Raw genomic sequence first — 72,089 nt, 5'->3', positions numbered from 1 at the left:
AAGCTATGCTGGCTTCTCGTTTGGACGCGCAAGAAGCAGCCAATGCTGAGTTTCGTTCCTTCATGACAAGGCAAGCTACAAGCACTGACGGGATTCATGATGTTCTGGCGCGGATTTTGCGTAGGCTAGGCTCTTAGTCTTTTGGTCTTTGTAGTTTCCTTTCCTTGTTGCATCTGTCTTTTCTGCATTCCTGTCTTGTAATCCTCTTTTGCTTATCAATGAAAAAGTTTCTTTGTGTTTTACATTCCAGTAAATGTTTTCTTTTGTCGTTCTATACATCTGAATCTTTTTATATATTCTTTTTGATGTTATGACAAAAAGGGGGAGAAAGATAAATGATAAATGATTTGATTACATTCACTAACAAGAACTGCAAGTTCTATATGGTTTAAGTGTTTTGCAGGTACAGAGAAGTGAAGTGAATCTTCAAAGCAAACACTAGAAGCAAAACCATGGAAACTGAAGCAAGCTGAGTGCTGTCAAGCTTCAGAGATCAGAAGCAAGAAAGAAGAATGAATCAGAAGCACTGATAATAGAATTTGAATATCATTGTCTATCCTGTTATGACAAAATTCTATTTGTCCTGATACATATAATGTTATGGCTCTGATACATTATTTGCTCTGATACATGTTTTTAGCCTAAATGCTCTGATACATTTGGCTCTGATACATATCATGTATTTGAATATACATTTTATGTTCTAACTCGTTCATGCTGACTTTTGTCGTTTAGTTTTTGTTCTGTAACATTTCAGGATGTAGAGATGCTCAGATGATGCTCTGGTACATTCAACAATGTTCTGATACAAATCTAGCATGAAGTGATGTTGGTAGACATTCAAAGTTCTGAAGCTATCCGTGGGAAGCAGAAATCAGAAGATGTGAATGTTCTAGAAGATCCAGAAAATTCAAAGTTCTGAAGCTGTCCTGAATGGAAGCAGAAGTCAGAAGCTGTGAATGTTCTGAAGATCAAAGAAACTCAAGTTCTGAAGCTGTCCTGAATGGAAGCAGAAGTCAGAAGCTGTGAGTGTTCTAAGGATCTAAAGAAATTCAAGTTCTGAAGCTGTCCAATGGAAGCAGAAGTCAGAAGCTATGAATTCTCTGAAGGCAGAAGCTTATATGATCGTCTCTACCGAAATAATCAGGGAAGTCTTTTGTCAAAGTTCTTCGAGTATTTATTTCAGGGGGAGATTATTTATCTCAGGGGGAGATTGTTAATCTCAGGGGGAGACATATTCATATGCTTATGCTATAGCTGTGTAATTTGTCTTTTGCCGTCTACTCTTTCTGATCGCAAATTCATATCATTTATATATGTTTTTGTCATCATCAAAAAGGGGGAGATTGTTAGAACAAGATTTGTTCTTATCAATTATCTTAGTTTTGATGATAACAATAATATGAATTTTGCTTAAGATAATATGGTACTCTAATCCAATGCAATTTCCCTTTCAGGAAATATATAAAGAGTACGCATAATTCAGCGCTCAGAAGATGTGTCTCAAATGGTTCAGCATGCAACATCAGAACATGGTCTGGCAAGACATCAGAAGATGGTCGAAGCAGAATCAGAACATGGGTCTATGGAAGCATCAGAAGAACATGAGATCAGAAGCACTGAAGATCAGAAGATGGTATCACGCTCAGAAGCACTTCAAGGTCAAAAGATCAGAAGATGCTGTGCACCAAGCTGTTTGACTCTGATGATATTCAAACGTCGTATTCACAAACATCAGATCAGAAGGAAGTACACGTGGCAGACTACGCTGACTGACAAAAGGAACGTTAAAGCTACTAAAGGCTACGTCAGTAGACACAGCGTGAACAAGGCTCGAGGTAGTTGACAAAAGCGTATAACATTAAATGCAAAGCTGTACGGAACACGCAAAGCATTAAATGCATTCAACGGTCATCTTCTCAACGCCTATAAATATGAAGTTCTGATGAGAAGCAAGGTTAACGATCCTGAACAAAGACAATTCAAATTAACTTGCTGAAACGCTGTTCAACTCTAAACTCAGAATCTTCATCTTCATCAAAGCTCACTACATTGCTGTTGTAATATCTTAGTGAGATTAAGCTTAAATTGTAAGAGAAATATCACAGTTGTGATTATCGCTTTTAAGAAGCATTTGTAAACTCTTGAATAGATTACATTAAGTTGTAAGGAACTAGAGTGATCAGTTGATCAGTATACTCTAGGAAGTCTTGGCAGTTGGCTGAGCAGGAAGTCTTGGCAGTTGGCTGAGCAGGAAGTCTTGGCAGTTGGCTGAGCAGGAAGTCTTGGCAGTTGGCTGAGCAGAAAGTCTTAGGAGTGAACTAAGCCTAGAGTGATCGTGTTGATCAGTAGACTCTAGAAAAAGTCTTAGGAGTGAACTAAGCAGTTGTTCCTGGAGTGATCAGGTTGTGATCAGAAGACTCTGGAAGACTTAGTTGCGGCTAAGTGGAAAACCATTGTAATCCGTGCGATTAGTGGATTAAATCCTCAGTTGAGGTAAATCATCTCTGCGGGGGTGGACTGGAGTAGCTTCGTTAACAGCGAACCAGGATAAAAATAATTGTGCATTTTATTTTTATCGTCCAAGATTTAAAGTCACACTTATTCAATCCCCCCTTTCTAAGTGTTTTTCTATCCTTCAATCTTCTCCACGCTCACCGCACCAATTTGTTGTGAATTCAATGCCACGAACAAAGTATAAAATAAGGGATGAATAAAGGACAAGGAAGAAGAGGAACACAAGAATTGGTTATAACTGTTATTCTTTCACTTTCTCTTAAAATTAAGATTACAAGTTTACAATAATAACAAATAACCTCTCTCACCCTAAATTAGGAATTGCTGCTTAGCAATGATGAGAGACTAGTATGCTATTTATAATAAAACCTAACATACTAACTAATGGGCTTTTTCCACAAGGCCCATTACACAAGACAACTTAATAAACAAGCTAACTTAACAAATTAGGGTTTAAACACTAAACCTAATTTAACATGCTAACAACCCTAGCATCTTCGACACAAGCATGTGAACAACCTTCGACTTCATGCTTAATCCTGTCGAACCAAGAAGCTACCATTCGGTCATACTAGAGTTCAATCCAATATCTCACAATATATATATATATATATATATATATATATATATATATATATATATATATATATATATATATATATATATATATATATATATATATATATATATATATATATATATATATATATATATATATATATATATATATATATATATATATATATATATATATAACCTTTCGCTACATACCTAGCTCGACATAATAGTATACATAGTCAAAATATCTTTAAATTATTTCTGATAATAAGCATTCACTTTTAGATAGAACAAAACATCCCTTTGTCTCTTTTAAGAACTATTTGGGTTGGAAATTTTTTCTCCAAATCAATTAGGATATCTAATCTATATTATGTAGCTAGAATGAATTTTATTGAATTCATCTATGTCAATGAAGTCAAGTTGGAGTTTGTTATATTTGTTATCCATTTCAGTGTTGTGTGAACAATGCATTGAAAGTAATTTAATCGATGGACATAACCTATAGCCTACATGAGGTACCAATCAAACTTTTTAAAATATATAAAACTAAAAAAATCAGATATAAGACATAAAAAAGTTACACTCGACTTATGCGGTTCTAGTAGGATGTTAATGAGTCTTGATGTTAGGCACGAGATGTGGTGAACATAGGCTATTATATCTCCCTGTTAATTCTAGTTTGCCTAAGTCCCAGAACAAAGCTAGGGGTAGGTGAGGTGAATCAAATATGAGAAGTACAGTAAATCTTATGTTAGACTAGTTGTGGTTTATTTAACCTTGTGTAAGACCGTAGAACTAAGCTAAGAATCGGGTGATTAGATAAATAGCGACTACTGGCTATTTTATAACATTAGAGGACTTGTAGTCCAAAGAGATAGTTAAAAGATATCGTTAGCTCATGGGACATGGAAAATAGTATTCTTACGATGGCTTCAGTGAGATGTTCATGAGATATGGTTGGTACTCATTCATGAGGGATTGGTGTGAGATACCCTAATGGATTATTCAAGTATGTCCTAGTAGTGAGAGACTTGATGGTTTAGATTGGGATACTCATTGAAATTAGTATTTCATCCCTTTTTTTATATATATTTCATGTAGGCAAGTGCTTGGATTGGATTTGTAGCGAAGAAGTTGGCACTAAAGACTTGATGGAGCGTCTTTCCGGAGTGATCGATGGAGTTTTTTTTTTAATCATCAATGTATTAGTTTATCTTTAGTATTGTTATAAAATTTCAATTTGGTTCACTTATAGATATTTTCATTGATGTATCCTGTACCAAATATTAATATCAATAGTTGTTATTCTAAACATATGAATATAGGTATTATAGTTGGTATCATAGCAGGTCAGTTCACGACATAGTTATGGATCATTAGTGTCAAGTTGCAAGAAAATTTTTGGAAATTGACAATGGGATTTCTACTATCAGTTCATCAACATCAAGTCTGATTAGCTTAAGGTTTATGTGTGGTGAGAGGAATTACGTAGTCGATAGCTAAAAAGCAGTAGTGGGATTAAGTAGAACCACGTAAGTGCAAGGGCATTTTGGAAATGAAACCTATGTTAGAACAAGATTTGGTTTTGCACTTTATTTGTAAGTTTTGATGATAACAACACATATATTTTATATATAAACAATTGTATTTCTAATGTTTTCTTGAGTGTGCAGATCAGAAGCTCTGTATGATTTAGAACTGTTGTCTAAAGAATCATCAGATATGCTGTCGTCACAAAGACTATTCGCAACATCAGTAGTTCTAAGGAATGCTGAATGTTACTCAGAAAAATGGATCTCATGTGTACTTCTCAATAAGCTACTGCTTCATAAGTCTCAAGTATCTCCAGAAGAAATAGGTCTATAAGAAGTTGTTGCTTCAAATAAGAAAACAAAGTTTACATCAAATATAAGTTGTTGCTTCAAAGATCAGATGTTATAGCTCAATAGATGTTATAGTCAAATGCTTTTGTAAGGAAAGTCTCTTTGTGAGTGAGGTTATTTGGTTAATTTTGAAAGGGTAAAATTGGTTGGAGATTGTGTGATCAGTTCCGATTTAGGTTAAAGATTACCCGATTTTAAAATCTTCCTTTGGTTCTTGGTTAGCCTGTTAAAAAACAGATTGGTGGAAGATTGGTCGTTATAAATTTCTCCCTCTGGTTCTTGCTTAGCCTGTAAAACCAAGATTGGTTGAAGATTAGCCAATAGTAAAATCTTCCTAGGTTTGAGATCAGCCCGGTAAAAATCTTAGAGGTTATTTGGTTATCATGTTAAACCAAAATTGAGCTCAGATTTTTTAGAACTTGAAGAATAAGGGCTACAAGGTCCGTGTTCGTGGAAAGGAGACTAACCGCTTCAATCCGCAATTGGGACGGAAACTTGGCCACTTCACTCTCAGTAATATTTTGGAGAAAAGACGCAAACGTCCATATCTATCGTCTTTCAATATTTTGGTTGAAAGTTGACCACCATTTCCTTGTATAAGGTGGTTTGTGAGTCTTTCCTACTAAAATCTCTCAAGTATTATTGGAAACTCTCAAGACCAAATCATGGGGAGAGAAGTAGGTCCTTTTTTGTTTTGACTGAACCTCTATAATTCTCGATGTTCTTCTTCTTCCCTTAACTTTTATTTTCTGTTTTTAAACTCTGATTTAACTTGCCAAAAGTTTTCAAAACCAATTTTTTTTAAACCACACAATTCACCGCCCTCCCCCTCTTATGTGTGAAGTCTCAAGTCCAACACCGCCTTGGTGACCACTCCTCTAATGAAAGTGTTGGCTTTTAGGAGAGAGACTTGTTGAAGTTTCTCTCCTTGAGTCCATTTTGGAATGATTCTACAAGTATTTCTTGGTTAGGGGGAACGACCCTGATGGCGGTTTCATTGAGCCGCAAGAAATAGTCCCTCAACGACTATAGAGAACCATGTCATATGTTGAACAGGCTGGTGGTAGACATCTTCTTATTATGATTGGCGACAAACAAGTGTACGAGCTTCTTCACTAGTTCTTGATAAATGGCGATGGAGGCTCGGGGTAGAACCATATACCATCGAGAGGTTGCGTCCCTGAAGGTTCCAAACAAAAATTTTCACTTCAGAGAGTCAGGTTCTCCAATAAAAGTCATTTGTGTGTTAGTGGAAGTGACATGATCATAAAGATCATTGCACCATTCAAACTTGGCCAGAGATGGAGGTTTAAATCCTTCAAGGACAAACGCTTCCCATATTTCTTCTGAGAGTGGTTAAGGATCCAGTACTTCCATCTCTTCTGGGGATTGGGCTCTTGTTTGCACCTTTTGATATTGTGGATGTTATTCTATAGTGTTTGATTTTGACGGCGTAGTTCGTCCATGGCATATTCGTCGGAGCGTTGGCATCACCACTACCAATGGTATCCTCCGCCATAGGGGATGGATCTCTGTTGTTAACCATGGCTGGGATGGCTAGGTATAAGAGTGGATGGTAGCAGTGAGTATGGTGATTGTAATGAAAAAGGTGTGGCCCAAGTTAGTTTTATGGAGGCGCCGCTGTGCTGGTCAAAAAGTACAGGTGTGCATGGTATCCTTACAAGGATATGAGATACTCATAGAACTTAGTAGGTTTATAATATTTTAGGGTGATAAGGGTTTTTCTGCGGCGGCGAGAGGCCTTGTATGGTGGTGCTACAACGTTTATGGTGGTTTTAGAGGGCCAACTCATATGAGTTGAGTGGCTCTGTATGTGAGCATTGTATTTAGGGTATGAATGATTTGTCCCCTTCTCCTGTTGGCAGAGAGGTATTTAATGAGGCTCTTAGACCTAAGACTTAGGAAACCCTAAAAAATAGTTACCGCTCTTCCTTAACTAAGAAAGGTTGTTGACTACCTATTCTTCCAGAAGTCACGGTATAACCCAATCTGCATAACTGATGGAGAAAAAGTAACGTTGTGCACGTGTATTATTTGGAGGGAAAGCCCCTACTACACAAAAGTATCACTCGGGTGTCACCTCATAGTGCGGGAATCTTTGCCACACCCTTATTTAAGAACATTCACAAATATAACATTACAAAAATTTAATATCATCTTAACTAATTAGCCTATTTAAATATAGTTAAACTTATTTATTTAAATATATCAATATAAGAAATAAAGATTTAAGTTTAATATATATCACACATCAATCATCTAATTTTTACATTATTTTTCATTTATTGAATAATGATACATCAGCAAAGCAGGGTTTTCATTAATCATATATATATATCTAATAAATTTGTAACTCATCATGATGATTAACGTGTAGTAGGGAGATGTTCTCCAGTGAGAAAAGAATGAATAAGAGATAGAGCCTCAGTTGGCTTGTTTAGAGGCACTAAATGTCCAGCTCCTCTTACTGTCACATATGTCAATCCTTCATACTCCACTATCCTTCCACCAACCTGTAGCAGAAGAACGCAGATTCGAATCAGCGACATCTCAATTATTCATCTGGTGATTAATATGTTAAAATAAATGAAGGACCTGATTGTTATGGTACCAAGGCCTCCAAGTAGACTTTAGAGGTAACTCAAGAGCTTCAATACAATAACGTGTTCCCATCACAGGAATTCTACCATCTGCATCACCACTATTAATTTAAAAAAACAACATGAATTTGTGACTCTTTCACCGATGCCTAAAAATTCTATTCAACTACATGTATTAAGTTCAAAGCCATGTAACCATAAAGTCATGACTAATAAATATACCTGTAAATCCATATCTTAAGGCCACCATTAATGAGTTTGGTGTAGATTGGTAGCACAGAAAAAACAGAGAAGTTATATGTTCTCAATATGGAAGCACTGAAAAATAAGACACAGATCAAAATTAATTTTTTTTTTTTTTTTAATTATTAGCAGTGTCAACGTGTCAGTATCAGTATTGTGTCTGATATTTGTGTCTGTGTCTGAGTCTATGATTCGTAGATAATGCTTACTTGCAAACTTTCCATGTTATGTGACTGTTTTCTGTTTTAGTATTTGAGAGTAAAGATGATTGAACATCTACTCTATTGAAATATTCTTCTGCATACGAGGAATAACAAGGATCATAGCCTCCGAAAATTCGCATTCTCTTGAACCTATAATCGACATTACTTGTTACTGAGGATGTAGTATTTAATCGACAAGCTGGTGCGTAAATGTTGTATATGTCAATTTCTGAGTAATCATTATAGAGTTCATTCATGGCCTGATTGCATTCAGGAGACCATTGAGATTGTTTGAAATCACAAACTTGTTTTGCTTTCTCATATTGGTCATCTGATATAACTGCATGACTCCATGCAAATTCTAGAAGGCCTTTAGAGTCATAGTAATTTTCAGTTTCTGGATTCCCTACCTGAAAAAAATTATGTATAGATTTATCAGGTCGTCTCAAATTTTTAGAAATTTTATATAGATTAGTCGCAGTTTAATCATGAAAAAATAACAAATAAAGACTTTATGTGATAGCTCGCCTTACACGCTCTTATAGACGGATTTGAAATTTATACAAGTCCTAAGAAGGATTTACTTACAATGAAACCTTTAAGATTTATAAAGGAGTATGTGTTTCTGTCTTTGTTTCTATCAAAGATTAACTCTGCAAGCTGAGGGATATAGTGGCCTGAAACACACACGTGAGCCATATCAGATACCAGACACATCTTTAATCTGAAGTGTTTGTTTTAAATGTGGAAAAACCTGCATAGCTTTCTCCGGCGATGAAAAAGTCCTTGGAATTATACTGTGGAAATTTTTGTAGCCAATTCACCAAGAAATTGTAGGTATCTTCAGCTGATTCAAGTAATTTATAATTAAATATAGTGACTTATAACAAAATTAGATTAGATTATATTATAGAATGAAAACTCACCAACAAAATGATCCTCTAAAATTGTGAGATCAGAAGAAGTGTTTGTGTAAGAAAATCCAACTCCAACAGGAGATTCCACAAATAACAAATTTGCTTCTGCATAATGGTGAAATGAGATCATTAGTCTTTTTGTTCATTTTGAAACATTTATTGGCAAACAATAATAATTGGATAAAAACATAGATAGTGAAAAAAAACATAAATACTGTATAGTATATAAAATAAGATTATACAGAAATAGAAGATAAACTGTCACAAACTGCGCTGTTAAATGGAAAGAAAATATAAACCTTGATTCCAAGAGTACGGGTTGAATAATAGTCCTTCGCCATTTTTGTCGACTAAAAGAGGTCCTATCTCAACAGCAGCACCGTATCCAATCGAGGAGCATCCAGGTCCTAATTCACACCGGAAAAAAGTTTATGAAAATAAGTTGAAAACATCTTATTATCATGATCGACTCGCTAAAATAGTTTAATAAATATAATTTATAAACTAATATGAAATGATGAAAGACCTCCATTGAGCCAAAGAAGGAGAGGCTTATTAGAGGGTTGAGATTGAGCTTCAAAGAACCAATAGAAAAGTGCTCTTCCATGATCTTCATTGACATTGATGTAACCTGAAAAGTGTGAGATTGATGGTGTTGAAGGTTGTTCTGGTAAATCAGTTATTCTATCAGATTCATAGGTTTCAGCATTTATTTGAGGTGGTTTGGTGAAGAATGAAGAAGTGATAGTTACAAGAAAGAAACATAGGAATTTGAGGAGAGAAAGAGAAACACTCATATTTTTAAGCTAAAATGAAATTAATTGGTTTGTTTAATTTGAGTCAAAAGTAATGTAAATGCATTGAATGCTTTTATAGTGCAGAAATGTGAGTGTTTGGTAGCATTTGGGATTGTGGTGTCACAAAATGACAAGAGAGGATCTTTTCCTACTCATTAGAATTTGGTGCTCTCACCAATCTACGAGTTTCATGTAAATATATCTTTCAATATTGAACATTCTTCTTAATAATTATTTAGTGTCTCACTTCATATTATTTTTTCTGTCCTAAAATAAAAGTAAGGGAATTTGTTCTAACATAAAAATCTTTTTATATTTTAATATAACATTAGTTAATTTTTACCAACTTTATTTCTAGTAAATATTGTCTACACTACTTTCAATAAATGTATAATATGACAAACCAACTTTATGACAACCAATAGTAATTAAGAGCAATTTTATAAAATTGTTATATTTAATTATTTAATCATGTTTTTTTAATCTATGCATAACATTCTTAAAAGATTTTTATTTTGAGATGGAGGGAGTGCTAGAATAGAATAGAGATGTTTAAATTCAAATTAAAGCTGTAAATTAATTTTTTAAATTAAAAATTGCACCTGTTATTTTGTAAAAGTGAAACAATCGGATTTTGTATTTCTTTTTTTATACCTACTAAATTACGTTGATATATTTTTAATTTTTTTTTGAGTATGATATATTATATTAATCTATTATTTATTAATTTTAAAATTAGTTATTATTTTAATTAAATATGATTTTTACTATTTTATATATTATTTTATAATATTAATTTTTAATATAATTTTACAGTATTTATAATATTAATATTAATAAAATTATTATTATTATTATTATTTATATATCTAGAAATTAGTCTAAATTAAACTACATTAAATGAAATCGAGTGAATATTTTTATATAAATCAATCAATCCAAATGAAAACATATAATTCTATTTTTGAGTTATAAAAGATTTTGTTTTAAAACTTATCAAAATCATCCCACAAACACATTTAGTTCTGGATTAGAGTGGGAAAAGTTGCTCACAAATGATAATGTGCACTTTTTTGAAGTGGGCCTTACTCAATCACCGCACAAAAGCCTTAGCCCATGAGACAACCCAACTTGTTTGGCCAAAAATACAATAATCATCACCACTCTGATTTAGGTTTATCTGTCGTCAAAGAAACACACATTTACGCATTTAATATTTTAATGACAGATCGATCAAACTCACACAAATTAGATTTATATTTAATATTTTAGTTATAAAATAAAAATTAATATTTATATTTAATAAAATGATCAGATCTCAATCGACGGTCATTAAAATTCATAGGTGTGAATGGATGGGTAATTATGTGACTTCAATTAGATGATTCAAATTCCCACCACTATAGATGGGGCAAGGCACTAGCAATGTGCATGTCAATTTTCTTTGTCAAAAACCAGCCATTAGTCCTTCTGTTGCTCATTGGGTTTGGTAGTCCCTTATCAAGATAAATTGAAAATCCACTTGTTCATCTTTGGAGCTATTCACTTGTTTGTGTCTCACTGATTTATTCTGAAGGACAACATTTTCTATTAGGAGGTCATTATTGAATTTGAGTAGCGTGTAGAAATTATAATGGACTAGTAACCAATAAAACAAACCGTCAAAAAAAACCTAACCAATAAGAAAAGGAAAAGATAACTAGGTGACATAAAAATTTGAATTATTTGAAAAAATTAGTGTCTAATTAAATAATATAATTAAAAAAACTATTTTAAAAAAAAATGAGGAATTCAAATTAGTCTTACAAAAAAGAATATCCAAATTAGTCTCTTGCACAAAAAAAAGTTAGTATCTAAATCATCTCTTCACAACAACAAAAAATTCAAATAAATCCCTTACAAAAAATAATATTCAAATTATTGAAGAAATTAAAAATTCTTCCAAAATTTGGGAGGAAATTATGAACACTATTTTAGTTTTTGAAAATTTAAAAACTAAAAACTTGTTTGAATATAATATTTTACAAATGTGTTTTTAAAAACTCTTCACAATTTTTCAGTTTTTAAAAGCAAAAAACTGAAATGGCTAAATTGTGTTTTGATTTTTACTTTTCAGTTTTTAAAAACTAAAAACAAAAACTATTTCAAACAGACCCTTAATTTGTCTCCCCGATGACTAGTCTATTTCCATTCTTAGATTAATGGAAGTCCTTAATGATACTTATATACTCTCTACTGGAGAGGCAGGATGATTCCACCCCTTCAATTAGAATGTCTTTAGCAATATTTTTCATAAAAAAACACATCAAAGGCAGGCTCAAGAGGATCGGAACTACCTAAGATACTTGATTCTCTTTACCATTCTATCTCTCCAAACAATTTCTACTATTATAAAATATATTTTCCATTACACTATATTAATATGACCATTTAGTCACCATAATAATATCTCATTTTTTACGCACATAATTTTTTTTATTAAGAAATTTTTCTTCACAGTTAAAAACAATCGTGGTCATAAAATTTGGGTTACAAACTTTAAATATTAGCATCAATATGTTTCCATTTTCTTCAATAAAAATAAACATGTGTCCCTTAACATTTATTATTATTTAAAAATTGAAAGTATGACAACTACGTTTGTTTCATTCAATAATGGTTATATATTCCATAGTTCACTACGGTTGATGCTTGCAACCGTTGTGAAATTCTTTCTCACAAAATTAAAACATAAGAAGTACTTTATTTCGTTTGTAACACCGAACACAAGGGTATCCTAGTAAACGAGACGACAACGATAGTGGAATCTTCACCATCTTTCATTGCTGGAAACGAAATCGCTACTATGAAAAATATCTTTCGTAAAATAATATTACCACGGTCTCCTTATTAATCGTGGTAACATCTCATTTTTGGGACTTTTTTTTGGGTTTACTAAAAGATATTTCACTTCAGTCATTGTTAAAACTCGTAGTGAAATGTACTCGGAGTTACATGGTTTGAATCTCAGCTCCTTCAATTTCTCATTTTATCGTCACAAAATGGGATTGTCCTTGTATATCACAATGATTCTTTTAGTCAATCGTGGTGTAATGTTCAAACATTTCACCATGGTTCGACTTATCAACCGTGGTGAAAGGTGATATTTATTTATATATAAGCGAAATTATCTCTCCCTCAATACATAACAGTCGTTTCTCTCAAAAGAAAATCCTAACCTATTTCACTCTTCTCTCGCAAAACATAACCCTAACTTCTATGTAATCTCACCTACAGTAACATTCAAATTCGTCTACACCAAATTAATACAGCTATGTCGTCCTCTTCAAACCAATGGCTATCTAGGCTCATTCAATAAACTTATGTTCCAATTTTGTTTAAGTTTATGTTCTACTTACTGTTTATGTTTCAAACCCTAACATATAATGTTTAAGTCTTAGATATTGTATTTGTTTCAAATCCTAAAATTTAATGGTCTAACTTGTTTCTTTACTGTTATTTTTCTGCTTGTTTGTACTTATAGGTATGTTTGGATGGATGAAAAAATTAACGAGCATGAAGCTAAAGTGAGCGCTGAAAACACATGTTTGCTGCTCTCACTCCAGCTTCATCATCATTTCCTTTCATTTTGGATTCCATTGTGGTACAGGTTTGTTCAATGTTATTTAAGGGTTTGTTGTTGATGAATATTGTTGATAATATTTTTTTAGATGAGTTTATTATATCTTATATGGTTTGCTTGTTTTTCCAACACCTTATCGAATATATAACTTTTTGAATTGCATTAGAAAATTATAATATGATAGATAAAGTTATATTTGAAAACAAGTTACACGTTTAATTGTAGACAAGAATCTTTTAGTCCGTTATCTGTATTTTTCCCTTTTTATAATGAGAACTTAGTTTAATACTTCTTATTTTTCAACCTCCCCTTCCTTTACCTCTAATTTAGTTTACAACGTAAATAATATGTTGTAAAATGAACTAGAGGTGAAGGAAGGGGTTGAAGAACTAGGAGCATTAAAACAAGTTCTAATAATTAAAGAGCAAAATGCGGATAAGGAGTTGAAGAATTCTTCTAATATAGCTTAATTTGTCATATTATAATGATATCAATTAGAATGAAATGTTATATCTCTAGTAAGCAATGGCGAAATAAACACTCCACATAAGTTATAATAAACTGAGTGTATATATCACTACAGTTGTTTAGAAAAGTCGTTGTTAAATGATTTTTTTTAAATTATATCACAACGGTTATTTAGAATAAATGTTATAATAGTTAGCGCGCTTCCAGACATATAATCACGGTCACGCGCCAGTGGTTGAAAGCTTCATACATACAATCATCCATTACCTCACAATGTTTGGTCATCCGATGTGGTATCCCTTTTCCAACCGTTGTGATATGACTTTTCCGTAGTAGTGAATCTTCATCCTCTTCGAATTATGGTATGTTACCATTCTCTCTCACACGCTTCTGAATGTTTATGTTCTTCGCTAGGGTCAGTGGTTTCTATTTTTAACACATAAATGGTGATGGTTTTTGTTGTATTTCATGAACGGTGTTGGTCATGTGTATTGTTCATGTTGTCATGTTCATGTTTTTGCAACTATAACTTTGGGCAGTTACAAATAAAATTATTGGGATGTTGATTGATGTCATGAATTGTATTTGTGGTTATGAACATGCTTTAGGTTTTAGTGTTGGATATGCATATGCATATAATCATATTAGGATGATGTGAGTGTAGCATTAGTCTGTCATTCATAATATCCAACCCATTCTAATTTTTTGTAATCGGAGAAAACACAAATTTGAACCCAAACTCAGTCAAAACGGATTTTCCCCGTCAACTTCGGGGTGGGTATCCGCAGATACGAGTTTTGTTGTCATGCCTAAGTAAGTGTAATTTCACTAATCAAACCAAAATTCAGTTATCTCAATAAGTTTCTTCACCCGTAAAATATTAGTTGATTCATCCGCATGGAACACTAAAACAGCATCTCTTTATCCTCACACATCAATGATCAATGGGTCAAATATAAGTCAAAATTAACATATGGATTATTTTGTATCTCTATAAAAATGTAAGGACCAATTTTGATATTATTTTTTAGAATTGTTCTCTAAATTCTATTGGTCTTTTTCTACTACGGTGAAAAGTCACGGTTGCCTCAAGAATTTGGAGATGTAGCTCTGGATCTATTTTTTTTATTCATTTTTTTACACAAATTGGTGTGTCATCCATATTTTTCCAAAATTTAATTCGGAGAAACATCTCCGTATCATTATTAGGGTGAGTCCGAAGATACATCTGTGTAACAATCCTTAATTCAAAATTCATTGAAGTTTACGGTTGCATCTCCGGATGCGTTTAATTCATATATTTGCGCCATATCCTTCGCCCTTCCTTCTTCATTTGCTGCAAACTCACTAAAACCGCATTTGAGCTCGTTAGTTCACTCACTCCATTAAAGCTTTTCATCCACTACTCTCACTTTGATAAGTTACTCATTTCATTTCTTTTTTTGAGATATGATGAATATATTAGCTAAAATAGGTTAGTTAAGATGCATTAGGTAGGTAGTAGTTACATTCGAAATAAGGAGCTTGTATAGACATGCATTCTCATTCGGTTGGAGTTTAGAGCATCAACGCGGTTTCTGCAATTTTTTTAACTTGCGAGTTTATCTGGAAATGTATCTCTGGATTTTTTGTCTGACTGCATTTTAATGTGATTTTATGATTTTATTACAGGTACAATGACCAAAAACAACCATGACAATAGACATTTTGAGAATGAGAGGTATATTTATTTCCTTTTGCATTACATCATACATGTGTTTTATATTAATTTAATCGCGATGGATGATGATATATTTATTTTTACGCGAGCGTCCATGTTTAAAATCCGTAAATCACATAAGGAAGATTTTGAAACTGGAACAACTCAAAAATGACTGGTTCCAAAATGTTCTCAACTATTTTGGGCTTGCTAGTTTAGATGCGTACATATATGCATTTTCGTACACTAATATTTTTAAGTTTTTAGAGAGAGGTTGGGGCACACCTATAAAAATGTAAGGAACCAATTTTGATATTAGGTCGTGGAAAAGTCTAATAATTAGTGAGAGTTTCACAATTCACTCTCGTGTACTCAAATCTACTAAAATACACTAGCGAAAAGATCCTTTAGGTAAATCTCTATATTAATATACTCCATTGTTGTTTAAAGGAAATATTGATATATTGATATACTCTATATTAATGTAACAAACAGTAATGATGTTTTCACCAACAACAAAAACAGCAAATCGTATGGAGAAAGTTCACCAAATACTTCTTTTTGAAATATACACATTCATGATAGAATAATTTCAAGAGTATTATCACAATCCTAAAGCTAGGTTCACGTGGGGATCAAAAGATTAATTTACAAGTGACTTCGAATAATAAAGGGATGGATGAGATTTGACAAATTATCAATGGCTAAGTTCAAAGAGGCTGAAGAACTAATTCCTTCTTTTGAGATTGTTTTTTCCTTTTTAGGGGTAATGGTTGAATAATGAATCTATAGAAACGGTTTAAGTTATCCTGAAGACCATCCATCTCATAATGACCAAACCTCCAATCTCTTTCTATAAAAGGTCGCTGTATGGGTTCATCAAGTCCACCTGCTAACATCAAACCACTTTTGTCCGCAGCTCGATAAAATGGTCTTGTTTTCTTCTCTCTAGCAGCTATTTGAAGTTCATTCCAAGCTTGATCACGATCATCGCTTGTAACTTTACCGGTAGTCACAACCTGAAATCAAGAGTCCATTAAGAATGTCACCAAATTTTTGACAGAGCAAATAATACAGAAACGGATGAAGACAGCAAATACGAACTTTTGTAAAAAGATGGTAAGAAGGACGAGGGATCCGCGCAAGATTATTTGCCCGGTCAACTGCAACAAGTCCAAACTTGGGACCATATCCATCAGCCCACTCCCAGTTATCAGAAATAGTCCAGAAGAGGTAACCAAGCACAGGCACGCCCTGTAGAACAATTACAAGAAGGTGTAAGATGCAATTAGTATTTATGAAATAATAGTTAGGAAATTTTCAGAGTCAAAACCTTGATCATAGCTGCATAAACAGCAAGCAAATGCTCCAACAGATACGGCCGGCGGATCAAATCAGTCTCATCTGCAACTCCATTTTCGGCAATAATAAAGGGGACATTTAGATGCTTGTATCTTTCATGGAACTGAAGCAACATGCGATATAAGCCATCAGGATATACTCCACGCCCAGATTCACTGTACTCGTCATTTTCCACCAGCTTCAGGCCAGCACCCGAGATCGCTTCCTGAAATAAATGTTAGAATCGTCATGTGAGTACATGTCTGGTATCATACAGAATGCATAATCATTTTCAATAAATCAAACCTGGCCATAATAGTTAACACCTATGAAGTCCTGCTTTTTGGATATTTCATCAATGAATGGGAAGAGACTCAATGAATTTGCCAGTAAAACAGCAGCAATATCAAACAGGCCATAGGGTCGCATAAATGACACGTGATGTGCAACACCGACTATTGGATTTGATGAATTACTGCCAAAATGTTAATATTATTCAGACAAGTACAATTGTAAAATTAGAAAAGCAAGCAAGTAAAGTGATCAACTTCAAATGTTCATACTGCTAATCCAGAAAGGGTGGGAAGGAAGAAAAAATCTAGTTACACTAGAATAATATGACTGAAACTTGCCATACATTCTGAAACTTCTATGACAAATATTCACCTGTGTTCGTGGATGTAATCATAAGCCTTTGAGTGTGCAACAGATATCCAATGCATGGCCTGCTGGAAAACACCTGTAGGAAGCGCGGAAGTAGCAGCCTCCAGCATATCAGGATGTCCACCGGGCCAGGTGCCAGAACAATAAGTAAGCATACAGAAAACATGGGGCTCATTAAAGGTTACCCAATAGTCTACTAAATCTGATAGATTGTCAACAACAAGCCTGCATTGATTGGGAAATATGTGAAAGAATTCACAAGCGTGTAACATAAGATTAGTAACGCAATAAAACTAGATAACATGATTCAAGTTTCAACTAAGATTCACAAATATACAACATAAGATTAGTTGACTCAATAAAACTGGTATATGATAGAAGTCAATCTGAGTTGAAACTGGAGTCAACGTCAGCAGGTATAATTTGATGGCATATAAACAACGGCGACTAAAGAAAAATTACCTTGTAAAGTCCATGAAATAATCCACAGTCTTTTCCAGCTTCCAACCTCCATAATCACCAGCCCATGGTGGAAGTGAGTGATGAAAAAGAGTGAGCATCACCTTCATTCCATATGATCGAACCCTATTAATGATCCACTTATAACGCTCCAATGCAGCATAGTTAACCTAAGAAAGAAAGCCAGTTAAATTACTTACATGAGTAAATCTCTTTTGCTTGTTGTATTGGTTAGTATAGTTTGAGCTCTATCTCGGAAATGAGCCTAACCATATGTAGCTCCCCATAATTCATCATCAATAGGAAAGGTCAGTCAATAAGAAAGGTCAGACCCCGACTTACGGATTCTTTAAGGCCGCTTACTGGCTCCTGGGGCATGATTCTTGACCAGTCAATTCCCATGCGAAAAACAGTAACGCCAGTATTCTTGGCCAATTTTAGTTCTGTATCAGGATCAGACCAAAACCTCAACCTCTCTTCCCTGAAAATCAGGCATTTTCAAAAATAAAATCTACTTGGCACAGTTTACACACACACAGAGAAAAGACGGGAAGACCTACTATGAAGGGTTAATTTGTCCATTTCGATTTAAGAAAGCTATATAATGTTTATAAAAACAAATAAGGAATTATTGGAATGACTCGTAAAAAATATCATGAAATCATTTGGCTATGCTAGCTACTTGATTAATCCGGCATTTCTCAGTCTAAGCTTCACTGAGACGGCCAAAGTTCAATTCAAATTGGTCACAAATTTACAATGATGTCTTCTGTGAGTGTATCAAACATAAACAGATTGACAGACAATCACTTCATTCAACTCAAATCACTTATTGTATCCATTGCTTTCTCCCTGTAGGCACCAACTGGGCTGATTTGTTCGCCAATCCTCTTCTGCCTAAACATTTTTTAGACTTAGATTTCCATAATCAAGTCGGCTGCCTCCTCAGCCTTTGTGTGCTACAAATTTCTAGATTATCTTCCAATGTCATTTATTTGTAACTACTAAAATTTGTATAACTAGAATCTTATGTTAAATCCTCACATACAAAGAAATATACATAATTCAATGCTTGACAAAAAAATTATATTTAAGGGACTAATCTTCGCGCCTATCTACAAAGACTAATCCCTCAAGGTAAACCGAGATTCATTCATAGGGTTGACTTTTTCCAACACGAGTTCTTTCATACACACCGGTCAGGCATTAATCCCTCAGACCATCAACAATATTTACTTACAATGAAAACTCAAGCCTTCTTTTCATTTCACTTAAAAGCCCTCCAACCCAAATTTCTAAAAAAAAGACCCAATTTTAACTTTAAAAGACATTAAAAAATAAAAGTGAGGGCTTACGGGTGTGGAACATTATGCCAAGCAGCTACATTAGGAATGTGTTCTTCTTCTGCTTCATTTTCATCTACTTCCATGTATTTCTCAAATCCTCTGATCATAGCCTCCATAGCGACCTTAAGAGACTTCTTACCCTTACTAGCAAGTTGTGAAGTTGAAACAGCTTTTTGAGAACCACCATCAGCAGTAGCAGAACCCATTAAAGCATCCACTTTCTGCTCAGCACCAGCAATACTCTCTTGTTCCGCAAACTGAATCCAAGCATCATCAAGCCTGTCCTCTACATGTGCCGGTGCTGTTGCCAGACCAAAGAAAAACTCGTTTTCCCCTTCTGCAACAAAGAAATAGGTCACGTTTGGTTTTGCTCACTTGAGTTGTATACTCAAATGATATCATTTGAGAGAATTTACGAAAACAGCCTATGATATGTTTCTGCGCTGTTTTCAGCTTCCTTAGTCTGAGAAAAATTATACAAAAGGCTCACGGTTTCAGCTAATATCAATAAGCTCTACAAGATAGTTATGTTACCTGTTTGGATAAACAGCTTATTTGCAGCTTATAGCACAAGTGTATATCAAAATAAGCGCTTATGATTAGGCTCACATAAGCCATTTATATAACAAAAGATAAAATAAATTTAAATTGTGTTTATATATATGTTATAAGTTGTTTTCATTAGCTATCTTGAAGAATTTTTAAAAATAAGTTCAAAAAAATTTATGAGAAACGCCATAAGCTGTTTTGATTAAGTCTCCAAAAAGTGTCACAAAATTTATTGTAGTAGATAAGCTCAAATAAGTTCATCAAAACTTATGATTAATTTGAATTATCTACTAACATAAATATTTGTGAGACAGTCTGGAATAGTATATAAAAACAGCTTATAACATTTCATAAACTACTTTTAGCTTATTTCCATAAGCTCTAAACTATAGTTTAAGAAAACAACCTTGCACGGTGGAAGAAAAAAAAGTCTCACTTAAGCTTATATATAATATGATAAACATGTTTATGCTCACTCGCTTAGTTAATCTATATTATTATTCTAACACCATGCATGCACGTTTGCATTCAAATAAAATAACCGAAGTTAATCGTAATAGAGACGAATCGTTAGTTGATTTATTACCGGTGATGTTGAAATCGGCGAGAGTATCGGAGGATTCATCGATAGGTGAACGGAACGGGCGAAGGTTTTTGTTGCGAAAACGAGAGAAGGAGAAGACATTGGCGGCGAGGGAGAGAGTGACTAAAGCTCCGGCGAGTTTGGTGGCGGTGAGGAAGAGAGAAACAACCGTCATGGGAGTGGCGAGTGGGTGTTACGCGCTGTCTATCATACCGTTACAACAGTTAGTTTTTGTTTTGAGAAAATGAGGGTTGTATTCTATCCAAATGAGATGAGAATCAGAGTTCTATCTAGATATGAGATATCCATCTGTGCTTAGTTCACTTTCCCTCGTTTTCATTTAGATATTTATTGTGTGTTTACCCTCTCTTATGTCTCTCACTCAATGTTCTTTAACCATACCAAAAATAAATAAATAGATAAAATACAAAAACTTTTTATGTTTGGTTAGGTAGTTACCATAAATGATTTAGACTTTATTAAATCTTATGAATTTTTTATTTAAAAGTAACATGAATATTTAGAGTTTAATTGATATATATCGTGGATAATATATTTTACACCAATAACCATTAATATATTGTAATGATTTAAATATACTTTAAATTTTAATGAGTTGGTTTGGTGGTTTAAATTTAGATAAGGAGAGTATACTCTTCTCAAAATTTTAGTTCTCAAAATTTTAGTTTTGATTTATGTTATATGTAAATAATTTTCATGTTAGGTTAGGTCTATAAAAATAAACTTTCTTTTGTATTTAAACAGAATTCTCACAAGTGATGGATAGTGGAATTGACTCTTTTAGATTAGTGGGTCTTCCGTCGTCAATGTAGAAGAATTAAATTCATATATTTATTGTTGAAAATGTAGTTTTTTGTGTCGAAGCATGTTGCTCGACAGAAATAAGGAGTTGTCAAAATGTTAAAGGAGTGTGCCTCGACAGAGATTTTGACTTAGTTTTATTTTGTGTTGTTTAGCTTAATTAGGTTAGTTGGAGTTTGCTTAGTGAGCAAGCAAACTCAACCTATAAATAGGGAGTAACCCCTATCATTGTAAAACACTAATTCAGTTACAAAGTTGAATAAAATCTCAATTGAGAGGAAGAGAAAAACTCTGCATAAATTCTTTTTGTTCCTTTTTTCGTTGAAACTTGAATTCCATTCTTCCTCAATTCATCTTTTCTTTTCTTCTCTCATAATCGTTATGCAGTGGAATCATCTTGCAACCAAGATGAGTGATGTTGAATCAACAAAAGAACCATGAGAAATTCTAGAAAAATCGTTTGGAGGCGTTGAGAAGGTGAAAGAGGTGAGGTTACTAACTCACAAAATAATGTATGAATTGCTTCAGATGGAAGAAAGCGAAAGCATAATTGATTTCTTCACTAGGTTTACAAAATTGGTGAATCAAATCAAGGTTTGAGGAGATGTGTTGACATCAATATCAGTTGTTGCAAAGATTTTGAGGTCATTAGCTCCAAAGTTTGACCATATGGTAGTGGCCATAGAAGAGTCGGAGGATTTGTCAACATTGACAAATGAAGAGCTTCAAGGGACACTTAATTTTCATGAACAAAGAATGACCGAAAGAGTTGCAGGCAATTCAAAGAGTGGTGTGGCTCTGCAAGTGCAATCAGCCAGAGAAAAGAAAGAAAAAGGAAAATGGTTCGACAACAAAGGTAAATGAGGCTACAAAAATTCGAATGGTAGGGGAAATCAACAAGAAGGAAATTCGTTGAATCAAAGAAGACCCTTGTATCAAAGCAACCATAGAGGTGGTGATGCAGGTAGAGGAAGAGGTGGTGGACAAAAACCTGACAAAAGTCATATTCAATGTTTCAATTGTCAGAAGTATGGTCACTATTCCAGTGATTTTTCTAAAAAAAACAAAAGAATCAAGAAAATGATGCAAAGCTTGTAAAGCATGAAGAAGAAGAAAAGAGATGCTGATGATAGTCACAACAAGGGATGAAGAAAGATTCGAGGACCAGTGGTACTTGAATTCAGGATGCTCATCACACATGACTGGTAGGAAATATTGGTTTGCCAACATAAAACCCTCGATGAAGAACATGGTAAAAATGTGCAAATGACAATACTCTAGCAGCTGAAGGTATTGGTGATTTTTTGTACATGAGGAAAGTGTCAAAATGACACATCTTGGAAGGATAACACTCGAAACAACAATGCTAGTTCAAAATTAAGGAGCAGAGCGTCATCCATGGGTGCACCAAACAAAAACAAGGAATGATGTTACTCAGTCCCCTTTCACAAAAGATATTGATATCGATCTGATATCGAGTTGATTCCAACTTCCAACGATAGAGAAATATGATGGCAAGATGGACTAATATGATATCCTAACATTCGTCAGCACCATAATAAAATTCTCATAGATGTCTGGCAGCCTAAAATACACCATTTCCTCTAAACTCTCAAATAAATATGCACTTTGTTAGTTCTTTCACTTTCCAATGAGGCTTGTCCTTTCCTAGTTATGTGGTTTTTCTCAAATTTCTTCCTAAGTCAAATAACACAACAAAGTTCAACGTGCCTTGTAGGATTTAGGCATAAATAGAATAAGATTTTTAGCTTCTTTACAAATTGTTTCAATGATGAGAAATCTGAGATCATTTCTTTTCTATCTGGTGTTGGATGGGTCATTATTTTTTGGTTTTGGTGCAACTATGGAAGGAATTGTGCCAATATTCTGCAAGTTTCTTAGTGCTTTATTTCTATCATATTAATGTGCATTACTTTCTGGTTTGTTTATGCGTGTCTTTTTCATTGAAGGTTTGTTTTTTAACACCAAGTTCTAGTTAAATATTCGTTATCCGCCCCAAATTTAAATAGGGATAAATAATTGAACCAAAAATTGCCCCGAATAGTTTAGGTATCCCCACTCTGTCTCATCCCCACATCTCAATCAATTTTTTAAAACTTAAATAGTTTATTTCCGCAAACTCATAATCTATCTCGGACTTTAACAAACATTAGAAATAATAAATTAAAACAATCTCGAAAATTTTCAAACATACATTTTAAATAATAAAGTGTGAAGAAGAGCTTCTCCTTGACCTTGACTAGGATTTTGATGAAGACAAATACATCAACAAAAGACGAAAAAGATAAGTCAACAATGATCAACAAAGAAGAAAAAGATGAAGTCAATGAACGATAAAGATGAAGATAACAATCGATCATGATAAAGTGGCAAAGATCAAAACTGAACAAAGTTAACCACTTAAAAGCTCAGAAAATATCATTCAAACTTAAGCTAAAATGCTTTTAAAGTTAACAAATAAAAACCCATTGTAGCCTTGTCTTAAAAAGTTATTTTCAAGTATTAAAAAATTGATTTTAGTACTTACAAAAAAGTGGTATTCGACTACCAGAATATGGTATTCGAATACCAATGTCAATTTTTTGAAAAATTGGAACGTTGCAAAGTGGTATTCGGCTACCATGAAGTGTTATTTGAATACCACTTAAACTACGGTGTTTTTTCATCAAACAAAATCATTGCTTCGAACGGAAAAACTTCATGGAACATTTTCAAAGATATACAATCATTCATAGAGGTTTCTAAGTGTGTATAAATTATGGTTTAACATAGAAAACGAATTACCAACTTTTACATAATCATTTACATAAATCAAAGATCATTTTCAAGAAACATTCTTTTTCAAAATGGTTTTAATCTACGTGAGTTTTCATAAATCATAAAAAGTTTCTTGAACCAAAATAGATTCTGAGCAATTAAATGATATACTTTGAATTGTGATATTGAGAAAATAAAGTCTATAATTCCAAGATTGAATTTGACATTCAATAGTCTACTACATTTTTCATTTCTCAACAACGTTTGAGTGTTTGAATTTTTCATCATAGTGTGTTGATGAAAAGTGTTTGTTAATAGAAAGTGATGTACTTTCTAGTTGTTGCAAATAAATTACTATAAACAGTGTGCAACTACCAGTCGTCTGTGTTGTCTTCCAACAACAAACTTCACCTAGTTTGAAGTATAGAAACCAAACACGCCTCCCCTTCTCTCGTTGTACTCGTGGATCCGCTCTAAATCGGTGAAGTATGTCACGTAGACTACATCCACATAGGTTGCAATTTTGTTCACAAATATTTTTCTGCCGACCAAGTATAGGAAGTATGACCTTAATGGACGTTGTTTGTGGAACAAAACCTGCTCGTTACCACCTTTGGCCTCCACTACTACAACCAGGTGGCTATGTGTAGTTTAGAAAGGTATGAAAATTGGGCATGATCGCCTCTCGTGGCATCAAGCATCTCTTGGGCCTCACCTGTGCCATCTCCAAATAAATTCATCGTCAAATAAAGTGCCTTGTATTTATCGATTCGAGAATGATTTAGTAATCTTCTCCTAATCGGAAGATGTAGAAGGCATGAGACATCATTAAGGGTAATGAATATCTCACCATGAGAGACGTGGAAAGATGGCCTTTTTTTGGTCATCTCTCTATAAAAGTCACCAACATGCCATGACTAATGGTCATATATCCTGTGGCGCATAAACATGCAAGCCCAGAGTAGCAAACATAATCTTGAAACCATGCATCTGTATTTTGTTCCATGTTCAAAATATTCAAGGAATGGTTTACAAATTTTACCATTTCAGACTCCTATAAAAAAAATATATCAACAATAGTCGCAACTCAATTAGTATGATACAAATGTAACATAAAAGTAAATAAATATATCTTTCCTTCCTACACATGTCTAGCAGCATGTTAAACATAGAGAGGAAGTAAGGAGGTGTCATAGGGGTCTCCTAGAAAACTATTAAGAACAAGATCATCAGTAGCAGGGGCTTCATAAACTTGAGGGTCAACAGGAGACACGTGCCCTTAGGAGGTCGAAGTTTGAGACATATGACCTTGTGAATCCTGAGACACGCAACCACGTGAAGTCGACGCCTCCGTGTCATAGAACTAGCACTAACTCGTGGCCTCGAGCACGTTTCTATCTCTCTCTCCCTCTCTCTCTATCTCTCTCTCTCTCCTAACATACACATATTGGGATACACGACAGAGCTTTAACCTGTCTTGGTTTTCAATCATTGTTCATATGTTCTTATAATACAAAACAAAAAACAATATAAAAATCAACTAAATTTCAGAGATGCATCTACGTAAAAACATAACAACAAACCCCATAAAAACTGGAAATGCATCTACATGCTAATGCATTTTAATCAGCATACTTTACCAAATACATGCATCACATTTCAAAAATAAAAAACAATGAGAAACTTATCGATTGAGATATATGTTGTGCGAAAGCTTGAATCGAGTGAATGAAATCCATAAGGTTTGGTTGCATTGCAGTTGAAGTAGGGTTGAAGCTTGAAAAATGGCCTTGTTGGTTGTTTCTCACGAGCTCTAAAGTTTAAAGGTCTGTGAAAGTGTATCAAATAAAGAAGGAAAGGGAAATGGTGTGGTGCGAGTTATTTTCAGTTAAAACTCGTCCAGAGATACATCTTCGTAAAAGTCACTGAGCATTAAACCCTGAGTTTTCAATTAAAGGTTATTACGGAGATGCATCTCCGAAAATATTTTTGGATAAAATGAGAACTGAATGTGTAATATGAATGTTTTCGGAAATGCATATCCCAATTACAAATTTTTTTGTAACTTTTAAACATGGCGAAATAGCATCCTTAAGAATATGGAAAAAATAATACCCTTTCTTTAAACACATTGAATCCATATAAGTCATGAGAAAGCCCAAAACTATTGTAAATTTCAAGCATTCTTATTTCATAATTCGAATTTTGTTATAAAAATGAACTTTCAAAATTCAAACTAAAGAAAATTGAAATTCATAAATTTTTTTTTTGACAAAAACATAAATTTGATTTTGAAACTCAGCAAAACAGTACTGCGAAAATATACGGTAAGTAGGGGTGTGCATGGTTGGTTATTTTCATAAACCAAACCATAACCATTTTAAAACCATTTAAATGGTTTGGATTTATAATCATAACCACATTTTAATTAAAACTGGTTATAAAACCGGTTATAAATTTGGTTATGATTATATAACCGATTTTTTTAAAAAATCCAGTTTTGAAAATTATTTTTTTCGAAAATATTTTTTTTCAAAAAAAAAATTAATATTTTGAGAATTAAAATATTTGGATTTGGATAATAACCGAATCCAAAATAATTTAACCGGTTAATAACTATTTAATAATATCCGGATTATATGAATGGATAATCAAACCATTAATAACTAAATCGGTTAATAACCATTCAATTATATCCGGATATTTAAAAGTGATTTAGATTTGGTTATGAATTTGGACATCAAAACCAGATATTTTGCACACCCCTAACGGTAAGAACTAAGAAGGGAAAGAAGGAGTGTATAAGCACAAAGTGGGGTGTAATTAGGAACGAGTCCAACATAACACCTTTATATAACAACAAATCAAAGCCCAATCTTTCTCTTTCAATCTTTACCATCACAACAAACAAAACAAAACAAAACAAAACTTCCAGAATCAAAAGAACCCTCGTCGTCGTCTTGGCTTTGAATTTCAACCTTTAGGGTAACCTTCTTTGTAACCGTCCCAAACCACCGACGGAACCTTCAACCGCCTCACAGGTACCCAAACATTTTTTTCCTTTCTGTAAAATTATTATCAGTATTATGCTTTCAGATTCGATGCGTTCTTGAAAACATGATAATGTGTATTGAAATCATTAAATTGAAATCACTTAACATAATCACTTATCCTGTTTAAGCTGTTTTAATAAACTCATCCAAACAGTTTCTTAGTTCTCTTAGGGTTCGTTAGTTAGTTAAATTCGATTAGTTTGTTCGTTAAGCTAGTTACTGTGAAAATTCAGTTTCATCGTAATGTCGGAATCGTCTAGGGTTTCGAGTTTGTAGGATGCAAGTTCCTCTGAATCTTGATTAATATCAATCATAATTGCGCTTTATTATGGATGCAGTGGGGTATTTGCTATGGGAGATATTGAGGAGGAGATGTCGACGCCGGTGCCGAGGGATGCGAAGATTATTGAGTCTTTGTTGAAATCGATGGGGGTAGAAGAATATGAACCTCGTGTTATTCATAAATTTCTTGAGTTGTGGTATCGGTATGTTGTTGATGTGTTGACGGATGCTCAAGTGTATTCAGAGCATGCTAGCAAGTCTGCAATTGATGTTGATGATGTTAAGCTTGCCATTCAAACACAGGCTAACTTTAGCTTCTCACAACCACCCCCTCGTGAGGTAATATTTTATAATAATTCAGTGTTTATTAATTTTCAGATGTGAAGGTTAGATTTTGTTTCATGTTAATTGTTACGAAATAGAGGCAAATATATTCCATATCATATTCGCTTTTATTGTTGTTTGTGGTTAAAAACCAAACACGTGTTGTCGATTTAAGTGTGTTTAGAAATTTGAAACTAGTTGCTGAAAATCTACAAGTGGCGAGCTAGTATGATAGAGGATGACATGTTTATCTGAAATCTAGACTATACCGTTATTGTAGTTAAGATCGAGTGTTGGATTGCAAGATTGTATGATCTTACGTGCCATGACTGCCAAATCGTGCTACGATCACATCAAGATCGTTTGTGCCGCCGGCGTGGTCAAGATCAAGATCTTTAAAGCAAGATTGTAAAAAAAAAACTTGTTGGATTTTTTTGTTGGGCTTGTCTAATTGGGTCGGGTTTTTATTAAAAACCTCAGTTTACTTTATGTGGAAAACCAGTGCTTCACCTAACCCTAAACCACAGTTTTCTCAAACACAAAAGCCGCCTGTTTTGAGTTTAGTCTTTTGAAGATGATGGTTGTCTTCTGAATACTTAAGATGATGTCTTTTGAACTTATTAAGTTATGGAATGATGATTATGTATTGTTATAATTTTCCCTTCACTAGGATCTTACATGCCGTGTTATGATCCCAGTTTTACAATGTTTCGCTATGATCCTAATATTACGATGTTTCACCAGCCGGCCAATCCTACTTAAGATCACGTGTTTTTGACTACATTGTATACCATAACTTGTGTAAGTAAAATGTACCAAAGAACTAAGTGTGTTTATTTTGTTTAAGTTATTGTCGATTACGGATTGTGGAAAATAATTTGTTCAAGTTCTGCAATGCTACGGTGCTATAGTGTCACTATAGCTATTACAAGACAACATTTTATTCTAAATAGTGTATGACGGAGCAAAAACGTTTTGTTCAATTCAAATTCCACTACACAGCTATAGTGTTGCTTTAGCCGCTGTTTAACACACTGGTTTGAGCTGTGCTTAGTTGTTACAATTTGTTTATTAAATTATCGAACCGGATTGGCTATGAAGATGCATGTAAAGTTGTAAACTATTCTTGTTATCTTCATTCCTCTAATATGGAGATCCATTTTGTTAGTTACCAACTCATGAGATGCAATTAGGAAACATTTACTCAGCAGGATTCTTGTGTTTCTAGTGACCCAATACTCTATGACCTTTCTCTCTAAGCAATAACATGTTATCCTGAAAGATGATGATATGTTGAATGTAATCACTTTTCAGGTGCTCCTTGAGCTAGCTAAAATCCGCAACAAGATATCATTACCAAAGTCTCTAGCACCTGGCATTCCACTTCCGCCTGATCAGGACACATTAATCAGTCCCAACTACCAGTTTGCATTTCCAAACAAAAGGTCCGCCGAACCTATAGAAGAAACCGAGGAGGAAGAACCTGCCAACGCTGACCCCAACCCGTCCCAAGAAGAAAAGACAGACGCCCAACAAAATCCAACTCAAAGAGTGTCGTTTCCTTTGCCCAAACGCCAAAAGGATTGATCTCAATCCGCATATGTCTCCTAACCAATATGTAACACAACACAAATTTTAGAGTACATGGATCACCAGCGCGGCGATACTATTCATCATACTATTAATGTGTATGGTGGTTACTCAGTGAATTTGAAAATCGAATCTTTGCTTATAATAGTGTGTGGAGAGTGTCCACTGAGTTGTAATAGATGCATATAGTATGTACTATTGGTTTTGTTGTGCAATAATTTGTGTGATATAATAATTCCGTCTTATGTATTGATGATTGGTGATTGATTGGCAAAGAGGACTCTATTGGGACCCTTTACCACAAAACCATCACTTAGAAGATAGGAGGCCCCTATAGTTGAGGAGCACTCTACTGTAGAATGGTACTTGCTGTGGCCAAACATGTCTTTACTAGAACTACTTCTATGGTGGGGAAGTGTTGCATATTTTTTCATTTTTGATAATCATTCAAAACTTTACTTAAAGCGTTACCATTGTGGGAGTTTTGAAGGATTTTTAATACTGGTCCATTTTATATACGTATGACACGTGTCTGTTATAATGGTGATGACCCTCTAAATATAAAACATGTCTTTATGGAAGCAAGAACATTGAAAATTGAAAGTTGAAAATTGAAAGCTCATAGTAGTGTGACAGCACTAACTTCAGAAAATTAAACAAAGATTAAATTGACTAATTCCATACTATGAAACATGATACTTTATTATGGATTTGGGAAACTGGGAGGAACTTTCTGGCACATAGTATGATGCTAATTTATCTGATTTTACTTTAATTAGGTAGTTTTGGAATATAGTAATGCTATTTTACATATTGAATAATCTAGTACTGCATAGAAAAAAGCATACCTATCTATAATTAACACAGTCAACCAACAAATTTAAATTATCAAAAGGTATGTTTAATTGGTCGTAGACTAGCTAGGTCTGCTCAAATAAATAACTACTACTACTTGGAGTGAATTTTTAACACAAATGTCAAAATGTTTAATTGAAGGTGTGTTTGGATTGACGGTGGATAGAATTGATTCTGAAAGAAGAGTTAATTTTAATATAATTGAGTTTAGAAGAATTGATTTATATTTGGATACAATGATATAGAAGTGATTGTTATCAATTAATGTTGTTTGGATAGTTTTAACAAAATTGATTTTGAATGGTATCATTACCAAAATGGTAATACATTCAACTACTTCACTACCTATAAAAAACAAGGGTATTTTAGTAAATGATATTAATTTTATATTAAAACCAACTCATCTAATCATTTTCTTAAGAACCGCGCAGAGTAAAAACAAAATACTTATTATGAGACGGAGAGAGTAATACAAATTAAAAAGAAAAGAAGTAATTGATCAAAATTAAAGAGGGTAAAGAAGGAAATTTTAAAAGAGTTGTAATAAATAATATATAATAAATATAAAATTGATTCTACTAAACTCAAAAGCTAGAAATTGTAGCTTTTACTAGAATTGTTTTTGGAAGAGGAGAATTGATTTTGAAAAAGTATTCAAACAAGATAAAAAAAAAACAATTTTCAAATTAAAATGAACTAGAAGTGTTTTTGTGATTTATAGAAGCCAATCCAAACATGAACCGAATATTTTGATACAGATTCGAGTTGCCTCAATTAATAGCTGTATAAAGCCGAGACGCGAACTTGCAAGTTTCATTTATTTACTTTAAAGAATTGAAATTGTATAAGAAATCTTCTATTAAACTTATTTGTAAAATTAAAGTTGCTTTTTTAAATATAATTTTTTATTTAGTTCTTTAACAGATGATTCTAGAACATAAGTTAACAATACAGTACCATATTTTTAAATGCATGAGTAGGTCAATTATTGTTGTCTTGGATAAACCTAATTGTACAACGCATCAACTTATTCAGCGTACCTTTCAAAACATTTGTCTTCCATCATGTGATTCTTTAACTGCACAATGTTTTTTTATACTCCCTCCGTCTCATAATAAGTGTCCCATTTGGAGTTTTTTCTTGTCTCAAATTAATTGTCCATTTACAATTCCAATGCATCAATCATTATTATTTTTCCACTATTATACCCCTATTTATTAACTTTCACATTATTCAACTACTATTAATAGGAGTATTCTAGTAAATGACATTAACTTTTTTACTAAAACCAATACATCCAATCATTTTCTTAAAAACCGCGCATTACTCAAATGGGACACTTATTATGAGACGGAGGGAGTACCACTCTAGCATACGTGGGTATGTTCTAAGATCATGTTAATCAAACTAAAAAAAAAAATTAAAAATTAAATATTTCAATTAAATACATAAAAGTTTTGTTATACATAGTCACTACCAAACTCCAATAAAAGGAGAGTTATGTTAATGTAAAATTTTATTGAATCTCATCTCAAATTTTCGTGAACAGGGTATGTGAAAAGAAGTTAATTCATGATAGTATAATTTGCTTTGCATCATGGAATACAAGTACATTTACTAAAAAAAAAACTATGGAAATAATAAACACTATGGTTAGCAGAAAGATCAATATTACGTGTCTACAAAAAATTAAGTGGACAAATGAAAAGACGAAAGAACTAGACAACTATGAATTCAAGCTTTGGTACACTGGAAAAGTTAGGAGAAATGAGGTGGAGATTATTGTCAACAAGGAGTGGAAGAATGATATTGTAAAGGTGAAAAGAGTAGAGCTCGAATCACAAGTTGGGTTAACTGACACCTTAAGATAAAATTTTGGGAGGATTTAGAAGATTTACTTCAGGATATACTTCAAGGAGAGAAATTTTTTCTAGTAGAAGATCTAAATGGTCATGTAGAGAACGTAACAAGAGTTTTGGAAGCGTGTACGAAAGTATGATCTAGGGGAGGTGAATGCACCATCTTAGAGTTTTTGTCGTCTTTGGATCTTACTATAGAAAATATTTGGTTTTAGAAAAGAGATGAGCATCTTATTACATATAAAAGTGGGATGACATGATCTCAGATAGATTTCTTTCTTATTAGAAAGTCAGATAAGAAAATTTGCATGGACCGTAAAGTTATTCAGGAAGAGAGCTTAACTGTCCAACATAGAATATTGGTTATGGATGTAAGAGTAAAGGGGATAGCAAAGAGAAGAAGTCACATGGGAGCGCCACAGATCAAGTGGTGGCATTTGAAGGGAGAAAAACAAAAAAGTTTTCCACACAAGATCTTAGTAGGAGGGTTTAGACAACCATAAGAAAGTGCAAATGATATGTGGAATAAGATGGCTCAGAGGTTAGAAAAGTGGATAAAGAGAAGTTGGGAGAATAAAAGGTTTTGGACCTAGGGATAAAGAATCATGGTGGTGGAATGAAAGTGTCAAAGTAAAGTTAAAGTGAAAAAAAGATTGTTTTGAAGAATGGTCTAAGTGTAAAAATGCTAAAACTTGGGAGAAGTATAAGAAAGCTAAGAATGAGACTAAGGAGGCAGTGAGAGAAGCAAGAAACCAAGATTTTGATGAATTACACCAATCTTTAAGAAACAAGGAGAGAGAAAAATCTATATATAAGCTTGCTAAGGGAAGAGACGAAAAGACAAGAGATTTGGATCAAGTAAAGTGTGTTAAAGATGTAGACGACAAATTTTTAGTTAAGGAAAAAGACAAAGGATATGTCGAAGACATATTCCTACAATTTATTTAATAAAGGATATGATATCTCACAAAACTCTAACATGTTTGACAATGGAAAAGAGGACCGGAGCTATAATTATTGCTGCCAGATTAAAAAACAAGAGGTAAAAGAAGTGTTGTACAGAATGAGTAACAATAAGGCGGTTGGGCCAGACAATATGGTTATTGAAGTGTGGAAAGTTCTTGAAAAGAGAGGTATTTAGTGGCTCACCAAACTCTTTAATGAAATTATGAGGTCAAAGAAAATGTCGGATGAATGGAGAAGAAGAACTTTAGTTCCAATCTATAAGAATAACGTGGATTTACCAAATTATGCAAATTATAGAGGGATTAAACTTATGAGTCATACAATGAAGTTATGGCAAAAAGTGTGAACATAGACTAGGAAAAGATACTCAAGTCACTGAGAATTAATTTGGTTTTATGGTTGGAAGGTCGGCCATGAAAGAGATCTATACACTACGACATGTGATGGATCAGTATAAGATGGACCAACAAGACTTGCACTTATTTTTTATTGACTTGGAGAAGGCGTGTGATAGAGTTCATAGAGATAATTTGTGAAAAATTTTAGAAACGAAAGGGGTTAGGATTACATATATTCGAGCTATCCAATATATGTATGAAAGGGTATCGACTAATATACATACACAAGGTGGAGAGACAAAATATTTCCCAATTACAATAGGTTTGGATCAAGGTTTAACCCTAAAATCCCCTACCTTTTTACCTTAATTTAGGATGTACTTATAAAATACATCCAAGAGCTAACACCGAGATGCATGCTTTTGGAAAGTCGAATGAGGATTTAAATGAGAGGTTGAAGACTTAGAGATGAGCTTTAGAAACATATGGTTTTCGTCTGTTTTATGTGTAGAAGTAAAATGGAGTATATGGAATGTAAGTTCAACAAAACAAGAAGTGTTTCTAACCTACAAGTGAAAGTTGAAGACCATATGATCCCTCAAGTCACAAGTTTAAATATCTTGGGTCTGTAATACAAAATGATGGAGAATTAGAAAAAGGTGTAACTCATTGAATTTAAGCTGGATGACCGAAATGGAAGAGGGCTTCATGGGTTCTATGTGACGCAAAGTTTTTGCTCAAGTTGAAGGGAAAATTTTATCTGACTGCAGTAAAACCTACGATGTCGTACGTGATAGAATTTTAGACACTTAAGAATAAACATGAGAATAACATAAGTGTAACAGAGATGAGAATGTTGCATTGGACGTGAGGTAATACTAAAAATAATAGGATTAGAAATGAAAATATTAGAGAGAGTGTTGTAGTAGCACTTGTAGTAGAGAAGATGGTGAAAAATAAACTCAGGTGGTTTGAGCATGTAGAGAGAAGACTTGTAGATTATGAGGTAAAGAAATTAGATTAGATGGATAAAAGTCAAACCACTAGAAAAAGAGGAAGACCTAGAAAGACCATAAGAGAAGTTATTAAGAAAGATTCTCAAGATTAAGAATTTGGATAAAAGCATGATTCTGGATAGAGCATTATGAAGAAAGTTGATTCATATAACCGACTCCACACAGTGGAACAAAACTTGATTGTTGTTGTTTTATATGAATTTTTATATAATGTTTTAGCTTAAGTTAGATGATACGAAAATAGAAATAAGTTGAATTTTCACTTCTAACAAAATACTAGTATTTATTAACAATATTAGTATTCCTTGTTAAAAAATGTTAAATATGTTTTTAGTCCCTATAAATTATAAAATTGTATTTTTGTCCTTATTAAAAATGACATGTTTTGTTCCGTACAAAATTATTATTATGCCCGTAGTTTTAGTCCATGATATTAAATTATTGTGTATTTTTAAATGATTATTTTAAAGACATGTTTAGAACATTATAAAAAGTTTCTTGAAAAAAAATTCAAAATCTCATTACATTTATCATTATATTTTGAAATTAAAAAAATTTATATTTAATTTTTCTCATTTTAAAAAATTCTAAAATTCATACAGTATTCTAAACATGTGTGAAAAAAATTATTCAAAAATTTAAAAGTTAAATGGTAATTAAACAATTTTCAAAATTTTAAAAAATAACAGGGATTAAAATTGGGTGGATAAAAATTTGTAGGGACTAAAATATGTCATTTTTTAATATAAACTAAAAATAAAATTTTGACATATTTATAAGAACCAAAAACATATTTAGCCCTTAAAAAAATAAAATGTACTGTACAATTTTAAACTTAGTGATTCAAAATATAAATAGATTTCAACTATTTATATCATAAATACCATTTAATAAATTTAATTTAATTATCTAATAATTTCTTTTATTCTTACCAAACAAACTCCTATGAAATATCTTATAAAATGATAATAAAATTTCTTAGTGTGAATTATTTACTATTGTTTTTTACTGTACATATTATATTATAATTTATTGTATTAGCCTTCTGATTTCTCAAAGGTAAAACATTTTTCTAATAATTTGAAATTAAACTAAAAGATAAATAAAATATAGTCAATGCTTATTTTATCCAAAATTCAAATTAATATTTTTGAATTATTTATATTAAATTATAAATCATTAATGACAAGAATAATAAGATTTTTTATTGTTTTTATAAACTTATTTTTAATTATCTAAAAATAATTGAATGAAATCATATCACTTTAACTTGAAATTTTAAATTCAAACCATATATCTATCTATCTATCTATATATATATATATATATATATATATATATATATATATATATATATATATATATATATATATATATATATATATATATATATATATATATATATATATATATATATATAAAATTAAATTGTCAATTGTAATCATCTCTAACTTGATGAACAAGACTTTAACAATAACGCGTAAAGACTATTCCATTTTAAAAAGAAAGTTGTTGTTTTTGCTTTTACATAGTAATAAGTATGCAAATGCAAATTTATTACACTCTTTTGCATACTTCAACATCATCTGATCCCATTACATTCACATGGCAATTTGAGGAGAGAAAATAATTGAATATGAAAGAAGAATCATAAATGCAAAGATTACATTTTCAAAAGATAGAGATGCTTTATGGATTTGGGCACAAATAGGGTAATGAAGAAAACGATATGTAAACCAACAAATGTTTGAATGCTCCCATAGCTATAGCTAGCTAGGTATTTGTAACAATAAATGACCCATTAAAGATATGTGAGTAGTTACTACTCAATGATACTTAATTGCATGATAAGGACTTGTTAAATTGTAATGTGACAATTGGTATATATTGGTAACCATAAACATCAAAGCTAGGTCTTCACATGTCCATTATTTGGAAAAGGGAAAACCACATAGATAGGTATACGCCGAAAATGAAAGAATTTACAATATAACTAAAAAATAACCATATTCTAAAATAGTCAATTCTAGAGATAGTTCAATATCAAAAAAATTATCCATTCATAAATTAGAAATAGTTAATATCAATAATGGCATTGGACTTAGGCATATTAGAACAAATTTCTTTTGTACAAGTGAAGTGAATCTACAAAATTAACAAAAATAATATGATAATGTCTGAGTTGGTTATTGAGTGAATGAGAAATAGAATAAGTGTGAAAATGAATAATATATATGAGTTTTGAATAACATATTTGAGTTTTTGACGCATGAAGAGATTTATATATGAAAATCGATTGGAACTGCTCTGAGTTACCCAATGTGTAATGTGGAGGACCCTTCGATTAAATCTAACGACAAGTAATCATTTGAGAGCGGCGATCGAGTGTTGTCTCCTGACTGCATGACTACCTGACCTTATGCAATCTAGCATTAGTGTCTTTAGATTGAACCTTCTCATAATTAGATATCTCAATCTTTAAGTCTATGGTCAACACGAAATAAAAATAAATTCTTTGTTGTTGATTCAATTACTAAATTGATAATCTATTTAAATCGTCGAATATCTTACAAAGTCATATTCTTAATTACTACTACGACTCTACAAATTGGAAAAAAGAGTAAATATTTTTCTTTTATGAAATTATTATATTAATACTAAATCATATATAATTATTTAAATATACTTACAATTTTATTACACTTTGGTTATTTTATTTTAATAAACTTATAATTTTATTAACTTTGAATTGGTTTATTTTTTTATTTTTATTCTTTTCTTACAATTTTATAAAAATCAAATTAAATTTATTAGATAATAATTAGAGTAATTAAAATAGGATACAATTTCATACAAAATCATACACATAAAGTCAAATAAGTTGTTTTTAAATTTTGAAATTTTTCTTGTAGTATTTAAACTTGTAAGATGTTGATCATTAGACTTGATATATATATATATATATATATATATATATATATATATATATATATATATATATATATATATTTTAAATATGAAACAAAATATATTAAACCAATTCAATTCAATTGATAATTGTGCATGAACATCAAAAGACAAGAATCCACGACATCTCGTTTATTCATTTTTAAAGTATAAAATTTAATACACATGTCATCATTACTAACTTGTTTTATTTAATAATTTATATTTTTTGAAATATGTTAAATCATAAAAATAATAAATTAAATTTATTTTATTTATAAAATTATATTTGAGATCACTAATTCTCAAAAAAATTCCTTCCTTTGGATTTTTTTAGTCTTGCAAAATTTTATTTCCTTTGAGTTTTCAACCCCTTCTTACCTATTTCTTTTATCTTTATCATTTTCAACTTTTTTATTTCTTTTTTCATGATGAAAAATTGAAAAAAAAAATATAAAGTTTGGAGATCAATTTAGGTTAATATGAGAATATAGATGTAAATTGTATTCGTATTGTCAAACAATCATGTATTCCGTCAAATCTATTTATAAATTTTAAATTATTTATTTAATTTAATACTTTAAAATATTTTGATTAAATATCTATATAAAAGTTTTTTACACTGACCGTATACTAATATTAAATTCAAATATATAATAATATTAGAAGTGAAATAAAAATTAATTATTTAATTCAATTTAAATTAGTTTTAATTTTAATATTTTAATATTTTAAATTATAATTAAATCATCCTATTAAAATATAATTAAAAAAAGAAAACGGCACGTGAAAGTTGGTAAGGAAAGACAGGGGAAAGTGAAGTGATTAGTCAAAAGGATGGTAATAAAGTTAGTCTAAAAAAGAAAATTTGTGTCAAAGAAAGACATGATATTGGAGTAATAAACATATTAAACAATCCTAATTAAAGTGAAAAAAGCAAGAATCTTCCTGACAGAGTATACAAAGTCAATGTCCTTAACTTAGAATTTTCCTACTTGTACTTCTTTTAAAGTACCATAATCACTAATCCCCATTATCACCAAAAAGAAAAGAAATTTTTTATCATCCTATAATATATATTTTTATTGAAAAATTCAATATTCAAGTCTCATAATTATCTAATTTATAAATCAATGACTAATAAAAAATAGATTTTGAAAAGAAAACTCGACCATCTTCGCTGGTGTGCAAAGCGCACGGGGTTTTAAATTTGTCAAAGTTAATTTATGATTAAATAGAATCTTATAAAATATTTATAATAATTAAACTACGACTAATCTACATAAGACAAACGGTTTTGAAATTAAACAGGACTATAAAAATATCGCGTGTAAAAATATTAAGACGGTTTTGAAATTAGACACGTGTAATATCGCGCTTAAAATCTACCTCATCATCAGTTCATCAACAATTCTGATTCCCACGGAGGAAAAATATATATATTCACCAATTGACGAACCCTTAATATAATACTTTAAAATTACTTTAATGCCTATTCTCTATAAATACATCCCTAACTTCTTCCCTTATTCAGACTCTAACTCAGAGAAAGAAACATATATACATTTATATCTATCTCTCAAAGTTTTCTATACTCTAACATTAGCTATGGTATTGGCTTCACCAAAACCTCATAGGAGTGAAACAATTTTACCAAGTGATGTGATTCCAATAATAGACCTAAAAGGTGAAAGGTGTGAGGTAATAAAACTCATTGTGAAAGCAAGTGAAGAGTTTGGTTTCTTCAAAGTGATAAACCATGGTATTAGTGATGAAACTATTGATAAAATGGAAGAAGCTGGTTTTGGATTCTTTGCAAAACCAATGAGTGAAAAGAAACTAGCTTCACCTGCTTATGGTTGTAAGAATATTGGAGTCAATGGAGATATTGGTGAAGTTGAGTATCTTCTTCTTAATGCCAACACTTCCTCCATTGCTCAAATATCTAAAACTATTTCCATTCATGATCCACATTCTAACTTCAGGTATCTCATCAAAACTAGCTTATTATTATATTATGTTTTCTGTTTTTTCATTATTCTTCTCTAGTATGTGAAAGTATATAAGCAACTTTCTCCCTATTTACAAGGCCTCATTTGAAACTACATTGGTTTTTAAAATCAAAGTGTGAAGATAATAACTTAAGAGCTCAATTTTTTCCATCATTTTTAGATAGAAATTGCGTATTCTCTGCGCACAACTACAGAGACTAATTTATCAAACTGCGAAGAATCACAAAAGATGACAAATTTTTCCTTCAAAAAAATTTAACATTGCAACGTGAGTAGAACTAAGTTCGAACTCAGGATCTTTAGAACACAATTTTGTCCTCCTTAATTTTTTTTAAAATTTATATTTTAAAATTTAAATTTAGTTTATATTTTTTTTATTTTTTTAAATTATTCAAAAAATTATTATTATTAAAAACGGGGATAGTAACTATTATTGTACATCTCTTTTAAGTAAATTGCAAATATGTTTGTATCTGATAAAATTGATTTTATTTAATAAATGAGAATAATATCAATTAGATTATATTTATGTAAAAATTAAATGAATAAAAAATTTAATATAAAAATCACTTTTGAAATCATGCATATATTTTTATCTCTATATAAACTTTTTTTTACTTTGGACCATGCTATAGTAGGTTATATTAATTGGCTAGCATATAGATAAATAAATATATGCCTTTGCCCGTGACTATTTTATTTCATTGAATTGAACAATTTTAACGTTTTCTTTTGAAATTTCTACGCATTTCCTATGAGTTGTATTGTATCTGACCAGAAAAGAATACAGAGAGAGAATAGGTAAAGTTTCAGAGTTTCAACGTTTCCCCTATGTAAACTAACACCATATATTATTTTTGTTATGGACCATACTATTCATAAATTATGTGAATATTGCAAAGGTTTGAAACATGACATATTGAGTAAATAAAAGGTGAAAATTAAATTAATAAAAAAAAATGGATGCAGTGAGTAGTCAAAAACATAAGCAGATAGAGTACTAGTTATACTGACAAAGCTTGAGTTCTGTTACTTTTATCTTAGTCACCACCAGCTAAGAAGCATGCATGTTCATCTTCGTCTAATTAATTAATTAGTTAATCTTAGGAAGATTTGAACTAAATAAATATAAACGATTAGTCCGGTGTTCAATCCTTTACCAGTTGAGCTAGACGGTTTAAGCTGTTGGTCAAAAGTTCAATCTTAGACCACAGATAATTCAACCGGCTTGAATTAGACGAGTATAAGTTGTTGGTTCAGAGTTTAATATTTGATACATCACCGTTTGTGTATATCGTGTTAGTCCCAGAGTTCAATATTAATACCGTCATTTTGGTATATGATGTTGATCCAGAGTTCAATACTTGATAGCGTCATTTCATTTTTAAATAAGATGTTGGTCTTGAGTTCGATACCTGACGACGTTACGATTTGTTTGTATGATGATTATGATATAGGTATAGGGTAAGTGAATATACAGAAGCAGTGAAAGAGGTGGCATGTGAGATATTAGAGTTAATGGCAGAAGGTTTGGGGGTCCCTGATAGAAAGGTATTCAGCAGTTTAATAAAGGATATTGATAGTGACTCTATTCTTAGGCTCAATCACTACCCACCTACACTAGTTAAGGACAAGGACAAGTCACACTCCAACAATGTTGGCTTTGGGGAGCATTCTGACCCTCAGATCTTGACCATTCTTAGATCTAATGACGTTTCTGGTCTTCAAATCTCTCTTCAACATGGTCTATGGATTCCTATCAACCCTGACCCCTCAGCTCTCTGTGTTAATGTTGGCGATGTCCTTGAGGTATCTCATTTTTCCTATACGTTTACAAATGTATCTGATCAATATATTATATATTATCCAATATTTAAAAAGTAAATTTTTTCTTATATAAAACACCAGAGAGAATATGTTTTACGCATTCTAAAAATATACGCGTATTTTTTAAGTCATGTTAACCCTACATTCTTTTCTTGATTCACTTTGCTTGTACCATAAGATAAGGAGGGTCTCACACTAACTAGGGGCCTCCTCTATGTATCTATATATCAACAACACTAGCATGAAAAAGTGGAAAAAAATTTCAACTTGCTAGGAATTCAGTTGAAATGACATGCATTATTATTGACTTAATGTCTGCTAGATTGAATTTTTGGAATATCAAATGTTCTGTTCATAATCATCTCAGACAAATATGCAAGCTAGCTAGCTATTCTAATAAGATCATAATGTTTTTGAGGGACACACCAATTATTTCATCTGGTTCTTAATATAAGAAAAATATTTATTGAATAATTAATGTATCTGGCCTAATATTGTGTAGGTGTATTTTGTGTGAATGTGATGACAGGTTATGACAAACGGAAGATTTGTAAGCGTGAGACATAGGGCAATGACAAACTCATACAAATCAAGAATGTCAATGGCATATTTTGGGGCTCCACCTCTAAATGCTTCGATTGTTGCTCCACCAGTTTTGGTTACACCACACAGGCCCTCACTCTTCAGACAATTTACTTGGGCCGATTACAAAAAAGCTACTTACTCTCTAAGGCTTGGTGACACAAGAATTCAACTTTTTAGAGCAAACATGTCATGAGTATTCATAAAGTTGAGTTTGTGGCAATACTAATTAATATGTGTAATGTAAAAAAGGATAAGGTTGTTGTTGTTTGTTCCCATGTTTTGGTGTTCTTTTTGGACCTAGGAAAGGTTGTATGCTTTTGTTTGCCTAAAATTGTTGCAAAGTTAACTTGACATAGCAAAGAAAGCTACTGTTGAGTTATGTAAGACTGAGTACTAATAGATGGTTGCCAGTTCTGTGTACCCTGTCTGCCTTCAATCATCAATCACAATCTTTCTCTGATCTCTCTTGTCTTCACATTTATTTATCTTATTAATGTTTTGAATTCAAACCTTCTTTATGTGACTTTGGATGGCACTTTCTAGTATATGTTCTACTGTTGATCTTGTTAAAAGTGAAATTCATGGAATAGATATTACAACAGTTTCATGATAAAACTTGACAAAACAATCCAAACTTTTCTCCCTCATGTAGTAACACGCAGGTGGTGAGTGTGCTTCCCCACCCTTTAACTCCTTATGGGGCTGTCAAGCGATAGCTGGTTGATGGTAGACGCCAAATGCATTGTAGATGACGGTCGGTCTTAACCGGTGGTTTTCTCAAAGTGTTTGGATTATGTGACTACAAATGTGTCGGTAACTTTGTTTCTAACTTATAAAGCATAGATATCGAACACGACAGGGATAATAATTTTTTAAAAAGAGTAAACAGTACATAATCATAAGTGTATGTGTCCGACAAAAAAAATGTGGGTGCTACAAAGTTTTTAACCCACAATCTGTTTTATAATTTATGGGTCATGGCGATTTTCGCATTTCGTTGTGATTCAAGTCGTTGCTCCAATGTATTTGCGCCGACTAGTTCTGATCATTCTCATTGATGGATTATCTCAATGAAATGTCGGTGTATGAATTCATTAACGTGTTCGCGATCAAGTTCATTTGTCATCCTAAATTGTGCAAGTGGCGTGCCATATTACTTTTACAATTCGATTTTGCACCAGTACACAAGTTTGCTAAATATTGTAAGTGTTGCCGGATTGATTGATTTGGATTAGGATTTGTGATTACAAGGGATTTGGTTTTATGTCCACCTGTTATATACATTTTTTATTGTTAATATACCAGCAGATCCCACTGCGCCCCCTTGCTTTAAAAAAAAGTTTCATGGTATAACTTGTGAGATGTTACAACTAAGAAACATACTGATCAAGAGACTAGATCAGAGATAATCTCAGTAATTAATCTATGGATAATACATGACTTCAAATTGAAATAAATAAATATTTTCAGTACTATTTATTTCAACAAGAAAAACAATTTGACTATTGTTCTAGTCAGATACACAGTGAAGCCACATGGCACATGCAGTCACAGTAAAAAAAATAAACAGTGGGGGAACATGCATCTACGTGGAATGAGTTAACCCCACATAGTTAATGATGTTACAGAACTCTGTTACACAGATAAAATTCTGAAAAGTGAAGTCCATCATCGTACTATAGTATCAACAATAACACTTTTGTATATGTGACAACACCTTGAAAGTTGAAAGAGAGTTCAAACAGTAGTAGTAGCAATAACTCTAGTACTGTTATTGTTAAACAACAGAGACTGTAGAAGAAGAAGACATGTCATTATTAAACAAGAGTCTTAGATCTTGCTGCAAAACGGGAACACTTTGTTTTACCAGTTTTGTTAAGCATGCAGACACAATTCTGAAGAATTTCAAAATCCTCTTCCCAAAACAACAAAGATGCTTTCTCTGGATTTTTTAGAAGCATCTTTGAGGTAAGAAAACCAGCAATTGTCCATGTCTGCATCAACCTTGATTGCTTCCCAATAAACTTTCCATTTCTAGTATCGTAATATTCTGGCCATTGGTCCGCACTAAGTCTTTTTTCTGCTAAATCAACTGCCTTCTGTGCTAATTCAGACCTGCCCATCTTGATGCATGCTAAAGTGAACTGTAATTTAATGGCATCATGTCAGTTCATTAAGATAAAAGGTCTTATTCTTGCATAATCATAAAAGACTCAATTGACCAAAATCAGGAAAAAAATGTTTCTTGGATTGACATAATAAGCATAATTGAAAAGGAGAGCATGAAAGGGGAAAATAAAAGTAATAGACTTTCAAGTTTCAATTTTTTCCGACACCTCTGAAAAAAGTGTGTTTGTGTCAGTGCCCGAAATCGACACCGACATTTGTGATTACGACGAGTCAGTGTCGATGTCATGTTTCCGATGTCCCAGCAATTAAAGAGATATTTGATCAACTTCTCTAAGATATACTAAAATACTAAAAAAATATTAATCATCATCATCTTAAGAATGATATTATCCAAACAAATATCAAACTCACCTGCCAGAGAAGTGTTGGCCAAGATCCGCCATTGTGATATGACCAAGGGCTGCAATGAGTTGCGCAAAGTTATTATTGTACTAGTAGCTTCCAATGGAAGGAAAGCGAGCATATAACATACGAATAAATTGAGCAAGAATAATGCAACGGCCAAAACCATTTTGATGAGAAAAATGCATGGCAGGTTATTGGGTCATTGACTGTATGACTGTTTATTTCAATGGTACACATGCATGAAAAGTTTGTGAATGTTATCATCGAAAGGGCTGCAGCTGTAGCATTACTCTTTTGGAAATAAAACGTAAAAAAGACGAGATTTTAAGAGCCCTACGTGTTCTTGGGGTCACAACCAGTAATTATACGCCATTCTTCACCCTCCAACGCTGGATAACATATCTTGAGAGGCATTTGACCAATGATATCATCCCATTTGGCATCGATTAAATTCAAAATGCCCTCGTTCTGTCTTGTTGTACCTAAAGAAGAGACAATGGCCCAAAGGTTCCCAAGTGTGAAAAATCTGAAGTCCATGTGAGCAGGTTGCAGATTTCCAATGAAGTATCCACCTTCCTCAGATATCCAGTCCACAAGCCATGAGGGAATTTGCTCTGGATAGATGTTAAACTTGTTGACAGCATCAGTAGAATACTCTTCCGTCTTGTACCGATAAATTTCATTAATCTTCTTCATGTTAACCCAATAATATTCTCTCATGTGAAACATGAGTGCACTAAGGCGATTACTAACTGCAGACACGAGATTACTTGTTGTATCATTCACTATCAGCATCTCACGGGAACAGCGTAAAGCAGAGTAAAATAATGCCTGCATATTCAAACCCAAGAGATTATTACGTTTAGTAATTGCATTGCTTCATTCTGTTGTAGAAGGAAGACAACTAAAGTTCTACTCTGAGACTCATGATCTAAATATTCAATTAAGATGACAAAACTAAAAATTTCGGAATCACTCTTTGACTTATGAACCATCTTAACACAAGAAAGAATGATCGAATGCATGGACAAAACTTAACCTATTAGACACAGGGAGCAAGCTATGGCAGACAATCAACCATGTCAAAACAACCTCCAATTAAAAGTAATTGTATAAAGAGGATGCAAGAAGATGTTCAATTCAGTAAAGTACGTTTTTGTGAAAACTCTAAAACAGTAATCTTAAATTTTAATATGAAAAATGTTGGCTATCGTTTTGCAACCTTGACTAAAAGCTTTCAGAAAATCAGTGACATCACTTGTAATTATTCAATGAATCTAACTAAAAGAAGGAGATGTTGCTCCAAATACTGATCAGGAGATCATGTTATAAGGGAGTTTTCCTTTTAGTACCAACAAATGGAAGAGCATAACAATGCATATAACTAAAGTTGGAAAACATGGTTTATAAGAAAGAGCAAGAGATTATTACGAGAAAACTGTATTTGGCACTTAAGAAAAATAAGTAAAAACGTCTTTTACAACTGATTATATCAAACCTAGTCATGGGCACTAACTATTTCTAACTTGGGTTGTACAATATAATGTGAGTGAAACAGAACAATAAGAAACAAGTTGTATTCACATTGACTAATAAAAAAGCTTGTAGGGGAATGGGGTAGCGTCCAAAGTACATAGCTCCTTAAAGTGATTAACAAACTTCTAGGCCCTTATGAACTACTTCTAGCATCTCCGCAACACTCTAACATAATAAAAAAAACCGATATTGAGAGCTGAAACAGCATATGCGTATTATTGGTTAATTTCTATTTTGATATCTTGTCTAAGTTAAATTTATCATATAATTGAGTTCCTCATGAGTTGACTCAAGAACAAATCAACTGATTTTGAACTCATGAATCGATTCAAGACTGCATATGAATCGACTCGTATGTGTTTTTTGCAAATTTTCATTTGGTCAAGGGATGTGTGATCATGAATCCATGCCTTGTCTCAATGCAGGATATGCAATCCGATTCAATGCTTTTTATAATATACTTACATGAGTAGACTCATGAATCGAATCATAACATAAAATTTTCTAGTTATGTTTATCATTTGATCTTTTTGCTAATTTTACCCGTGAAGTTGTAATTCTAAATTGCAAAAGTTGATCAATCTAATAGTAATACTTCAAATTCCTTATTTGAATGATAGAAGGTTAATTCACATTTCGTTTTGTCATTATCACTATCCTTTTTGGTGTTTGATTCGTTGCATTCAAAACTTTCAATTGCGTAAATTCATTTCAAAACAATTTTCACCAATAAAGCTTCTGTAAAGTAACTCTGTTTTTGAAAATCAAACAAAGGGAATTTCGTCTACTCAACCCCTTTCTAGACAGTGAACATCATATTCAACCAACAAGAGCAACCATCAAACACCAAATTAGGAAGAACAACAGAATCCACAACCCAAGGCTCAACCACTTCGTAGAAGCAAGAGACAAAAACCAAGCTTTACAACAATAAGGCAGAAGCTAAAACTTATGGAAGAAACTGATAGGGACTTGGGTATTATGGGGTGCTTAAGTTAAGCTTCACATCAGGTAGAATGGAAAAAGAAGAAAAGAACATTGCAATATTAATGTAGCTCAAGGTGGATACCATGTTAGAAAACATGGCTTGGAGGAAAAGAGAAAGAAAGGATTGGAGAAAACCGAATTTGGTATTTGATTCAAGTGAGTTGGAGGGTATTAACATCAAATCTATTTAAAAAATCTAACAAACTACTACAATACTACTCTCCTACTAACTATATTTTTAATAATTACTACTTCAAAATATAAATAGTGATAGTGAGAAATCAACTTACTTGTATCTCAAGAGGGTGACCGTGAATTCCCATCCTTCTATCAATCATGCAAGAACCATCGGTGACTAGTAAAGTGGGAAACATGTCAAATCCATCGGTTAGACACAGCTTAAGGATCAGTCTTATGCCGGTCTGGACATCCACTCTTTCTTGCAATGAATAGTCGCCCGTTAATTTACCGTATGCTCTTAACAATACAATCCACCACAATCCTGATAACAAAACAGTTTGCCACATAGGATTTAAAAGTTTGGCCTCACGCTGAATATTAAAGTTTGCCACATATTAAAATTTTAAAAAACAAAATGATAACAAGACTACCAGGAAAAGAAGATGATATATTAACGAATAATGACAGTGCAATAACTTTTCATGTGATAGTACCATTTCTTAGCTTCCAAAAAAAACAATTACCCGAATCGACAGGGGCAACACGGCCTATTGCTGATTCACCGAAATCAGGATCTGAAACTTCCTCAAATGCTTCGTTACTTCCATCAAGAGCAACAGTTCTAACTTTGAAACTTGCTGGCATCAATCCTTGCCCTGGGCTGTAGCAGTCAACAGTCTTTTCCCAACTCTGGCAAATATAAACAAATATTAAATGAGGAACAAACAAGTGTGTATTAAGTTACATAATAGCTTCACCAATATCATTTGTTGACAATTCCCGATTTACATATACTTCAAGCGAAACTATATTGTAGAAGAACAAGTTAACAACAACAAGTAATAACAAACTCAATGAGTTGTTGAAGCCATAACATACCTGCAATTGCAATGTGTGAAGTAGAAAATTCTTGACAATCTCCCCTTCACCGTTGAGCAGGAACGCAAGTGCGGATGGAACAAAATCACGAATAAAAACTTGATCATAATTCAGAGGCTGATTATCAGCAGCATCATTCGCTGCAACAGTCCCAACCGGATTCCCACAGTACGTAACAACCGAACTCCGAAGCAACTCCCAAGCTTCCTTTTCAATCTCAGAAAGCTCCCTCCCAACTTTAACCTCACTCAAATCGTTCAAATTATTATCTAAATTTACATTCAACCCGTCCTCTTCTTCCAATTTCCTTCTATCATCAGTCTCAATTTCTTCACACTCTAACGGCTTCCCATTCAAACTGGTTTGAATGAAAATATTCTCAAAGCTTTTGTCATTAACATTATTAGAATCAACCGACGTAGACTCATTTCTAAAATTCGAAGCTACATTCGGTATCAATGATACAACCCTAGGTCTAATTCTACCAATTTTAACACAAAAACCCGTGCTAAAATTCCTAGACTGACCCCAATTTGAATCGGTAATACTAAAATCTCTCCGATTCAAATTAGTCACATGTATACAACCTACAATCTTATTACATCTATAGTATCTATGGCTTGATCTTGATCGGGACAAAATCCTCATTATTGATGAATCAGTAATCTTAATCGGAGAAAAACCCGAAATAATTGGGGTTTTAGTTAGGATTCTACAACAAGGCTTCATGGTAGAAATTCCAATACAGCTGCCAGAAGTCATATGTATATTCTTGAAAGCGATTATTCTAAGTAATAAGTTGGCAAATAGTAATAATGGATCTTAAAAAAGTGATTATTCTAAGTTCTAAGTTGGTAGCTGAAGATAATTGAAATGGAAAATTTACAGTGATTGAATAATATACTTACAGATCGAAGAGATGATGATGATTAAGAGAATAAAATAAGTTGGATTTGAGATTTATGCGGAAATGAACAGTGATGATGAAAACGCGATTTTATAAGCTATGAAATGGGATGAAAAGGGAAAGTTCGTATCAACTTTGGTGTTGAGGAAAAAGGTGTAATTACTTGATTGTCCCTATCATGTGCACATGTGCAATTTTTTTGTTTTTGGGTTTAGTTGATTTGACAATTATAGCCTTTGGTAGGTTTGTTGATTTAAATTTGTAATTCTTGATTCAGTGAATCAGGTCACAAAAGAGCTTATGCGTAATTCAAATTAAGTTGTGTAATTGAAATTATCACGTTTGCGTTGCGTTGCGTCTATCTTCCGCAACTTTGGACACACGCTTTTCCAATTTAGATTCTATCAAATTTTCAGAAACCAGGGATATGGGCAAATTGGGTAAAACCTATGAAATGATGACGTGTTAAGGATAGGTATGCCACGAAGAACCGAGGGTAAAAATGTCTGATTAGATATTTGAAAGGATGAGAGACCAAGCTGTGGCCCCAACATTTTGAAAAAGCGTCGAAAATTTCGAATTATTTAGCGAAAAAGCGATTTAAAAAAAAAAGCAAGAAATAAGCAACTACCGTATCCAACGGTGAACGCCGGGTAAGTGTCTACGTGTTCTCTTCTGATTGGTTGTGTAATATAACATTATATTTGTCTGAAAAATATATAGTGATATTTTGGATCTTCTTTTCCACGTGCTGCAACAAGAACCTGTACAAACGCGTGGCTTGTCAGTTTTGTTTTGGACAAAAATATTTTGCGCATGTTTAAATTACGAAATTCCGTTTCCATACGCAAGCTCCAACATGGAACGAAGATTCGGTTTCCATGGGCTTCAATTTTGCAGTGATTATATGTGGGCTTATCTATGGGCTTCAGTTTTGTAGTGAATACATCTGCAGAAAATTTCTCCTGTCACCCCCACTGAATCTTAATACCCTCATTTGCAGTGTTTTTATGATAATATTCTTTATAATTTTTTATGTTTTAAGAATATACTGTATATTTTTTTGGTTTTTTGATTTTTTTTTGACTTTTAGAGAGTTTCATGAATTTTTATCAAATTTTTGGAAATCTATGAGTTTTTACCGAATTTTTAAGGATCTATGAATTTTTACCAAATTAAAAAAAAAATGTAAAATCATATTATTTTTACTAGATATTTGGGGATCTATAAATTTATACTTTTTTTTATAGGTCTACCCGACGTGAACTACCAAATTTATACTTTTACTAGATATTGGATTTAAAAAAAATCTGATAGTATTAACTTCATTTTTTTTGCATATCAGATATGAATTACTGAATTTTAAAAATCAAAAAATAAGAAAACATATCAAATTTATTAAAAATCTAATAGTGTTAACTTCGTTTATTTATAGGCCTACTCGATCCAAAAAATAAGAAAACATATCAAATATCAAAATCTTAAATGTATTATCGAATTTTTAAAATTTCACTGCTTTTTTTAGAGTGAGTTTTTTGACCAAATCTTATTTGAGATGAAGTAAATAATAATAAGAGTATTTTAGATATTATAGATAATGGGGGTGCTAGGTATGATTTGGGGGGAGGGGGACAAGACAAAATTTCCATATGTAGCCCAAACCATATGTAAGTTGTTTGGGCTAACGGAGCTAACAATTAGAGAATTTATCTTGGCACCCTTGTTATACCTAACACCTTTCAAATTTTCATATTCATAAAAATATTCTTCCCATTATTTATCCCATCTCAAAATAACAATGGGCTAAAAAATCACTCCCAATGAACTAATAAAAGACCAAAATTCGATAGTACACCAAAAAAATCTGACATGAGTTTTTTTTACCGGATTTTTACCTTTTTTTTTAAATCCAATTAAATGCAAATAGCTCAGATATTTGTAAATTTTCAGTGATATTCCGAATATTTTCAAAACTTGGTATACCCAATTTTTAGCCCCCTTGAAAAATGTTATAGTTCAATTTTATCATGCTTTCCTTATTTGCGCTTGAGGTGGATGATTCTTCTACAGATTTTACTAAATTCTTCATCATTGACACTGTATGTTTTACTTGCATATTTTTTATCTTGTGAAATTTTTAATCAAGTTTTAGTAACTCTAACATAAATCATTCATTATATGTTAGAATTGACAAATATTTCCCTTTCGGACTGAGGTGTTATCGTGGACACAGTCTATTAGGAGGCAACATAGTATTTTTGTCGTTACTGTTCGTTATAATACAGAGAATTGGCTCAAAGTGAAGAAAGATAAATTGATTATAGGTTGTGGGAGAGGAGGAAACTACAAGGACCAAAATTCCTCTCAAGGCACTTTTAGTAGAGAATTTAAATACCCATTTGTGTTGATATATATGCCAAGATGTATTGGTTGGAAGGTAACAATTATATGTGATATTCACAATTACGAACTAGATAAGGATTTATTGAGTCATGACATATTAGGTCGTTTAAAACCTCATGAAAGACGGTTTGTAAATGAAATGATAAAATACAACATGGCGCAGAGGTTCATAGTTACCGCTTTGAAGATAGATATTTAAATAACCTAATAAGTACAACACATGTGTAAAGGCAAGATCTACGTATTGGTCCATCATCATAGGTCCATTCACGAAAATGCAACAACTGTTGAAACAATTTATATGGTGCAACCAGAAAACTTTATGTTAGGAGACTCAAAGAATATGATTTGCAAATTGACAAAATCCATTCATGGACTAAAGTAGGCATCTCATCAGTGGTACCACAAGTTTCTTGAAGAAATGTTCTCATTTGATTTTGAGGTGAATGTTGTTGAAGATTGTGTGTATCACAAATTCAGTGGGAGTAAGGGCATTTTTCTAGTCTTGAATATTGATGACATATTGCTTGCCACTAACTATATATGCATGATGCATGAAACCACAAAATTTCTATCAAGAAAACTCGAAATGAAAGATCTTAGTGACGCCTCCTTTGTATTGGGAATTTATATATGCCAAGACCGATCTCGAAGTATTCTAGGATTATCACAAATGAGTTATATCGAAAAGGTACTTAAACAGTTTGGCATGCATGAATGTAAACCATGAGATACTAGAGTTACTAAAGGGGACAAATTTAGTCTTAGTCAGTGCCAAAAGGAAACTTAGAAATTCAAGAGAAGCCAAATATTCCTTATGTTTCATTTGTATGGAGTTTGATGTATGTCCAAGTTTGTACGCATTCAGATATTGCATTCATAGTTGGGATGTAAGCAAATATTTGAGCAATCCAAGAATGGATCATTGGATAATAGCCAAAAGGGTTATGAGATATTTAAAAAGAATAGAAGATTATATGCTCACATATAGGAGGTCAGACCAGTTGGAGATCACTAGATACTCTAACTATGATTTTCCTATATGCTAAGATAGTAAAATATTCACTTCATGCTATTATATCTACATGTTGGCTAGTGGTGCAGTTTCTTGGCGCAATGCCAAGCAAACTCTTATAGCTTCATCCACCATGATAATGAAATTATAGCATATTTTGAGGCAGCTAACCATTGGATTTGGTTGAGGAACATTGTCAATAGGATGCGAATTATAGAAGGAATTGAAAAATCATTGAAGTTATACTATGACAATAAATTAGTCATCTTATATTCCAACAATAATAAGAGCTCGACAAAGTTACAACATGACATCAAGTTCCTAGTTGTTAAAGAAAGGGTACAAATTGGATAGATTTTTATAGAACACTTAGGAACAAACTCTACGATAGCAGACCCTCTTACAAAAAATTATTTCACCCAAGGTCTTTCATGAGCACACTACTCATATGAGTATTTTACAGTTTGAGGATTCTTTAGTTTAGTGGGAGTCATGGGCGGTTTCAAGGCCCGGCCAGGCTGGGCACATGCCTAGGCTCTGGCCCAAATTTTATTTGGTTCTGAGAGTAAAAAAGGGGAAAATAAAGGTAAAAAGATAGGGAAAAATTGAAAGGGAAAAAAGCATACGGGCATTCACCTTCATTTCGGGCAACTCCGCCGATAACCCATTCCTTGCTGCGTGAAACTGTGGGATAACTTGGATTAGTATGACTGTTGGAGATTGGGTGAGTGCCTCCTTTTCATAAAATTCTGAGTTTAAGTTTTGATAAATGAAAAAGGAACAATTTTGTTGAAGTCATACCTTTTTTATCTCTCAACCTCAAATTCCATCATATTCTTGAGATGATTTTCAATTGATTGTTATAGTTAAATTGGATTTTACTTTGTTTTTGTATGGAGACAGATTTGGAGTTAAAATGTGCATCACTTTAGACTTTGAGTACAAAAAAAATTCTTAAACCCCATCTAGGCTTGAGTGAAACATGGAAGCCAAGGTCTAGAGATAATTATCCTTCATCACCATTCATCACTATTTTAATAATTATAATTTGTCAATTTGTATTATACTTATATGGTTGTTTGTAGGTTTCAAAGTTGGAGTATGAATGTTCTGGCATCACTGGAATGTATTACTCCCCTGTTTCAGAAGAGGTTAGAATTTGTAATAATTAAATCAAGTTATATTTTCAAAAAAACATTATCTAGAATTGCTTGGAGGAAGTGGCTAGAAAACATACTTCAAATATCTAAACTTTTATGAGTCAATAAGTAATAATTTGTTATCACTCTTAAGCATTAAGAAAATAAGTTCATTGGATAAAAATGAAACAACCGCGTATAGCATGTGATTGTTTATCCTTAGTGCTAGCTTAAGACTAGTTACTTAATTGTTAAGTATTGTAAGCCTATAAAAGACATCTCTTATGTATATTATAGATCATCAATTATCAAATATATGAAAGTAAGAGTGTGAAAGAAAATTTGCTTCTCAGTGTTATAGATTTTAGTTTAAATTTTAAAGTTCCATTTTGCTATCAGAATCTGTTTGATCAAATATATATTCAACAAAGGAATCATATTCTTTGATACATCAAATGTTTATAGACCCCATGGAACCAATGAAATCATTGTCAGGAAGGTTCACTCATTACTCATAAAATTTCTAATTTAAGTCAACGCTTCTAGTAGTAACAAATATGTTCTTTTTGTGCCATATTAACAAGTTATAGTTTTTATGACCAACTAATTAAACATGACCAAGTGTTGAAGGACTTACGTCATGAAGAAATTCAGATAGCGACGAAGTTCTGAATAGTGAAAATAAACAATATCACAGTAAATCGTTCACCTAAATATGTTCGATCATGTTATGATGATGTTAGTCTCCAACGCCTTGGAGTGGACTTAATTGATCTCTATTATCAGCTTCATGTTGACGCCACAATACCAACTGAGGATATAGTAAGTAGTTTCAGTTGCCTCGTGATTTGATTTTATTTAATAGGTTATTTGTAATGTTATGTTTTATTTCTTTTATTTTAAATTATATTTTTGTTGACAAAATAACGAGTCTCTTTTATTTTGATTGATGAATATTTATATATTATATACAACGTGAATTTGCGGTCTTTAAATTGTTGTCCATGCTTCATAATTTTTCTGGCTCCGCCACTGGTGGGAGTTACTCATTTATGAATTTTGTCTTTAAATTATTAGATGAAGAGGAAGCTGAATCTATGAGTTTTTACCGAATTTTTAAGGATCTATGAATTTTTACCAAATTAAAAAAAAATGTAAAATCATATTATTTTTACTAGATATTTGGGGATCTATAAATTTATACTTTTTTTTATAGGTCTCCCCGACGTGAACTACCAAATTTATACTTTTACTAGATATTGGATTTAAAAAAAATCTGATAGTATTAACTTCATTTTTTTTTGCATATCAGATATGAATTACTGAATTTTAAAAATCAAAAAATAAGAAAACATATCAAATTTATTAAAAATCTAATAGTGTTAACTTCGTTTATTTATAGGCCTACTCGATCCAAAAAATAAGAAAACATATCAAATATCAAAATCTTAAATGTATTATCGAATTTTTAAAATTTCACTGCTTTTTTTAGAGTGAGTTTTTTGACCAAATCTTATTTGAGATGAAGTAAATAATAATAAGAGTATTTTAGATATTATAGATAATGGGGGTGCTAGGTATGATTTGGGGGGGAGGGGGACAAGACAAAATTTCCATATGTAGCCCAAACCATATGTAAGTTGTTTGGGCTAACAGAGCTAACAATTAGAGAATTTATCCTGGCACCCTTGTTATACCTAACACCTTTCAAATTTTCATATTCGTAAAAATATTCTTCCCATTATTTATCCCATCTCAAAATAACAATGGGCTAAAAAATCACTCCCAATGAACTAATAAAAGACCAAAATTCGATAGTACACCAAAAAAATCTGACATGAGTTTTTTTTACCGGATTTTTACCTTTTTTTTAAATCCAATTAAATGCAAATAGCTCAGATATTTGTAAATTTTCAGTGATATTCCGAATATTTTCAAAACGTGGTATACCCAATTTTTAGCCCCCTTGAAAAATTTTATAGTTCAATTTTATCATGCTTTCCTTATTTGCGCTTGAGGTGGATGATTCTTCTACAGATTTTACTAAATTCTTCATCATTGACACTGTATGTTTTACTTGCATATTTTTTATCTTGTGAAATTTTTAATCAAGTTTTAGTAACTCTAACATAAATCATTCATTATATGTTAGAATTGACAAATATTTCCCTTTCGGACTGAGGTGTTATCGTGGACACAGTCTATTAGGAGGCAACATAGTATTTTTGTCGTTACTGTTCGTTCTAATACAGAGAATTAGCTCAAAGTGAAGAAAGATAAATTGATTATAGGTTGTGGGAGAGGAGGAAACTGCAAGGACCAAAATTCCTCTCAAGGCACTTTTAGTAGAGAATTTAAATACCCATTTGTGTTGATATATATGCCAAGATGTATTGGTTGGAAGGTAACAATTATATGTGATATTCACAATTACGAACTAGATAAGGATTTATTGAGTCATGACATATTAGGTCGTTTAAAACCTCATGAAAGACAGTTTGTAAATGAAATGATAAAATACAACATGGCGCAGAGGTTCATAGTTACCGCTTTGAAGATAGATATTTAAATAACCTAATAAGTACAACACATGTGTATAAGGCAAGATCTACGTATTAGTCCATCATCATAGGTCCATTCACGAAAATGCAACAACTGTTGAAACAATTTATATGGTGCAACCAGAAAACTTTATGTTAGGAGACTCAAAGAATATGATTTGCAAATTGACAAAATCCATTCATGGACTAAAGTAGGCATCTCATCAGTGAAGGATAGAAAAACACTTAGAAAGGGGGGGTTTGAATAAGTGTAGCTTTAAAGACTTGACAGATAAAAATAAATTGCACAGTTATTTTTATCCTAGTTCGTTGTTAACTAAACTACTCCAGTCCACCCCCGCAGAGATGATTTACCTCAACTGAGGATTTAATCCACTAATCGCACGGATTACAATGGTTTTCCACTTAGTCAGCAACTAAGTCTTCCAGAGTCTACTGATCACACACTGATCACTCCAGGAACAACTGCTTAGATACCCTCTAAGACTTTTCTAGAGTATACTGATCCACACGATCACTCTAGTTACAATCTGCTTAGTTCACTCCTAAGACTTCCTAGAGTATTCTGATCCACACGATCACTCTAGTTCCTTACAACTTAATGTAATCAATTCAAGAGTATTACAAATGCTTCTTGAAAGCGATAATCACAACTGTGATATTTCTCTTAATCGTTTAAGCTTAATCTCACTAAAATATTACAACAGCAATGTAGTGAGCTTTGATGAAGATGAAGATTCTGAGTTTAGATTTGAACAGCGTTTCAGCAAGTTTGATATAAGTTGTTTTGGTGCAGAATCGTTAACCTTGCTTCTCATCAGAACTTCATATTTATAGGCGTTGAAGAAGATGACCGTTGAATGCATTTAATGCTTTGCGTGTTCCGTACAGCATCGCATTTAATGTTATACGCTTTTGTCAACTACCTCGAGCCTTGTTCACGCTGTGTCTACTGACGTAGCCTTTAATAGCTTTAACGTTCCTTTTGTCAGTCAGCGTAGCTTGCCACTTGTACTTTCTTCTGATCTGATGTTTGTGAATACAACGATTGAATATCATCAGAGTCAAACAGCTTGGTGCATAGCATCTTCTGATCTTCTGACCTTGAAGTGCTTCTGAGCGTGATACCATCAGAACTTCAGTGCTTCTGTTCTCTTGTTCTTCTGATGCTTCCATAGACCCATGTTCTGATTCTGCTTCGACCATCTTCTGATGTCTTGCCAGACCATGTTCTGATGTTGCATGCTGAACCCTTTGAGACAAAGCTTCTGAGCGCTGAATTATGCGTACTCTTTATATATTTCCTGAAAGGGAAATTGCATTGGATTAGAGTACCATATTATCTTAAGCAAAATTCGTATTATTGTTATCATCAAAACTAAGATAATTGATCAGAACAAATCTTGTTCTAACAATCTCCCCCTTTTTGATGATGACAAAAACATATATAAATGATATGAATTTGCGATCAGAAAGAACAGACGGCAAAAGACAAATTACACAGCTATAACATAAGCATATGAATATGTCTCCCCCTGAGATTAACAATCTCCCCCTGAGATAAATAATCTCCCCCTGAAATAAATACTCGAAGAACTTTAATAAAAGACTTCCCTGATTATTTCGGTAGAGACGATCATATAAGCTTCTGTCTTTAGAGAATTCATAGCTTCTGACTTCTGCTTCCATAGGACAGCTTCAGAACTAGAATTTCTTTAGATCCCTAGAACACTCACAGCTTTTGATTCCTGCTTCCATCTAGGACAGCTTCAGAACTTGAATTTCTTTGATCTTCTGAACATTCACAGCTTCTGATTTCTGCTTCCATTCAGGACAGCTTCAGAACTTGAGTTTCTTTGATCTTCTGAACATTCACAGCTTCTGATTTCTGCTTCCATTTAGGACAGCTTCAGAACTTGAGTTTTCTGGATCTTTAGAACATTCGCAGCTTCTGATTTCTGCTTCCCTCGGATAGCTTCAGAGCTTGAATTTCTACCAACATCACTTCATGCTAGATTTGTATCAGAACATTGTTGAATGTACCAGAGCATCATCAGAGCATCTCTACATCCTGAAATGTTACAGAACAAAAACTAAACGACAAAAGTCAGCATGAACGAGTCAGAACATAAAATGTATATTCTAACACATTATATGTATCAGAGCTATAACATTATATGTATCAGAGCCATATAGGCTAAAATAATGTATCAGAGCAAATAGAATTTTGTCAGATCAAAATAGACAAAATATGGATCAAATTCTATTATCAGTGCTTCTGATTCATTCTTCTTTCTTGCTTCTGATTTCTGAAGCTTGATAGCACTCGGCTTGCTTCAGTTTCCATGGTTTTACTTCTTGTGTTTGCTTTGAAGATTCTCTTCACTTTTTTTTTTATACCTGCAAAACACTTAAACCATATAGAACTTGCAGTTCTTGTTAGAGAATGTGTGGGAGCTTTACCCAGCAACTGATAGATTAATCAAATCATTTATCATTTATTTTCTCCCCCTTTTTGTCATAACATCAAAAAGAATATTTCAAAAGATTCAGATGCATAAAACGACAAATAAAATCACTGGAATGTAAAAGCAAATTTTTCATTGATAGTCAACAAGGATATTACATGAAGATGTTTAACAAGCAGATGCAACAAGGAAAAGAAAACTACAAAGACCAAAACCTAAGACCCTAGCTAAGACAAAGTCTGTGCCAGCATGCCATGAAGGAGTGTAACGCCTCATTGACTGCTTCTTGGGCTTTCAGGCGAGGGGTCAGGGAGACTTGGTTCTGATGCAGATCTTCCACAATCTTTATCAGAGACAACATTCTCAGCAGGTGAAGATGAAGAGATTTCTTCGGAATGGATTAAGGGAGAGGAAAGGTTAGATGAAGAGGAAGCTGAGTCTTGAAGGTCGAAAGATGAGGAAGAAGATGGAGATGATGGAGGGCTTTCACCAGGGGGATGAAACACACGTCTAGAATAGTTTCCAGACAACATTGCTTCGAATGGATTCACCTTGAGAGGATCATAGGTGATTTTGATCTTTTTGGGTTTGGAAGGTGATGTTTCAACAGCTTTTCTTTTGTTGTTTTGATCATTTTCATTATTTCCTGGGCTTGATGAAGAGTTCATGATGGGTTTGCAGAAAAATGAACAGGTAGGGTTTGATATGGAAGAGAGAGAGAGAAAAACTTGATGAGGAATGCAAAGAGATAGAGAAGGATGAGAGGGAAAGAGAAGAGTTTGAAGAGTATTTAAAAGAAAATAAGATGAAACGAATGATGAATAGCATTTAATGTTACGTGACGTGAGGAGAGATAATAAAGACGAATGAGGTGACTAGCACAGTTACCTATGGTCGGCGTCCCTTCAACTGCACGTACGTTTATCCATGAATAGTAACGACAGGTTTACCATCCCGAGATAAAACGTTACAGCTGTTTTGCTTTAAAAGAGGTTCTGAATCAACTTAGACAATGAAACGTTAGTAATAACCGAATCATAATTTCTAAAAGATTTCAATCAGAACTTCTGATAAAAAATAATCCATTTTCATTTCAGAAGATACTCATACATAAGAACTTCTCATCTTCTCATTCTGGGCATAAATCCATACTGATGTTCTTCAGAATGAACTTAAACCTATCTTCAGCCAGGGGTTTTGTAAAGATATCAGCCCATTGATGGTCTGTATCAACAAAGTTTAAAGATATAACACCCTTCTGAACATAGTCCCTTATGAAATGATGTTTAATCTCAATATGTTTAGCTTTTGAATGAAGAATAGGATTCTTAGATAAACATATAGCAAAAGTATTATCACAGAATATAGGAATGTTACTCTCAAATATCTGATAATCTTCTAACTGACTCTTCATCCAGAGCATCTGTGTACTACAACCAGCAGCAGCTACATATTCTGCTTCTGTTGTTGATAGAGCAATAGTTGCTTGCTTCTTGCTATACCAGGAGATCAAATGACTTCCAAGAAATTGGCAACTTCCTGAAGTACTCTTTCTTTCAATTCTGTCTCCAGCATAGTCAGCATCGCAGAATCCTACTAAGTTGTATTCTTTAGATTTTTTGTAAACTAAGCCAACATTAGTAGTACCTTTCAGATACCTTAGAATTCTCTTAACAGCAGTTAAATGAGATTCTCTAGGATCTGATTGGAATCTAGCACACAAACAAACACTGAACAGAATGTCAGGTCTAGAAGCAGTCAAATATAGAAGAGATCCAATCATACCTCTGTATAACTTCTGATCTACCTTCTTACTTACCTCATCCTTACCTAGGATGCATGTTGGATGCATAGGAGTTTTGGCTTCTTTGCAGTCTAGAAGATTAAACTTCTTCAGAAGTTCCTTCACATACTTGGTTTGATGAACATACGTTCCTTCTGATGTTTGATTTATTTGTATTCCAAGGAAATACTTGAGTTCTCCCATCATGCTCATTTCAAACTCAGCCTGCATAGACTCAGCAAACTCCTTTCCAAGTGTAGCATTAGATGTTCCAAAAATAATATCATCTACATATATTTGACAAATTAAAATATTCCTTTTAAAGGTTTTACAAAAGAGAGTAGTGTCCACTTTTCCTCTAGTGAAACCATTATCCAGAAGGAAAGAACTTAAGCGTTCATACCAAGCTCTGGGAGCCTGTTTCAATCCATACAATGATTTCTTGAGTTTAAAAACATGATTAGGAGACATAGAGTCTTCAAAACCAGGAGGTTGATGGACATAAACTTCTTCATCTATATAACCATTTAAGAAGGCACTCTTAACATCCATCTGATAAAGAGTGATGTTATGTTGAGTGGCAAATGAAATTAATAGACGAATAGATTCTAACCTGGCCACTGGTGCAAAGGTTTCTGTATAATCAATCCCTTCTTGCTGACTATAACCCTGAGCCACCAGTCTGGCTTTGTTCCTTACCACTTCACCTTTCTCACTGAGCTTGTTTCTGAAGACCCATTTTGTACCAATTATGTTGAATCCATCTGGTCTAGGAACAAGATCCCAAACATCATTCCTTGTAAACTGATTCAGTTCTTCTTGCATAGCAATTATCCAGTCTGGATCTTCTAGAGCATGATCAACAGAAGTTGGCTCGATCAAAGATACAAGACCTAATTGACAGTCTGCATTGTTCTTAAGGAATGCTCTTGTTCTGATCGGATCATCCTTCTTTCCAAGAATGACATCTTCTGAATGACCAGAGATGAGTCTGGATGATCTTCTGACAGATGGTTCTTCAGAAATGCTTAGATCCTCCAGAGAAGCTGATACTTGATCTTCCGATTCTTTGCTTCTGAGAAGCTCTGCTTCTGATGCGTTGCTTCTTGGCTCAACAACTTCTGATATATCAATATCACAATCTGCAAAATTATCAAACTGCTTTGGTTTTTCAGAACCAAGCTTATCATCAAACCTGATATTGATTGATTCTTCTACAATCAATGTTTCAGTATTGTATACTCTGTAGCCTTTTGAGCGTTCAGAATATCCAAGAAGGAAACATTTTTGTGCTTTGGAATCAAACTTACCAAGATGATCTTTAGTGTTCAGAATAAAACATACACATCCAAAAGGATGGAAATATGAAATGTTGGGCTTTCTATTCTTCCACAATTCATAGGGAGTCTTATTTAGAATAGGTCTGATAGAGATTCTATTCTGAATATAGCATGCAGTGTTTATTGCTTCTGCCCAGAAATGCTTAGCCATATTGGTTTCATTGATCATGGTTCTGGCCATTTCTTGCAGAGTCCTATTCTTTCGTTCTACAACCCCATTTTGCTGTGGAGTTCTAGGACAAGATAAATCATGGGCAATACCATTTTCTTTGAAGAATTCTTCAAAGGATCTGTTCTCAAATTCACCACCATGATCACTTCTGACCTTTATGATTTTACACTCTTTTTTAGATTGAATCTGAATGCAGAAATCAAAGAACACTGAATGAGTCTCATCCTTGTGTTTCAAGAATTTTACCCATGTCCAGCGGCTATAATCATCTACGATGACCAATCCATATTTCTTCCCTCTGACAGATGCTGTTTTGACTGGGCCAAACAGATCAATGTGCAAGAGTTCTAATGGCCTTGAGGTAGAAACAACATTCTTGGACTTGAATGCAGGTTTGGAGAACTTGCCCTTCTGACATGCTTCACAAAGAGCATCTGATTTGAATTTCAGATTAGGGAGTCCTCTGACCAGATTCAGTTTGTTAATCTGAGAAATCTTTCTCAAACTAGCATGACCTAATCTTCTGTGCCAGACCCACTGCTCTTCAGAAACAGACATAAGACAAGTCACCTTCTGACTCATAAGATCTTGCAGATCTGTCTTATAAATGTTGTTCTTCCTCTTGCCTGTAAATAGGATTGAGCCATCCTTCTGATTTATAGCCTTGCAAGACTCTTGATTAAAGATTATATCATAACCATTGTCACTCAATTGACTGATAGATAAGAGGTTATGTGTTAATCCTTCTACAAGAAGTACATTAGAAATGGAAGGAGAGTTACCAGACTTTATAGTTCCAGAGCCAATTATTTTGCCCTTCTGATCTCCTCCAAACTTGACTTCTCCTCCAGATTTAAGCACTAGGTCTTGGAACATAGACCTTCTTCCTGTCATGTGTCGCGAGCATCCAGAGTCCAGGTACCATGACATGTTGTGCTTTGTCCTTTTTGCAGTCAAGGATATCTGCAATAGGAATAATCTTATCCTTAGGTACCCACATTTTCTTGGGTCCTTTCTTGTTAGATTTTCTCAAGTTCTGATTGAACTTGGGTTTAACATTGTAAGCAATCGGAGGAACAACATGATAATTCTTAATGTGAGTTTCATGATATTTCCTAGGTTGTGTCACATGCTTTTTGGTGTGTGTTATGTGAAAGCTTTGAGCATGTGAAGTGTGCCTAATATCATGGGAGTGGCCATACTTGAACTGATCATACAATGGCTTGTATGTGAGTTTCATTTCATCAACAGGTTCAAGTTTGTATGGGGTTTCACCCTCAAAACCAATGCCAACTCTTTTGTTTCCAGACACAGCATATATCATAGAAGCTAGCTGACTTCTGCCAATACTTCTAGATAAGAACTTCCTGAAACTTAAATCATATTCTTTCAAAATATGGTTTAGACTAGGAGTGGATTTTTCTGAATCAGAAGGAGATCCAACATTATTGGATAATTTTAAAAGTTTTTCTTTTAATTCAGAATTCTCCAACTCAAGCTTCTTTGTTTCAAATTCAAATAGCTTTTTCAGCTTTTTGTATTTGAGACTAATCTGAGACTTGAGTTCCAGAAGTTCAGTTAGACCGGAAACTAACTCATCTCTAGTAAGTTCAGAAAATACCTCTTCAGAATCTGATTCTGATGTAGATTCTGATTCGTCATCTTCTGTCGCCATCAGCGCACAGTTAGCCTGCTCATCTTCAGAGTCTGAATCATCTTCTGACTCATCCCAGGTTGCCATAAGACTTTTCTTCTTATGAAATTTCTTCTTGGGATTTTCCTTCTGAAGATTTGGACATTCGTTCTTGTAGTGTCCAGGCTCATTGCATTCATAGCACATGACCTTCTTCTTGTCAAGTCTTCTGTCATCAGAAGATTCTCCACGTTCAAATTTCTTTGAACTTCTGAAGCCTCTGAACTTCCTCTGCTTGGTCTTCCAGAGTTGATTTAGCCTTCTGGAGATCAGGGACAGTTCATCTTCTTCTTCAGATTCTGATTCTTCAGGATCTTCTTCTCTAGCCTGAAAAGCGTTAGTGCATTTCTTGATATTAGATTTTAATGCAATAGACTTACCTTTCTTTTGAGGCTCATTTGCGTCCAGCTCTATTTCATGACTTCTCAAGGCACTGATAAGCTCTTCCAGAGAAACTTCATTCAGATTCTTTGCAATCTTGAATGCAGTCACCATAGGACCCCATCTTCTGGGTAAGCTTCTGATGATCTTCTTTACATGATCAGCCTTGGTGTATCCCTTGTCAAGAACTCTCAATCCAGCAGTAAGAGTTTGAAATCTTGAAAACATCTTTTCAATGTCTTCATCATCCTCCATCTTGAAGGCTTCATAATTCTGGATTAAAGCTAGAGCTTTAGTCTCCTTGACTTGAGCATTTCCTTCATGAGTCATTTTCAAGGACTCATATATGTCATAGGCCGTTTCCCTGTTAGATATCTTCTCATACTCAGCATGAGAGATAGCATTCAGCAAAACAGTTCTGCATTTATGATGATTCCTGAAAAGCTTTTTCTGATCATCATTCATTTCTTGCCTTGTCAGCTTTACGCCTCTGGCATTTACTGGATGTTTGTAACCATCCATCAGAAGATCCCATAGATCACCATCTAGACCAAGAAAGTAACTTTCCAGTTTATCTTTCCAGTATTCAAAGTTTTCACCATCAAATACCGGCGGTCTAGTATAACCATTGTATTGCTCAGCAGAGCCAGATGTAGATGCAGGTGTAGACTTTTCACTTTCATCAACCATCTTTTACTGAAGCGTTTTTCTCTTCCTGAATCTTTTCTAAACACGGTTAAGTGCTTGCACCTTAGAACCGGCGCTCTGATGCCAATTGAAGGATAGAAAAACACTTAGAAAGGGGGGTTTGAATAAGTGTAGCTTTAAAGACTTGACAGATAAAAATAAATTGCACAGTTATTTTTATCCTGGTTCGTTGTTAACTAAACTACTCCAGTCCACCCCCGCAGAGATGATTTACCTCAACTGAGGATTTAATCCACTAATCGCACGGATTACAATGGTTTTCCACTTAGTCAGCAACTAAGTCTTCCAGAGTCTACTGATCACACACTGATCACTCCAGGAACAACTGCTTAGATACCCTCTAAGACTTTTCTAGAGTATACTGATCCACACGATCACTCTAGTTACAATCTGCTTAGTTCACTCCTAAGACTTCCTAGAGTATTCTGATCCACACGATCACTCTAGTTCCTTACAACTTAATGTAATCAATTCAAGAGTATTACAAATGCTTCTTGAAAGCGATAATCACAACTGTGATATTTCTCTTAATCGTTTAAGCTTAATCTCACTAAAATATTACAACAGCAATGTAGTGAGCTTTGATGAAGATGAAGATTCTGAGTTTAGATTTGAACAGCGTTTCAACAAGTTTGATATAAGTTGTTTTGGTGCAGAATCGTTAACCTTGCTTCTCATCAGAACTTCATATTTATAGGCGTTGAAGAAGATGACCGTTGAATGCATTTAATGCTTTGCGTGTTCCGTACAGCATCGCATTTAATGTTATACGCTTTTGTCAACTACCTCGAGCCTTGTTCACGCTGTGTCTACTGACGTAGCCTTTAATAGCTTTAACGTTCCTTTTGTCAATCAGCGTAGCTTGCCACTTGTACTTTCTTCTGATCTGATGTTTGTGAATACAACGATTGAATATCATCAGAGTCAAACAGCTTGGTGCATAGCATCTTCTGATCTTCTGACCTTGAAGTGCTTCTGAGCGTGATACCATCAGAACTTCAGTGCTTCTGTTCTCTTGTTCTTCTGATGCTTCCATAGACCCATGTTCTGATTCTGCTTCGACCATCTTCTGATGTCTTGCCAGACCATGTTCTGATGTTGCATGCTGAACCCTTTGAGACAAAGCTTCTGAGCGCTGAATTATGCGTACTCTTTATATATTTCCTGAAAGGGAAATTGCATTGGATTAGAGTACCATATTATCTTAAGCAAAATTCATATTATTGTTATCATCAAAACTAAGATAATTGATCAGAACAAATCTTGTTCTAACAATCAGTGGTACCACAAGTTTCTTGAAGAAATGTTCTCATTTGATTTTGAGGTGAATGTTGTTGAAGATTGTGTGTATCACAAATTCAGTGGGAGTAAGGGCATTTTTCTAGTCTTGAATATTGATGACATATTGCTTGCCACTAACTATATATGCATGATGCATGAAACCACGAAATTTCTATCAAGAAAACTCGAAATGAAAGATCTTAGTGACGCCTCCTTTGTATTGGGAATTTATATATGCCAAGACCGATCTCGAAGTATTCTAGGATTATCACAAATGAGTTATATCGAAAAGGTACCTAAACAGTTTGGCATGCATGAATGTAAACCATGAGATACTAGAGTTACTAAAGGGGACAAATTTAGTCTTAGTCAGTGCCAAAAGGAAACTTATAAATTCAAGAGAAGCCAAATATTCCTTATGTTTCATTTGTATGGAGTTTGATGTATGTCCAAGTTTGTACGCATTCAGATATTGCATTCATAGTTGGGATGTAAGCAAATATTTGAGCAATCCAAGAATGGATCATTGGATAATAGCCAAAAGGGTTATGAGATATTTAAAAAGAATAGAAGATTATATGCTCACATATAGGAGGTCAGACCAGTTGGAGATCACTAGATACTCTAACTATGATTTTCCTATATGCTAAGATAGTAAAAGATTCACTTCATGCTATTATATCTACATGTTGGCTAGTGGTGCAGTTTCTTGGCGCAATGCCAAGCAAACTCTTATAGCTTCATCCACCATGACATTGAAATTATAGCATATTTTGAGGCAGCTAACCATTGGATTTGGTTGAGGAACATTGTCAATAGGATGCGAATTATAGAAGGAATTGAAAAATCATTGAAGTTATACTATGACAATAAATTAGTCATCTTATATTCCAACAATAATAAGAGCTCGACAAAGTTACAACATGACATCAAGTTCCTAGTTGTTAAAGAAAGGGTACAAATTGGATAGATTTTTATAGAACACTTAGGAACAAACTCTACGATAGCAGACCCTCTTACAAAAAATTATTTCACCCAAGGTCTTTCATGAGCACACTACTCATATGAGTATTTTACAGTTTGAGGATTCTTTAGTTTAGTGGGAGTCATGGGCGGTTTCAAGGCCCGGCCAGGCTGGGCACATGCCCAGGCTCTGGCCCAAATTTTATTTGGTTCTGAGAGTAAAAAAGGGGAAAATAAAGGTAAAAAAATAGGGAAAAAAGCATACGGGCATTCACCTTCATTTCGGGCAACTCCGCCGATAACCCATTCCTTGCTGCGTGAAACTATGGGATAACTTGGATTAGTATGACTGTTGGAGATTGGGTGAGTGCCTCCTTTTCATAAAATTCTGAGTTTAAGTTTTGATAAATGAAAAAGGAACAACTTTGTTGAAATCATACCTTTTTTATCTCTCAACCTCAAATTCCATCATATTCTTGAGATGATTTTCAATTGATTGTTATAGTTAAATTGGATTTTACTTTGTTTTTGTATGGAGACAGATTTGGAGTTAAAATGTGCATCACTTTAGACTTTGAGTACAAAAAAAATTCTTAAACCCCATCTAGGCTTGAGTGAAACATGGAAGCCAAGGTCTAGAGATAATTATCCTTCATCACCATTCATCACTATTTTAATAATTATAATTTGTCAATTTGTGTTATACTTATATTGTTGTTTGTAGGTTTCAAAGTTGGAGTATGAATGTTCTGGCATCACTAGAATGTATTACTCCCCTGTTTCAGAAGAGGTTAGAATTTGTAATAATTAAATCAAGTTATATTTTCAAAAAAAACATTATCTAGAATTGCTTGGAGGAAGTGGCTAGAAACATACTTCAAATATCTAAACTTTTATGAGTCAATAAGTAATAATTTGTTATCACTCTTAAGCATTAAGAAAATAAGTTCATTGGATAAAAATGAAACAACCGCGTATAGCATGTGATTGTTTATCCTTAGTGCTAGCTTAAGACTAGTTACTTAATTGTTAAGTATTGTAAGCCTATAAAAGACATCTCTTATGTATATTATAGATCATCAATTATCAAATATATGAAAGTAAGAGTGTGAAAGAAAATTTGCTTCTCAGTGTTATAGATTTTAGTTTAAATTTTAAAGTTCCATTTTGCTATCAGAATCTGTTTGATCAAATATATATTCAACAAAGGAATCATATTCTTTGATACATCAAATGTTTATAGACCCCATGGAACCAATGAAATCATTGTCAGGAAGGTTCACTCATTACTCATAAAATTTCTAATTTAAGTCAACGCTTCTAGTAGTAACAAATATGTTCTTTTTGTGCCATTTTAACAAGTTATAGTTTTTATGACCAACTAATTAAACATGACCAAGTGTTGAAGGACTTACGTCATGAAGAAATTCAGATAGCGACGAAGTTCTGAATAGTGAAAATAAACAATATCACAGTAAATCGTTCACCTAAATATGTTAAATCATGTTATGATGATGTTAGTCTCCAACACCTTGGAGTGGACTTAATTGATCTCTATTATCAGCTTCATGTTGACGCCACAATACCAACTGAGGATACAGTAAGTAGTTTCAGTTGCCTCGTGATTTGATTTTATTTAATAGGTTATTTGTAATGTTATGTTTTATTTCTTTTATTTTAAATTATATTTTTGTTGACAAAATAACGAGTCTCTTTTATTTTGATTGATGAATATTTATATATTATATACAACGTGAATTTGCGGTCTTTAAATTGTTGCCCATGCTTCATAATTTTTCTGGCTCCGCCACTGGTGGGAGTTACTCATTTATGAATTTTGTGTTCTATGTTTGATATTATGTATGCATACTTTGGGTTTGAATATTTTTTCTAGTTTATAAATTTTGATATTCAACTATTTATACTTTGTACAATAAGGTTATTGAATGATCTCACTAAAGTAAAGTAGAACCAATTGAAAATCGACATATACGAGTCACATTCTTGTAATTTTCATGTTAGACATTTCATGATGAATCTAAGTCATTTCGTTAATTATATCACTATTAGTAATCAATTATGGGTTTAGCTATGATTGATATAACAAAAATCACTTTGGTTCTATGTACTAGCGTAACTAATGGACGAGATTATTTAGATATGCTTGAAGTATATGTAATGACAAATTTTGAGCTCATAAAGTTTAACACGTGTGTTAAGTTACATATGTGGCTAGCAATGGAAGATTGTTAGAATTTTGGGTTACAAATGTAATTTTTAATGTGTTAGTGTCATTATTTAATTACCTAAAACTAAAGTGGTCTAATTAATAATGGCATATATGTCATAAAAGTTTATTGTGTAAGTTAATATCCAAATTTGATAAGGGGGCAAATTAGGAATATTGAAAACTGATCAATTATCGAAAGATCAATTATTCAAATATTCAACGATTCCAATGACAAACTCATGTACGCTTCTACCTTCATTCTCATATTATATTTGTGACAAACTCATGTACGCTTCTACTTTCATTCTCATATTATATTTGAGTATAAGTTCTAAGAATATGAGTTTATAAGATATGAACTTAAATGAGTTAGATCAAGATTCTATTCTTAATTTTTATATGGATAGAGATATATTTGGTAAAGAACAAATCTACCCTTTATAAACATAAATAAATTAGTGAATAAGTAATTTGTACAAACAAGATTCATTTAAAAGTCATAGAAAACTCAACCGTAAATGCAAAGAACTTCAATCCCATGAACCTATAAGCAAGTTTGATTTCCTTGCGTATATATTACTATAATCATTATTAAAACTTTCCATTTATCTAACTTATATAAACCATAGATATCATTTTCAAATCCTAGCCTCAAACCATTAATTAAGAAAAAAACGGTTCCATTTGATCTGATTAAGTTTTTCTTAGATAAGAATAATATAAATGCAAAACATGTTTTTACTTAAAATGGAAGCATTCATGTTTTCAGTTACGGGTTGGAAATATATTCTTAATATTTTGAGAAATTAATTAGATGAAATTGAAAACAAAATTTGCGCATGGAATTTCAACTTGTTGGTATGAAGATTAAGCCTTTGAATAAAACCTTTAACTTATAACTATGTTTATCTCAAAGCTTCACGTAATGAATGATCAATGAAAATGATATAATCTTGACACTGGATGTTATTATGTTAATGGAGTTTCAAATGGTACGGTAAAATAGAGAAGAGCTCAAAATGCATAAAATAAAGTAAGATATAAAATAAAATAAAAAGTTATCTTGAATTTAATCGAGTAGAGTATTTTCAACCAATCAAATAGTATAATTCAATATTATATTATTTTTATTTTATTTTAAAATGAAATAAATTTAAAATTAATTTATATTAAATATATAAGTATTCAAGAATTTATCAATAGAAAATATCAATAGTTTTGAGATGTTTTTGAGTTTTTAATTTTTTAATTTAAAAAAATTAATTTTAAAACTAAAAATTATTCAGTTAGTTAAATTAATTTTTGTTTATTTAATGAAAAAGTATAAGTATGTTTGAAAATCTATTTAGAAAACTAATTAAATAAAATATATTAGTGAATTTTATTTTGAAAAACTGTATTAGAGAAGTAAAAAATGAAGAAAAAAATTTGATAGATTTATTTTTAAAATATATTTTAAAAAATAAAAAAGAGTAAACTTTATTTATACATATATTTAGTTTTTATAATTATTTTATTTTAATCTAGATATAACTTACAATTTTATGGTATACTATTTATTATATTAAATTTAAATATGAAGTTTAAGATATATTTTTAGAAATGATTTTTAATATTTTCAAAACAACTACATTTATATGTACAAGATGATCAAGAATACTCATACACACATCTAATCTACTTTATTTTGTATTATTTATCTTGTATCCATTGTATGAATATTTATCTGACAAATCATAATTATTTGTGCAACTATAATTTAAATATGAACTTGATTGTCATTTGTACATTATAATTATACCTACACTTAATTATCTACTATTTTAGAAATATTATGCAGATATATTTTTAACGCGTGACATGTTGGGGCGTTCAAAACTAAATCAGTCTAATAAAAAAATCGTAAATTCGAATTAAATCAAATCGAAATCGCAAAAAATTGTATTTGATTTGGATGTGTTTGAGCCATTTTTAACAAACCGTGTGGTTCGGTTCGATTTGCGGTTTATATTTTACAAATTGAATCAAACTGTATTATGTAACAACTCCCAAATTTCACTTAACCTATATCCAACCAAAACTCAAACCTATTATGCATTAGTCTTACGATTACGAATGATTTTTTCTTCCTCACACTTAAGATTTTAGTTTAAGTCTTCTCAAATCTCTCCTAGCGGTATTGCGTCTTCTTCTCATCTTCTTTTCCAAATACATATCACCTCTTATTTTCTAGCTTTTTGTCTCTTAATTTCTTTTTTTTTCATCTTATTATTTTTATTATACTATTGTCTCTTTCAATTACGTTTTAATGTCCCTCTTCTGATCTAATCTCTCATCTCGTCTGCTCTTTTTTTTCCATCTTCTCTAATCTTTCATATCCTCTTTTTTTTTTCTATTTTATGTTTTTTATTTCACTTTTATCTAATCTTATTTTTGTATATTAAATGGAAAGTTATTATCCAAATATGATGAATTTTGCTGTTATTTGATAACACATAAATGACTAAATACAAAGTTATGTTGTCATCTATATGTGTATGTATGACACACAATAAATTTTTGTGAAAAACCGAACCAACTCAAACCGCATTGGTTTGATTTGGTTTTATTTCTAATAGTCAACCGAATTAAACCGAATTGTACACATTTTTCTCTTACGGTTGGGATGATTTTTTACGTCAAACTGCACGACGAGACATGTATGAGTTTATAGATTGCAATTTTTTACTATTTTTTTAACAATATTGTGAAAAAAATAAATTTACTTGTCATGTATTTTATATATAACTAGTGAGAAACCCGTGCGTCTGCACGGATTCTGGTGTGCACCGCGAATATGTCACCAGTTTGTCCTGAGAGTTCAAACAAATTAGAAAATATCAAAATGTTATTAGAAAAAAAATAGATTTTTTTTAAAGATTAATAGAGTTGTAATAATAAAAGGATTTATATAGTTTGAGACAAATAAATATCCAAAATTAAATTTGTTGAAAATCAACAAAACATAATTTTACTTAAAAGTCTAAAAAGAAAATGATATAAAAGAATTAAATTTATTAAAATTTAGACTATGATTTAAAATATTTTTTAAAAAAATCAGTAATATAACTCATAAATTTGCACGGATTTTAATATATTAAGAAAATAATATATGCAAAAATTTGTTTGCATAATACTATAAATTGCAAAAATATGTGCAATAT

General features: G+C 32.7%; 5 protein-coding genes across 6 annotated transcripts; 2 read left to right on the top strand and 3 right to left on the bottom strand.

Annotated features, from left to right (window-relative positions):
* Positions 1–7,240: 7,240 nt before the first annotated feature.
* On the bottom strand, positions 7,241–9,816 carry LOC131602160 (serine carboxypeptidase-like 33). 2 transcript variants are annotated; one of them, XM_058874181.1, is made up of 9 exons: positions 9,472–9,799; positions 9,245–9,352; positions 8,955–9,050; positions 8,783–8,875; positions 8,617–8,705; positions 8,035–8,438; positions 7,805–7,900; positions 7,578–7,683; positions 7,241–7,495 (listed from the first exon to the last, which is right to left on the bottom strand). In XM_058874181.1, exons 1-9 carry the CDS (start codon positions 9,740–9,742, stop codon positions 7,349–7,351), a joined length of 1,410 nt encoding a protein of 469 aa, XP_058730164.1. In that variant the 5' UTR covers positions 9,743–9,799; the 3' UTR covers positions 7,241–7,348. The 2 variants fall into 2 exon arrangements, 1 of the variants encoding a protein (XP_058730164.1); XR_009283952.1 differs by having other exon boundaries at positions 7,466–7,495; positions 7,578–7,672; positions 9,472–9,816.
* A 6,200-nt stretch (positions 9,817–16,016) lies between these two features.
* On the bottom strand, positions 16,017–20,804 carry LOC131630687 (beta-glucosidase-like SFR2, chloroplastic). Its single transcript, XM_058901437.1, has 9 exons — positions 20,476–20,804; positions 19,350–19,677; positions 18,337–18,475; positions 17,998–18,164; positions 17,539–17,760; positions 17,179–17,347; positions 16,865–17,098; positions 16,636–16,785; positions 16,017–16,550 (listed from the first exon to the last, which is right to left on the bottom strand). The coding sequence occupies exons 1-9, from the start codon at positions 20,645–20,647 to the stop codon at positions 16,242–16,244; spliced, it is 1,890 nt and encodes a 629-aa protein (XP_058757420.1). The 5' UTR covers positions 20,648–20,804; the 3' UTR covers positions 16,017–16,241.
* Positions 20,805–26,954: 6,150 nt separating this feature from the next.
* LOC131630674 (transcription initiation factor TFIID subunit 9) lies at positions 26,955–29,785 on the top strand. Its single transcript, XM_058901432.1, has 3 exons — positions 26,955–27,113; positions 27,464–27,746; positions 29,046–29,785. The coding sequence occupies exons 2-3, from the start codon at positions 27,477–27,479 to the stop codon at positions 29,316–29,318; spliced, it is 543 nt and encodes a 180-aa protein (XP_058757415.1). The 5' UTR covers positions 26,955–27,113; positions 27,464–27,476; the 3' UTR covers positions 29,319–29,785.
* Positions 29,786–38,830: 9,045 nt separating this feature from the next.
* On the top strand, positions 38,831–42,145 carry LOC131630666 (gibberellin 2-beta-dioxygenase 2-like). The gene is made up of 3 exons (XM_058901429.1): positions 38,831–39,286; positions 40,771–41,122; positions 41,670–42,145. Exons 1-3 carry the CDS (start codon positions 38,910–38,912, stop codon positions 41,916–41,918), a joined length of 978 nt encoding a protein of 325 aa, XP_058757412.1. The 5' UTR covers positions 38,831–38,909; the 3' UTR covers positions 41,919–42,145.
* Positions 42,146–43,136: 991 nt separating this feature from the next.
* LOC131630657 (alkaline/neutral invertase A, mitochondrial) lies at positions 43,137–48,904 on the bottom strand. Its single transcript, XM_058901421.1, has 6 exons — positions 47,843–48,904; positions 47,488–47,653; positions 47,074–47,285; positions 44,598–45,091; positions 44,267–44,315; positions 43,137–43,869 (listed from the first exon to the last, which is right to left on the bottom strand). The coding sequence occupies exons 1-6, from the start codon at positions 48,602–48,604 to the stop codon at positions 43,543–43,545; spliced, it is 2,010 nt and encodes a 669-aa protein (XP_058757404.1). The 5' UTR covers positions 48,605–48,904; the 3' UTR covers positions 43,137–43,542.
* Between the last annotated feature and the right edge of the window lie 23,185 nt (positions 48,905–72,089).

Source organism: Vicia villosa, linkage group LG1 (genome assembly GCF_029867415.1).
Source record: "Vicia villosa cultivar HV-30 ecotype Madison, WI linkage group LG1, Vvil1.0, whole genome shotgun sequence".
NCBI classification, from domain to species: Eukaryota; Viridiplantae; Streptophyta; class Magnoliopsida; order Fabales; family Fabaceae; genus Vicia; species Vicia villosa.
Note: the sequence above shows the minus strand (reverse complement) of the source record. Positions and strands in the feature narration are given on the sequence as shown.

Coding starts and splice junctions, on each gene's coding strand:
- LOC131602160 (XM_058874181.1), bottom strand. CDS start 9,742: ATGAGTGTTTCTCTTTCTCTCCTCAAATTCCTATGTTTCTTTCTTGTA. Junction 8,876..8,954: donor TTTAGAGGATCATTTTGTTG/GTGAGTTTTCAT, acceptor TACTTGAATCAG/CTGAAGATACCTACAATTTC. Junction 8,439..8,616: donor TAAATCTTAAAGGTTTCATT/GTAAGTAAATCC, acceptor AATTTTTTTCAG/GTAGGGAATCCAGAAACTGA.
- LOC131630674 (XM_058901432.1), top strand. CDS start 27,477: ATGGGAGATATTGAGGAGGAGATGTCGACGCCGGTGCCGAGGGATGCG. Junction 27,747..29,045: donor CACAACCACCCCCTCGTGAG/GTAATATTTTAT, acceptor ATCACTTTTCAG/GTGCTCCTTGAGCTAGCTAA.
- LOC131630666 (XM_058901429.1), top strand. CDS start 38,910: ATGGTATTGGCTTCACCAAAACCTCATAGGAGTGAAACAATTTTACCA. Junction 39,287..40,770: donor GATCCACATTCTAACTTCAG/GTATCTCATCAA, acceptor ATTATGATATAG/GTATAGGGTAAGTGAATATA. Junction 41,123..41,669: donor ATGTTGGCGATGTCCTTGAG/GTATCTCATTTT, acceptor ATGTGATGACAG/GTTATGACAAACGGAAGATT.
- LOC131630657 (XM_058901421.1), bottom strand. CDS start 48,604: ATGACTTCTGGCAGCTGTATTGGAATTTCTACCATGAAGCCTTGTTGT. Junction 47,654..47,842: donor TTCACACATTGCAATTGCAG/GTATGTTATGGC, acceptor TATATTTGCCAG/AGTTGGGAAAAGACTGTTGA. Junction 43,870..44,266: donor GGCCAACACTTCTCTGGCAG/GTGAGTTTGATA, acceptor ATTAAATTACAG/TTCACTTTAGCATGCATCAA.
- LOC131630687 (XM_058901437.1), bottom strand. CDS start 20,647: ATGACGGTTGTTTCTCTCTTCCTCACCGCCACCAAACTCGCCGGAGCT. Junction 18,476..19,349: donor TGGCATAATGTTCCACACCC/GTAAGCCCTCAC, acceptor CCTGATTTTCAG/GGAAGAGAGGTTGAGGTTTT. Junction 17,099..17,178: donor GTGTTAACTATTATGGCCAG/GTTTGATTTATT, acceptor CATTTATTTCAG/GAAGCGATCTCGGGTGCTGG.